Raw genomic sequence first — 60,948 nt, 5'->3', positions numbered from 1 at the left:
TAGCAAGATATTTATTTCCAGAGCACACTATAGCCCACTGACGGACCCAGGTGGGGTCGGGTGGGGTCGACCGACCCCACCGTCGTCCGCCGAGAGCTGCCGGAGACTCCATTAAAGGACCTTCGATGCGCAACTCAACCTTCGACCCTCGGAGCTCCGCCTTGACGCCAAGAGACATAGCTCCACCGCAATTCTTCATCTTTTGAAATAAAAGAGAGAGATAGGTGAGAATAACAAAGAGATGGAGAGGAAGAGGGAGGGGTTGCCGCTGTGGAAAGGAGCGATGGTGAAAAAGTGTTCTAAAGTAATTCTTACTTTTGAATGAAATGGGCTGAATAATTGGGTCTACTCTTAAAAGTGATAGTTATAGATTAATTAGAGTAATTATAATTATAATTATAATTATAATTATAATGTTCATTTTATTAATGACAATTTCATCATATTTTTTATTTATTTATTTTTTTTTAAATTATTGATAAATATCAATAAGATTATTAGTTTTAAAATTAAAGATAACTTAAAAAATTAAGTCAGAAAATAAACTATTTAAAGTAAATATTGTCTTAAAAAATAATTATTTAAATATCATATTTATTATTATTTTCTAGTGTATTCGATCCCACGAGTTTTAATTCCTGCATCCGTCATTGCTATAGCCTATATAAGCCATGTTGCTAGTAAATTAAAAGAACACGAGTAGCCTGAAGCCAAAGATATCGAAATTTAAATTCAATTCTAGATATAATTAATTTATACCATCCCACGAGAATATGTATTTTCCAATTTTGGAAACTCTGTTCTCTCTAATGAGGTGAAATTCATTCCCTACTTATATATAATACTTTAATTACTTTGATTTCTTTACCTCTCTTACTTTACTAATTTTGTATTAAAACTCGTGCCGAACCCAAAGTACATATTCTTTGAGGACGAATGGAATATTATTTAGACACCAGTAGTTCAATTTAAACACAAATTCTCACTTTTGGGCTTGTAGGCTGCAGGCCTACAATAACTTATATCCACGAGCACGCACTTTTGGGCTGCGGCCTACGATAACTAATATCTTAGGTCCATATATTTTAAAAAATCAATTGTGACACATAAGCCCATTTAAATTCCAACCCAAACGTTTTTATAGTTTAATTTCCTGCATGATTGTGTAAAAAATTGCAATTAGATAGTAAAATTCTAGGGTTCCAAATGGCCCTCTTTTGCTCACCTTGTAACTGTAAACCACTAATTTTGTGCCCTAAATTTCCAAGTAGTAATTATTGTGCGATTGAAAGGCCCTTGAAATCGAAAACCCCAATTTTCGAAACCCCAAATTTCACAATCTCAATATCTGCTCCAACTAAAATTTCCAACAACAAAGCGCAATGTAGCTCAAGTTTGAGCTCTTCCGCTGAATCGGAAGAAGAGCATCCCTCCAGTGTCGTAGTCTTCGTAAAAGGTGAAACTTGCTATCAAACTCATAACTTTGAAGTACTTTGATTTTTTTCAATTGACATTTAGTTTGTGTATATCACCTGTCACCTGATTATAGAACTGTTGTTGAATGCTGTTATATTGGCATAGAGAATGGTATTTACAATGTGTGTGTGTGTTTTATGCCTCTTAATTACAGTTGTAATGCTTTCTATACTCATTTGTGAATATAAACTAAAATAATTAGACCGTTGATTTCATTTTTATGATGTATTTTTGAATCAGTAATAATTAATTCACATATATACTTCCATTGTATGGTTTATGTTTATGGCTTAGATTGCTGTTCTGAATGTGTGAGATAATGTCTTACTATTATTTTATGATTCTGTTAAGAAAAGAGTATGGATACAAGCATTGTTTGCACCACACAATGTGTGGTTGGTATGCAAAGATTTGATTTTGCAATAAAATTCACATTACAATTGTTATACTACCTGATCTCTTGAGTCGTGTGTTGTACCGTTATCGTTACTCTTCTCTGTTCTGGTGGATTGGATTCTCCGATCACAATAAACAGGGCTAGCGCAATCAACGGGGGAGGGAGAGCTGAAGGAAGCATTTTCGCGATGTGGAGAAGTCAGTCGAGGTGTGACTTAGTGTAACAATATGCAAGATCTTACTCTGTATACCCTTGAAAACTAATCAGACAGTCGATTGCACGTATAATGCAGTCAAACTTGTACTCGATAAGAAAACTAAGCAACCTCTCGGATTTGCTTATGTCTGGTTCGTGGGAGAGGAGAATGCACAAGCAGCCATTAAAGAGATGAACGGTCAGGTAAACATCGTCTGCCCTTGATTCACAAGATTTGCCACTTGTCAGAAACATTCTTGCTGACTTGGCTGAATTCATCTGCTGTTCAGTTCTTTGGAGGAAGATTTATACATGTGGCCCTCCCAAAGCCCGGTTCCTGCAAAATTCCTCAGAGGCCTAGCGTTTACAAATTCTAGGTGGCCTAATTCACCAAATAAACGTTTTTGGTGCTGTGGATTTATTGTATGTATACTATGGTATAGCATTCTCTCTTTTTTTTTTCTCTCTTTTTCTTTTTTCTTTTGCAGTTTATAGGATAGAACTATGGCAGCGTGCAGAAAATACAAACAAAAATTAAACCTCAACATACAACAACAATAACAAAAAGAAGTACTGCAACGAATTAAACCTTAACATGCAACAAAAAATATAATGATCTTCCACCATGCAAACACCAAAAACATTCGATCGATTCAAATTTATGTACCATATTTTGAAAATACAAAAAATTAACGCAAGAACATCGGTGTCCGGATTTTGGCGCGAAATTGTCATCGAAGTAGTGCATTATCTAGTCCATTTGGAAGCCATTTACCTAAAGAATATTGACGATCATATTGACAGAAACATTTTTCCCAACGGTATAAAAATCATCTATAATTGTTAAAGCTGATGGCTGAATATTAATTTTGACAATCCTACTAGATTTTTCTAGATTTCGCCTCTAAAAAAACAATAACTAGAGATCAAATAGAAAAAATATATTAATCGAAATCAGTAGAATTAGTATATCTGAATCAATAAAATACTGAATCTAACATGAAATACAATAAATAATAAATATAGAAAATAATATGAATCGAAACTGTTCGTATCAGATAAGTACTTACTCCATATGTGAATAAATAAAATCATGAATATAATCTGAATAAAAACCAGTAAATAGAAAATATATCAATTGGAATTAGATTAGTATGTGTACATGAATATAAATAATGAGTATAACCATAAATAGAAGAAGTAAAATACGTAGATTAGAATGCGATTAGTATACGGAATGAATAAAATAAGTAAATAAATGAGAAGGATTTGAAAGAGAGGAGGAGGAAGAGAAGAATGCAATTAATCAATGGTGTGGCGCTGCTGAGAATATTGTATACGAAAGCCGCGGCGGCCACCGTATCGACGTCCACAGGTGTAGAATTCGGCACCTTTCTGTGGTACAGCTACGCCGGAATATCATGCTTCTTGGTAGTCTTCGCCGGAATTTGTTCGGGCCTCACCTTGGCCCTCATGCCCTTGGGACAAGTCGAGCTCGAGGTCCTCCGCCGCAGTGGCTCCCCATCCGAGAAGAAACAGGCTGGTCAGCCCTCTTTTCGATTCCACATTTGCTAAATTCGTCGAATGCATGTTTAGAGACTAGAGTGCACCCTTATCTTTGCAATTCACACACACACACACACACAGTAATTTGAGGGGTTTCTAAAATTAACGATGAAATGTAGTATATAGTCTTCACTCAGTCTCTGCAATAAAACATGGAGTAGTAAATATTTTATGATTCTGAGATTGGTGAAAAAAGGAATGGATAATTGATGACAGTGGTGAGATTTTGATTTATAGCTGGAGTTAGAAATTAGGGGTTTAATCTTCTGTCATAATCGCCATTTGGTATATTTTTGCTGACATGCATTTAGTAATTAATCGTATGTTAATATTCAATGCAAATGGTTAATTATATCTGGATTACATGAGGTTTGCATAATTATCTCTTAATTCTAAATAATATAAGATCCTTTTGTTTTGTTTGGTGAGAAACGTTTTTGTTTCACTGCGGATTGATGGTAGTATTATTGGTGCAGTTGCAATACTTCCAGTGGTTCAGAAGCAGCACCAGCTTCTCGTGACATTGCTTTTATGTAATGCTGTTGCAATGGAGGTAGCTTTTTTTGGCTAATGAGTATCAATTTTTCATTTGAGAATCAGTAAAACAAATAACCTTAGATATTGATAGAAGTAGGTAGTTGAGGAAATAAACAATAAGGCAAAGTGAGAAGAGAAGTCAGTTTGAGTTATGAAAGACCAGAACATGGAATTGAAACTGTATCGAATTTGTTTGAACCTCAATATATTCTGCATTTTGTATTTCATTGAATGGCTGTGCTCAAGTTCCGTCTATGTTGCAGGCCCTTCCACTGTACTTGGATAAGATGTTCAATCCATTTGTTGCTATTATAATGTCCGTGACTTTTGTTCTAATTTTTGGGGAGGTATTTACTCAATAGTGTCTCCTAGTATTAAATGTTTTCATCTTTGTAGTTGCTTTATTATACTAATAATTAACGCTATCCTGGTTTCATCTTGTCAGGTTATTCCTCAAGCCATATGTGCTAGATATGGGCTTGCTGTGGGTGCAAATTTGATTTGGCTAGTGCAAGTAATGTTGGTTATATGCTATCCTATTTCTTACCCCATTGGAAAGGTATGTCATCATCAGAAAGTGAAGAAATTTCACTTCTTTTTTTTTATTGTATCTCAGACTAGCCAAGTCCCATTCAGCTGATCTGAAATAAACTCAGAAACTCAGCTTATTTGCGTCGACTCTGATACAAAAATGTGATTCCACTTAACACTTTCATCACATTACGTCCATTGAGATCAGGATGCGTCTCACTTGCATATCTTTGTAAAGTAGCATTCTTTTGAATCAGGATTTAGTTTTTCATACTTTAGAATCTTGAATATTTGTCCAATCTGTTTCTAGTCGTACAATAGTATCGCATTACATGTTTAGTCTCTTTTATGTATTTCTAGCTACTGGATTGGGCGCTTGGACATAGTGAGCCACTTTTCAGAAGAGATCAGTTGAAGGCTTTTGTGTCTATTCATGGAGAGGAGGTATTACTACATGTTGTTGATCTGATTAAGTCGTAGGATTATTGTTCTGCTTCAACATCATTAAGCAGTCATTTTATCTGTAGGCGGGGAAAGGTGGCGAACTCACACATGATGAGACGACTATTATCAGTGGAGCACTAGATTTAACCAAGAAGGTATGATTGGAAACTTGATTTTCTCTTTACCAGAAATTTTTTCTGTTGAAACCATGCTTGTGTTTAATTCCTGTCTCTGATTCTCTTCTGCGACTCATATAGATCGCTGAGGAGGCCATGACGCCAATCGAGTCTACATTTTCTTTGGATTTGGACTCAAACTTGGACTGGTAAAGATCACTCGCGTTTTTCTTATCTTTATCCAGTAATTTAGTCTTGTGATTCGTTGCAAAGATATAACTAGATGTTCTTTCAGGGAAGCTATTAGTAGGATCATGGCTAGTGGCCATAGTCGAATTCCTGTCTATCATGGGAGCCCAAGGAACATCATGGGAGTTTTACTGGTAAGGGTTTTCTGGAATTGTACATGTTTTTCGGTAACCACAAAGTCTAACTTTTGAAATATATGCACTGTTAGGTAAAGAGTCTCCTCACAGTGAGACCAGAAACAGCTACACCAGTAAGCAATGTTTCCATTCGTAGAATCCCTTGGTAGGTATTTGAACTTTTTCATGCATATAAACAACATTTTCATATACAAAGATTGATATACTGGATTTTCTTTTGAACTATTTTCACAGTGTTCCAGCAGATATGCCTCTGTATGACATACTGAACGAGTTTCAGAAAGGCAGCAGTCACATGGCTGCTGTGGTAAAATCGAAAGGAACTAGAACAAGGCCTTCGTTTGTTGATGCTAGGAATGAGAACTCAAACATGGACTCAAGCTTGATCACTCCGTTGCTGTCAAATAGAGTGGACAAGACAGATAGTGTAGCTATTGATATCTACCCGGACTCAACGCCGAGTGAATCAGAAGATGGTGAAGTTGTTGGCATCATCACTTTAGAAGATGTATTTGAAGAACTTCTGCAGGTATATATCACTTTTATCATGTTATTTACTTTATTTCACTTTTTTTGGTGGAAGTTGTGATGTTAATTGTTATTGCAGGAGGAAATTGTTGACGAGACTGATGAATTTGTTGATGTGCACAAAAGGTAACTAATTCCCTTTGGTTAAGAAGTGTGTTTGAACTGCAAAAGATAATTTTATTTTTGGTGCAGAATACGCGTGATGGCAGCTGCTTCATTGGTGCAATCTCCATCCTTTAGGAGGATAGCTATGCAGAAAGGAGTTGTAAGTAACTTATGTTTTCTGTAAAAATGTGTATCTACAAACCAAGATGCATTAATAGAACCAAAACATTATTTGATGATTTTTTAGTAAAAACCGTGCTTATTTTGTCTCTGTGTTGCTTCAGTATAAACCCACGTCAAATCCCAGAAAATCAAATGAGTTCGGCACCCTTGCATCGTCATTTGTAAGAAGCTTTGGAGACGCACATTCTTCAAATGATCGATGAAGAGAGAGGGCTGCTTGAGTTGAGTCCATTTTGTTGGTAGAGAAAGTAGGTGTATATTCTAATGTTTGGTAGGAGTACATACAACTCAATAGGAATAGTCTGAGCTCAGCTTCATAATTTGAATCAAATGGAGTTGGATGAATTGTTGGTTATATATCAGCCTTACAATAGAGAAACAGCTAGTTTATCCAATTCCAGCAACAAATAATTGACATAGTTATTCTTTTAGGTGGTGATGTTTCAATTATTATTTTCTACTTAAATCATTCTCTATTTGAGACCCAGAAGTATAACATTATACAATCTTATTCAATATACAAAATTTGGCTATATTAATTCCCTAGTAGCTAGAATAATCCCATTGTACCTTTACATTATAGCATCACATCCTCAGCAGGGACACACAATTTCATGTTGATGATCTCCTTTTGTCAGTCCTCAAAGCTCACGGCTTCAAGCTTCAACCGTATAAGAATGACGGAGCACCTCCACATGATGTGGAGGCGCGTCCTCTGCTCTTGGAAGTAGCGCGAACACTTCTTCCATACCCGGAGCTTCTGTCGTGCTAAGCCCATTGATTGCCACACAACTAAGATGAAGATCAATGTAGGCAGAAGAACAAAAAGTAGTCGTATATGACTCTTGAATTCAACAAGTTTATGAACGAATACAATGAAATAATGAGGTGGTGTGGTTTATATATATAGATGTGGAGAAATGTGGAAGGAAAGTGGTTGACAGGTGTCAAGGGGAGATTGGACAGGTGGGGATGCCAGCTCAGCTGGTGCCAAACTCAAATTGAAAAGGACTAATCAAATTTCATTCTCATAGTGATGAAATGGACTTATCAGAAGCCCTGATATTCAGGGTGGGATTTTTGTACTGTATTTAGATTAATCAAATATTTTCAGAATTCAGATGTTGTTTTCTGCTCTTTGCATTCAAATTCAATCATTTTGTTTGTCTGCCTTCTCTCTTTTGTACCCTCGAATTTATTGATTATTTTGAACTAGCTAGTACACTAGATTTATTTTTATTTCCAACTCAAAAACAAAAAAAAAAATCATTTATTCATAACATTCAGCTTTTATAATCTCAAATTAAAACTATAAAAGGACGAGAGCACGGAGCAAGCAGCTGTGCAAACACGAGTACATTGTCAAGTATCGACGTCCCAAAATTTGCGAGTACATCCGTGCTGACCAAATATAATCATACACCAACTTAGCGAGCATTTACATGCTCACCGAATATGACAAATTCCCATAACATTGTAAAATAAAAAATATTAGAACATCGATCAAAATGTTCTTCAACAAATTAAATCGAATCCAACGTTTAATCCGGAAACAAGACATAAGTCTTCCTGCCTGTCGTTGTTAAATTCAAGCATCTCAACAAGAATTGAGAATATATAGGGATCGAACTCGGTCAACTCGCACACATATTCATATATAAAAAAAATAGTATCAATTTTATTGAATTAAATAGCAAAAGTGTGGAAAAACTATAAATACACACACACATGTATCCGTTGAAAAGTTCTTGTCCCAACATAGAGGCATAGTAACACAAACTCTAATTATGGAGTAGAATAGAATTTCTCTCTCATCATATTCCTCACCATTCTTCTCCACTTTTCCATTTCCCTATTCGTAAGCACAACTTCTCCCAACTGTTTAAGACTTCCAAATGTAGTTCAAATTGTAGGGACAGTTTGTACCCTCACAGTACATAAATATCACGTGCACTAACCCTATCTTAATCCACATTTAAATAACTTTTCCACACCTGTAATAATTTTTCCTATCAAAATTTGATTATTAAATATTAATCATTTGTGATCCTTCAGTTCTGAAGCCCCACTTCATTATCTTGTCTTGAACATAGTCATTTTCAGTCGGGTTGTTTCAAGATTAGATGTGTGTTGGCCCTCATCACCTTTCTTCATGCCCTACTTGACTAGCTAATTGTATCTTCTTCATTACCATTTTATGAGGTACCTAACAATTTTCTTGAGTCTAAACACGACCGTGTTCGAAATTATAGGATCCCGATGGATTTCGTGCTCGAGTTGTGAACCTATTGCTTGTTAGGGATTTTAAGTGCTTAAGGTCTTAGATATGATACTACATTTCTAGTAACAAGATCTAACATTAGTTCAAACTTTAAATGAACTAGATAATAATATATCCTCAATTCTGTAGAGGAATATGGATGCATCCTATTCCTAGTCAATATCAAATTTCAGTGTCTTTTTGCTAAAAAATGTGTCCCATTTTGCCATGGAAAAAGAGAGACACAGTAAGAAGATTATCTTATCTCAAGTTAAAGCAAAAGAATCAAAGATAAGATCTTCAACTACTATAGGACATGATCAAGGTGGACCTTATGATCAAATTAAGTTTCCCATCACATTGATCAAACACATACATCCAGCTAATATAAGCTCGAATATTGCATAGTTGAAATAAATTTCAAATTTATTATGGACACATAAACAAAGACTAAAAAGGTGTGGTTACAGTCCAACACCAACAACACTTTGTGTTGATAACATTGGGACATTTTTGCCAACACCTCTTTTGAACTCAAGAAAATAGATTTGGCAAAATCCAGTAGTGGTGGGGGGTAGGGGTCTGTTTATCTAAAATCATCTGTAGAATAGTACAATAATAATTCAAGAAAAGCAGTTCATGTTATCTGCAAAATATCAAGATGTGACTAAGTAAAATACCTCCATCACAATATTTTCCTCCAAGTAGCACATTGGTAGAAAAAAAGACACAAAACTTGGGGGAAGTGGGGTGGGTGGTGGGGGGTCATACTGTTGAAGATATTGCTTGTTGTTGCATATGATAATTGCTGGGAACTTGCCACATAATTGCATGGTAGATTAGGAGAAGTTTTACAAAAATAATGGTTGGGGAGAAAAAAGAGAAGTTGTTGATTCATGCCTTTTGTTATGTATATTAATCTGTTGCATAAAAAAGTTGTAGTCAGAGTGATTTCTATTTTTGACAAAAAATTAACATATTTTTTATTTCCAGTTTTATTCTCTTTTATAATGATTTATTTATCACATAATAATTTATCAATGTTATTTTGTAAAATGGTTGTGCAATTGAAGGACAAAAAGGCATATGGACTATTAAACATTTTCCTAGTATCTAGGGCCCTTCTATCTTAGACTTGGGCTTTTGTAGTTGTCTTCTTGTTAGCGATTGTTTAAAAAAAGTCTTGATAGTGATCAGCCCAAACTCATCTTTTCATACTTGCTAGTTTTATAGTAGTTCTAATTTAGTTGTTGGACAGCTGTAAAATTAATTTAAGTTTGGCTAACTGTTTTGTTTGTCCACTTAAAAGAATTGGTTCGTTCGATTTCTGATTGAATTGCTATATTTAAGTAAAGTTTGGTACAGCTCAAAAACAAAAGTTGTTTTTTGAAGAGAAGGCTCGTGAAGACTATAATGGTTGGGTTCGAGCTGAATTCATTAAATAATTTATTTATTACTCCACTTTGAAAGGCATAGTTTGATTAAATAATTAAATTCAGGCTACATGATTAGATGCAAGTGTCCTTATTAAGAACCCGAAATGCAAAACTAGAAACAAGAGAAGCTGAGCTCGAGCTCGTGAACCCGTATAGTATATGTTACACGCTAACAACATAGTATGGCTAAGGGGTATTACCCGATTTGACCCGATATTCAAAGCTTTATAGTAGTATAGAACAGTATCAGAATATGGGTAATTGGTAAAGGTTATTAGACGATTCGATATCTGTCGGATATAAGTTACCTCTTACTCGCTATTATAAGGGTCGGAATTTGAAAATTGCTGAATTCGAGTATTAGATATACCTGATACCGAATCGGATATACCTCACAAATGCTTACTCGATTTTTATCAAAGATTCAAAAATTAAAATCACTTATTCATTTATGTTTACATTATGCAAACCGTTCGTTGAATCACCGATCTTTGTGTTCACAAATCAAACTTCAGTTCACAGTTGTAACGCCCACCTCTCCCTTTGTAAATCATTGACCCTCGGCGGTCTCGGCTCGACGATGACGCTTCCAGCCGGCCTCACCCCTTCGTGACCTCTGCAGTTCTCGTCAGCCTAGCCCGACGCATCCTTGACACTCCAAGCCCTTCGCAACCGTCGACCATATCTTGCCCTCCATTCATTAATGTTGAATGCCTTTTCTCCAGATCTAATCAAACTAGTAGTACTATTTTTGTAAATCCCCTAGAAATAAAAAGTTGAGGAGCATAACACTATATTATATATCACGCTATTTTTGCCATGAAACTTATTCACGGCACAGTAATATTCATTCTATACAATGTGTGCCTAAAAGAGTAATAGTACTAGTATTTGACTTTGGTACATCACCTCTCCTAAGTAAATTTGATCCATAACATTTCATAATATTTTTTGAGGTTTATCGACTAGTTAATATCAAATTCAACTACTTTTTAGCTATTTTTAATATTTTCATGACCAAAATGTCCTCAAGGCAATGCAAGTCATTTCAATCTATCTACCCTCTCTCTTTTATTAAATATACTAATACAATTTATTCTCCTTCGTTCTTCATCTCCTTTCTCTTTTCTAATTTTTCTTTCCCTTTACCTTGCCCTAATACCTCAAATATAAAGACCCCAAAATATGTAATTTACTCTCTATTTTTCATTAAAATATGTAATTTTGTACCATTTAAAATTCCAGTCCAAACAAATCACCACTTCAGAAATCATAAGAGCATCCACAATAGCGGCAGCCCACCGGCTAGCCGATTCGCGTCGCTAGCCGGTTGGCTAGCCGAACTATTGTAATCGGCCAGTCGAAAATCAGCGAAAAAATCGGCGTGGGCTAGCCGATTTGAGGGCGGGCCGCTATTGTGGCGTGCCGATCGGCCAGCGCCAATTTTCGTATTTTTAAAAAAAAAAATTTTGAAAACCTATATATACGCTATTTTAGTTTCATTTTATCCGGTTGCATTTTTTAAAAATAGGCACACAGACGACGGCTAGCGGCAAACTATAACGGATTCAAGGCATACTAACATTTTTTAATGTATTTTTTTAATAAATTAGTGAGGAGTAGAGTGGGGCGGTGGCTCGTGTGTGGAAGCCCGAATTTTTTTTTATTATGTAATTTTTTTGATTTTTAGTTAATGTACTTTTTTTATTTAAATAAAATTAACGAGTTTTTCCCGTATATGTGTCATAAATTTAATTCCGTAATTTAATCGTAAATTTTATTCCGTAAATGTAGTTGTTTTTTAATTATTTCTATTGCGGCTGGCCTATGATTGGCCTAAGGCTAGCCTATTTGAGTAAAATGCTGATGTGGCAGATGGATTTTTAGTGCTGATGACGTGGCAGAGAGAGAGAGTGGCTGGCCTATGACTGGCCTATTCTTATTGTGGATGCTCTAAACCTCATTCCAACGACCCAAAATCTTGAACCAAGATTCCTTAACAATTCAATCTTTCATAAGGAATTCTAAATAGAAGTGAAAGGCCCATGCTCGAGGAAGTATGTTTTGTAGGAATTCTAAAATAATACTACCTCCATCCCACAGTTAGTGTGGCTTGGGTTTTAAGAAATATAAAAAAAAGTGGGTTGAATAAGTTAGTGGACTAGGGGTCCCACTTATATATATTAGTGTTATAATAAAATGTGAGTGGAATTGGTTGGTGGAACGTTGTGTCTACTTACCATTTATGGTAAAAGTGAAATGTGACTCTTATCGAGAGACGGACCGAAATGACAAAATGGGACACTTAATGTGAGACGAAGGTAGTATTTGTCTTTTGGATAAAGGGAAAGAAAAAAAGAAGAAAGTGGATGATAAAGAAAGAAAAATAAATAAGTACATACTTTAATGAAAATGAGAGGGTAAATAGATTGAATTGCCCTTCATGGCTTTAAGGGCATTTTCGTCCAAAAATAGTCAAAAATAGTTGAATTGATATTAATTTATAGTTGATAGACCTCAAAATATATTATAAAATGCTACAGACCAAAGTTACTTAGGATAGTTGATGTACTAAGAGCATCCTTAGAGCATCCATAACGCACTGGGCCGAGCCGCAACTCGCGAGTTCCGGCCCGAACAAAGCGTTAAACGGGGTAGCGTCACAGCCTAGGCTGGTCCCGGTGACGCAGTTGCGTCCCTGGGCCGCTCCCGTGGTCCGGCCCGACTTGGCGTTAGCGGTGCCCGTGCCGCAAGCCTCCCGTCCCGTCCCGACTTATGGTGTGTGGGCCGGGCCGCAAGTCCCCTGATTTTTCTTTTTAAAAAAAAAAAAAAAATTGTTTGCCTATTTATACACTTGTTTTTTTCAACGTATTATATTTTACGAGTAAAATAGGTTGTAGTTGTGAATAGTGTAAAATAATAGTTGCGGCCCGGGTTAGGGCCTGCAGGGTTAGAGGAGTTTTGGGTCGGGACTCAAATCTAGAGGAATGATGACGTGGAGGGGACTTGCGGCCCGGATTTGGGCCGGGGTTATGGATGCCCTTAACCCCGTCCCCATTCTAAGCCCCAAGTCCCCTCCACATCATCATTCCCCTAAATTTGAGTCCCAAGCCACAACTGCTCTAAGAGCATCCTTAAGAGCATGAATAACCCTGTCCCGGATTTGGGCCGCAAGTCCCCTCCACGTCATCATTCCCTCAAATTAGGGGTTCCAGGCCACAACTCCATTAACACCGCAGGCCACAACTCGGGCCACAACTCAGGCCACAACTATTCATCTGCACTATTCACAACATATTTTAATCGTAAAATAGAATACGTTGAACAATTAAAACCGGGAAAATTCATTGTTCAGTCGGAAAATAGAATTTAAAACATAAGTCAATTGCGGTTCCAAATTTCTTCGATTAGATCCGCTTGGAGGCGTGTGTGTTGATCTTCTTGGCGCATCGCCGCTGAACGGGCCATGACATTGCGCATGTCGGGAGGAACACCTTGCACGGCCGGATCGGTGACAGTGTAGCTACTGCTGGCGCTGACGAGCGGATCGTCGCTCCAGACAGTGGCGTTGTCTCCCTCGTCCTCAACGATCATGTTATGCATTATGATACATGCATACATGATGTCAGCGATTAGCGGACGGTGCCAACCACGGGCCGCTCCCTTTACTATAGCCCAACGTGATTGGAGAACTCCAAATGCGCGCTCCACATCTTTCCGAGCCGCCTCTTGCTTTTTGGCAAACAACTTCCTCCTATCAGTAGTCGGACATGTGATGGTCTTCACGAACACGGGCCATCTAGGGTAGATCTCGTCTGCCAGATAGTACCCCATAGTGTACCGACGGTGGTTGGCCGTGAACTCTACGGTAGGCGCTCGCCCGGCACACAAGTCGTTGAACAATGGAGACCCGTTCAACACATTGAGGTCGTTGTTCGACCCAGCGACTCCAAAGTAGGCATGCCAGATCCACAACCGTTGGTCGGCAACGGCCTCCAACACAATCGTTGGATGTGTGCCTTTGTGCCCGCTAGTGAATGCTCCTCTCCAAGCCATTGGACAATTCTTCCACGGCCAGTGCATACAGACGATGCTGCCCAGCATCCCCGGGAAGCTGTGCCTCTCCTCGTGCATTCGCACCAATCTGCGAACATCGTCGGACGTTGGCTTTCTCAAGTATGTGTCCTTGAATGCTTCGATCACTGCCCGACAATATTTGGCTAGGCAAGCGCGTCCAGTATGCTCGCTCACATGGAGGTACTCATCAAACATATCTGCAGCTGTTCCATAAGCGAGTTGGCGGAGGGCGGATGTGCATTTCTGTAAAGTCGATATACTTTGCCGCCCGACAGCATCAAAGGTTTGCATAAAGTACGCGTCACGAGCCACAACTGCGTTGACAATGCGCAAGAACACATGCCTCCGCATCCGGAACCGGCGATGGAACATCTGATCACTCCATCGAGGATCTGCAGAGAAATAATCCATGAAAAGCCGCAAACCAGCTTGTTCACGGTCTCGGTGGATATACATCCGAGTACGTGGTACCCGGTCGTGTTGCTCGTTCCACGCTTGGATAGCAGCTTGATAGCGTTCCACCTCGTTGTTGATTTCTTCTTGGATTGCGGGCATCGCCGTCTCTAACATTCGAGCCATTTGAGCTTCGATTGATCGTTGGCCTTCACGCCGAGGCGACATTTTTCGAATTTTATCGTGAGTGTGAGAGAAATGAAGTTGAAGTAATTTGAAAATGGATGGAAGAGTGGTATTATATATTAATTTTCGAATTTAAAAAAAAAAATAATTATTGAAGTTGCGGCCCAGCCCCGCCCGAACCACAAATAACGCCGGGCCGGGACTCATTGCGGCACGGCCCATGCCGATTAACGCTAGGCCGGGACGGGCCTCGGGAGTGGCCCGGGGACGCAACTGCGTCCTCGGGACCGTCCCGGGCCGTGACTCAACCTCCTCCAACGCTAAACACGGGCCGGGACTTGCGAGTTGCGGCCCAGCCCGACAGCGTTATTCATGCCCTAACCCTGTCCCGGATTTGGGCCGCAAGTCCCCTCCACGTCATCATTCCCTCAAATTAGGGGCTCCAGGCCACAACTCCATTAACCCCGCAGGCCTCAACTCAGGCCACAACTATTCATTTCACAACATATTTTAATCGTAAAATAGAATACGTTGAACAATTAAAACCGGGAAAATTCATTGTTCATTCAGAAAATAGGAAAAGAAAATTACAAATCCTAGAAAAAAAAATTACCAATACTAGAAAAAGAAAATTACAAAACCTAGAAAAAAGACAATTACAAATCCTAGAAAAAAGAACTACTTTTTCTTCATTTGTGCGCGAAGGTATTCGATCATCTCACGGTGCAATTCGAGCTCGTACTCCGACATTCTCGAGGTATCCCTCGATGTCAACTCCGTCAGCTGGCCCATCCGCAACGTAATACTCATATCCGACATAGAGTCTGATATCTTGTCCAAGGAAGGATTGGGTGGCGGCGGCGGCATAGCGGAGTAGCTCGCAGTTGCCTTCCCCTTTGCTTTCCTCTTTGCCGCCTTTGTGCCCATCGGACGGCTTTCAGTACCAGATGAGAGGAAGAAGTCATCGTCTGTCACGTTGAGGTCGATTGGCGGACCTCCTTCGCTCGAAGTGTAGTGTCCGGCGGCGACTTTGGTTCTCTTCGCCGCCGCTTCAGCCCCACCAGTGTACTTCGGGCTCTTCTCGACAAGCTTCCAAACGTCGAAGTACTTGAAGTGCTTCTTCCCGTCAGCGAAGTAATCTGCCTTGGCCTTGTCCACAAGGTCCATCTCGCTGTGCCCGCTCGGCCACATCCGGACTACGTTAGTCCACTTGTCATTCCACTTGTTAATCTCCTTCTGCACCCAACCCCAATGCTTGCGTAGCTTCACATAGGTACGCTCGAACGAGCCTTCGGGTCAACCAGCGTTGTACTTATCTGCAATCCGCTGGCAGAACACTTTGCCGCTTTGCTGGTTGCCGACCACAGCGTCCTCGGAGACGTCGACATAGTTCTTGGCCAGCCACATTGTCTCCTGCGGACTATACTTCTTCGGCCCATCCTCATCGGCAACCTTGCCCTTGCCCTTGCCCCTCCGTTGAGCGAGCTCCATATCGCTGATATCGTACTCATCAGTGCTAACTGGCGATTCCATGTCCATATTGGTAGGCAGCCCGGGACTAGGCGTTGCATCTGGATCGGGTGTCAGCGGCACTTGCCAGTTCTGGGAGTTCATGAAATCGTCCATCTGGCGTTGGTCGTTGTTAAACCAATCCATAGAACTCAAAAGGTTTTGAAATGCTAGAGGATTGAGAGTGAGAGTTTGCGTGGAAGAGTATTAACAATGGAGCAAATATAGTGTATAAATAGAAAAACAAAAAAAAAAAAATTTGAAAATGCGTGGGGACTTGCGGCCCGGCCCGAACGCAATTAACGCTGGGACGGGCCGCATGGGGTGCGGCACGGACACGCCTAACGCCGGCCGGCACGGGACTCGGGAGCGTCCCCGGGACGCAACTGCGTCCTCGGGACCGTCCCGAGCCAGGACGCAAGGAGCTCCAACGGTGGATTCGGGCCGGGACTCGCGAGTTGCGGCCCGGCTCGTCGGCGTTATTGATGCTCTAACCCTGCAGGCCCCATCCCGGACCACAACTATTAAATTGCATATTCACAACTTCAACTTATTTTATTTGTAAAATAGAAAACGTTGAACAATTCAAACCGGGAAAAATCAGTGTTTAGTTGGAAAAAAGAAAATTAAAAATCCTAGAAAAAGGAAATTACAAATCCTAGAAAAAGAAAATTAAAAATCCTAGAAAAAGAAAATTAAAAATCCTAGAAAATAAAAGTACAAGTCATAAAAAAATGAAAAAAATAGTTCTTCATTTGTGCACGAAGGTAGGCGGTCAACTCATGGCGCAACTCGAGATCGAACTTCGACATTGTCGAGGTATCCCTCGATGTCAACTCCGTCAGTTGGCTCATTCGCCAAGTAATACTCATATCCGAAAATTAAAAATCCTAGAAAAAGAAAATTACAAATCCTAGAAAATAAAAGTACAAGTCATAAAAAAATACTTCTTCTTCATTTGTGCACGAAGGTAGGCGATCATCTCATGGCACACCTCGAGATCGAACTCTGACATTGTCGAGGTATCCCTCGATGTCAACTCCGTCAGTTGGCTCATTCGCCAGGTAATACTCATATCCGACTGTATATCCGACATACAGTCGGATATCTTATCCAGAGAAGCATTGGGCGGCGGTGGCGGCATAGTGGAGTAGCTCACAGTTGTCTTCCCCTTCGCTTTCCTATTTGTCGTCTTTGTTCCCATCGGACGGCTTTGAGTGCTAGGGGATGAGAGGAAGACGCTGTCTCGACGAGTAGTGTCCGGTGGCAGAAACTTTGTTTCTCTTCGGCGCCCCCCTTGGCGCCGGTTCTGCCCCACCGGTGTACGTCGGGCTCTTCTCAACAATCTTCAAAACGTCGAAGTACTTGAAATGCTTCTTCCCGTCAGAGAATAACTCCTCCCTGGCCTTCTCCACGAGGTCCATCTCGCTGTGTCGCTCGGCCACATCCAGACTACATTCGTCCACTTGCCATTCCACTTGTTCATCTCCTTCTGGACCCGACCAATGCTTGCGTAGCTTCACGTAGCTACGCTCGAACGACCCTTTAGGACGACCAGCGTTGTACTTCTCCGTAATCCGCGTCCAGAACACTTTGCCGCTCTGCTGGTTGCCGATGATAGGATCCTCGGAGACTTCGACGAAATTCTTGGTCAGCCACAATGTGTCCTGCGGACTATACTTCTTCGGCCACTTATCATCTGCAACCTTGCCCTTGCCCCTCTCTTCAGCGGGCTCCATATCACTGATTTCGTACTCATCAGTGCTAACTGGCAATGTAATTTTCATGTTGGTAGGCAACCCCAGACTAGGCGTTGCATTGGGCGACGGCGGCACGTGCCAGTTGTTGGCGTTGACGAATTCGTCCATTTGTCATTGGTTGTTGTTAATCCAATCCATAGAGGCCGAAAAATATTGGAATACAAGAGGATTGAAATTGAGAAAGTGCGGGAAAATGGTGCACAAATGGAATATATATAGCAAATAAAACAAAAAAAATAAAAAAATCAATGTTGGGGACTTGCGGCCCGGCCCGGAAAACATCCAACGGCGGGCTGGGACGCATGGCGTGCGGCACGGGCACGATTGACGCGCAGACAGGACGGGCCCCGGGAGTGTCCCCAAGTCGCGACTGTGTCCCCGGAACCGGCCCAGGCCCGGGCCCGAAAATGCTCGCCTCCATCGCTGCGTGACGTGGGCCGGGACCCAACTGCGGCCCGCCCCCATGCGTTAATGATGCTCTAATAAGAGTATCCACAATGGCTTTAGGCCAGCCACTCTCTCTCCCTGCCACGTCAGCAGCACTAAAAATCCACCTGCCACATCAGATTTAGGCCAGCCATAGGCCAGCCGCAATAAAAAAAATTTAAAAACAACTACATTTTTCGGAAGAAAATTTACGATTAAATTACGGAATAAAATTTACGATTAAATTTCGGAATTAAATTTACGAGACATATACGGGAAAATCCATTCATTTCATTAAAAAAAAAGGTACATAGCTTAAAAAAAAATACATGATTTTTTTTTAAAAAAAAGGGCTTCTACACACGAGCCCCGCCACTCTCTACTCCTTGTCGTCGCCGCCACCGTCCTCGCCGCCGCCACCCGGGGTATCTGAGCCCGTGTCTGAACCCCCCACCAGTGCCCTCGAGGCATCCAAATCCACCCGCACGTTCTCGAGCATCGAGTAGAGGAACCTCTTCTCCATGGGGTCGGTTGCGGCCTTCCACTCTTGAAAGACCGCGAACATACGTTCCTCCGTCTTTGCACGCGATAATAACGTTGTAACACCCGTCTTTTTAGTACCTTTTTCAATTAGTTTTGTTTTGAGAACGAGCGAGTGATAGACCTTGATTAAAATACCGTCTTCGTTTTGATTAGTTGCGAATGGAATTTTCGAATGCTTGTTTTGTTGTTGATTAATTGTGTGGTGAAAACAGTTGACGAGTTTATTGTGAGAATCATCAATGAGAAAATTAGGCGTTCGTCTAAGTACTTGGAATAACACCAAAGTACTTTAAAGAAAACACCACAATTTAATTAATACTCTAAACTAAATATTTGGGCTTATCTTTCTATCTTCCTTGTTTCTAGTTTTTATTTCTTTTGGTTGACCGATTTTGAGAAGCCAAAATATTAAATAATTATTCTACTTCTCCTGCAGTCGAATCTTAGTCAAATAAATCTCTCTCAATCCCATAACCATACAGTTTCTTCCATATCTCCATCTTCCTTAAAAATCTCCAACCAAAACCCATTCTTCTCCTTATAACTTCCTCCACAACGCAGCTTTCTTTTGTATCTGCTGTTATTTTCGTCTCCTCCACCAAAAAGTATATTCTTCTCCTCAAGTTCATTAATATGAAAACCTCAATTCGTTGATTTCATGGCCAAATTCTTGACATCACAGCATTGAGAGGAGAAAACCGAGAGAGCTGTGGAATTAATTCTTCTTGTTATTTTTCTTCTTCTCAAAGGTATAATCCTTTCCTTCAATCTAATGGATACAACTTTCTGGGTATTAAATCCATAGCACCATATTTTTTCATTTTGTAACCGAGAGAGCTGTGGAATTAATTCTTCTTGTTATTTTTCTTCTTCTCAAAGGTATAATCCTTTCCTTCAATCTAATGGATACAACTTTCTGGGTATTAAATCCATAGCACCATATTTTTTCATTTTGTCACAGTTGAGAGGAAGCCGAAATCGAGTAGCCTGTGAAACATCCATCTCCCCTGCAAATCTCAATTTGTTCTCTTTGTTTCTAAAGGTATATCTTTTAATCTGAAATCCTCTCCGCATCAATTCTATGACATGCTTTCACATAATCATAGTAGTTCATGAAATCAGACTTAGACTCTGGTAGAATTTCTGAAAATTCCTAATAAATTTTTGAATCGAACAAATAAGAAAAATAAATGTAAAAGTTTAGTCTTGGGAAAAAGGGGAGAGGGACTTAGTGGTTGTGAGAAACGGCGCTGCCGACGGAGGAGCTGACCGCCTGGAGTGGCGGCGGACAGCGTCGATTGGTCTTCGACGGAGGGCGGTAGGCGTCGCCAATTTTTTGGAACGAGAGTGATGGGGGTCATTCTGAGTTATCTCTGATTTGTGTGAGAAAGAGAGGGAGAGAGATGAGCATGGTGTTTGAGAGATGATTTGGTGAATTTAGAAAGAATAAATAGAGTACAGAGAGAGAAAAACATGAATTACAGTAGAGAGGGAGAGGAAGTATTCGACAGTTCAGAGAATGAGTATATAATTATTTTCATTCCATCCCTTTATTAAAATGGGTTGAGTTGAGAATATACTAGATTACTAGTAATACATTTACATGTGGGATAGGGAGTATACGTGGTGGATTGGGAGTATTTATGTACAAATCTATTAATTGCTACTATTCTTGTTCATTTGTGTTGAGAAGGTGTATATTCGTGTGGTGACAGGGAGTATTTTGGCTGCTGTTCTTTCCTTTCTTTAGTTTAAGTGTTGGGAAATTTAATATTTTTATTGGGCCATGATTTGTTTTGGGCTAATTGGAATTTAAGTTGAGAAACTACTTTATTTTAAATTCATGAGTGTCTCTTGTATGTGAGACTGATGCCGACGGGAGGGAGTATATTTTTGTTAGATGTTGTTTTGGTTAAGTGATGAGTCAGAGTTCTTAATTTTGAGTTGATTGTGGAATGAGTTGGAGATACGTGGTTTTTCTAAGATAAGAAAAAAAATATATAATTTGTGTACACGCTTAGGATGCATGCATTGTTAAATTAATTTATTTTGCAAAGTCTGATTTTTGCGTATCATGTTAATTCAAAAAGGGTGAGCTTGTGCACGTTGGTTGCGATTGGAATAGGAGGTGATTGAGGAGTAAGCTTGTGAGGTGGGCTTTCCTTTTAAATAAGGACTATGTCCTAAATACTACTTTTATGTGAAAGGAGGTGAAAATTGTTTGTCTTGCCATGTTTTGTGTTTGAATGAACCTATCTGAAGTGGCTATGCCATGTATGTTTAATCGAATTCGGGTCCCAGTAGGGCCGCAAATCCTGCTCGGACTAGTGTACACCCAGTAGATAGTGCGCTATCTCTTTGGAGTTGGCCGGTCTAGTGACTTGGTTCGTGGCCACGTTCCTTGTCATGTATGTTCAGATATGGTGATGGTGATGTGGATGGAAAATGGTTGCAACCGAAATATATGTGAAAATGCTTTTAGTGACTTGGGTTCTTTTCATTTAAAACCCCCAAGATCACTCGGTATGGCTTGACAAACTGATTTTGGCATGTGTCCACTGAGTGCATCAAGTACTCAGCCCTGCATATTTGTTTTTCTTAATGTGCAGATTGAGCGACGACGGGCGTGGAGGATGTTGAGCAGAATTCATGGATTATTTATGTTTGGCTTAATATTGTTGGATATGTCGTGTCTTCATACTCGACATTTTCCGTGTCTTGAACGCTTCCGCTAGGTGTCTTTTCTTTAAAATTGTTTTAGTATTGAGAACCTAACTCTTTTCAAAATTGTCTACTTTCTAGTCTTTATTTCTTAGAATTGGTACTTTGTTGAAATGATACTATGTTGTTTTCTAAGTTATTTCAATTATTTAAATATTTTGGTCAAAGATGTGTGTTTCCCCCTTTCTTCCCCGCTTCTTTAATCATCCCCTAGTCGCGATCAACCGTGTTTTCTATCATTAGAAAATACGGGCGTGACAAACGTGTACGCGCGTGGCGGTGGGGGGGCCGAGATGACCTCATGGGGCGATAGGGGGGATCCTCCCCTCGCTGCCCGTTGCGCCCGCTTTTGGCCAACCGGGCGAGGGCGACGAGCAACGGATGGAGGGGACGGAAACTCCTCAGCATTTGGGGGGAGGTCGTGGGATCCGACGCTGTAGTCGCCGGAATAGTTCAGCCTCTGCTTCTTCGGCCACTGACTCAACTTTATTTTACTCAAATAATACCCGCAAGTGTACGGGGTTATCGTAGCCAACAACAAGCAAGAGTATATCGTATCCCACAGAGACAATTTAGTGTAAACCTAAGTACCACGAACAAATTTCAACTACTATCCAGACGATCGAGAATTTTGGTTTTAAACTAACAACTACTAAAAGCATATAAAATCAGAGATTCAAATAAGCACTTAAACAAGAAAATAATTAAGCAAGTTGTAGAAAATGATAGAGAAATATGCACAATTCAAGGATCCGATGCACAACTCATTGCTAACCCAATTGAAACCGATTTACCATTTAAAGTCTCTAGAATTGTTGAATCAATCACAAATATAGATTAAACCCCCTCCCGAGGTGAGAAATCCGTAGATTAGGTGTAATAATTGAAGTCCCCTTCTAATTCTTAGACCTAACTCCTAATAGTTCGATTAAATTAAAGATCTCACTCAAAACCTCAACTCTCCCGAGTTTTATTGAATTAAGGTGTGAATAATTCTTCTTTCAAGGTTAAATATTTCATCTCCCGATTATTCTAAGAAACCCTACACTCCCAATTGGTGATCAAGCAATTGTTAGGAAAAAGCACAAGAATAATTCAAACAATTGCAAGAGCAAGATAAAACCGAAGTCAATTGGACTAAAACTATAAATCAATGCATCTTCACCAAGAATTCTACATAAAAGATGTTTAGCTACTCATGTTCATGGTAGAAAACAAATAGAAACAAGGAAAAACAGTGGAAATCATGATGCGAATCGCAATTGGCGGAGGAATTGAAGCTTGAATCTTCAATCTTCTTCCAAGAGTTCTTCACAAAAAGAGAGCGTGTGTTTTGTTGCTTGTAGAGAATGAATAGAATTGACCTAATTCTTCCTTCTTATTTTCTCTTAAAAAAATTGCGTTTCAGCTCTAAAAAATGCCAAAATGACGGACCCGGCCGGGTGGAATTAATCCACTGGAAATTCACCCGGCCGGGTGGGACTTCTTTGGTACTCTCTGGAATCTCGCAGGCATAATTACGCCACCCGGCCGGGTGGAATTATAGGGTAATAATTCACCGTGAGATTTTCTGGACAGCGCAGTGTTCGTATAACAGTCATAACTTCTTCTACCGAACTCCGATTGAAGCGTGCGAGATACCCACGCGAAGCTCTTTCGAAGAGAAGAGATTGGTATGCTTTAGGGGCTGCTTGGACTTCAAAATCTCCAGTAAATATTGTCTCAAACCAAGGCTGCTGCACATCCACATATTTTGTACCTTTTTCTACACATTCTTAACAAAATGGTCAACATACCAACATAATAGAGAAGTAGATATAAACACGCCTAATAATAGACGAAATATGCTCAAATTCATACAAAACCACCCTCTAAAACAATGTAAAATCCAAGTATGTCAGCCACCCAGCGTCGCACCCCGCCCGAAACTTCTCGGAGTCCTTCAGCAACACATAGCATTCCCAGAAGAGGAACTCCATATACTTCCCCGCCAAGGGGAACTGACTCTCCGCTATCCTCCGGGCGTCCTCCTCATTCTGCCCACTAATCAGCTGGCAGAGGGCGTTGGCATACAACCCCGAAAAACGGCCGACCGCGGCCCTAATTCGCTCCCACCCCTTCCGGCACTCCTCCCCGCTGAAGTCCTTCCCGTGCGGGCAGTTCCTACTGTAGGGAGCTCTAATCTTCGCCCACATGTTGACGACCCGCTGGTTGTTCGCAACCAGCGGATCGTCGCACACCGTCAACCACTCCTTGGCCACCCCGGCGTACTCATCCTCCGTCCACTTCCTCCGGGTGGGGGTGTCGTCAACAGCGGGCTGCGACGACTCGCCGACCGCCTTGGCCTTCCCCTTCGTCTTCTTCTTCGGCGCGGCCCGACCCGCTAGAACGGGAGTGTTCGGATCCCCGAGATCGATCCCCATATCATGCAATGACAGAAGGTCATCGCCAGTGAACTGCGTCTCCACTGGGGTCGACGTGTGAGACGAAGCCATCAAAAAATCAAGAGAGGGACGATAGACCGTGTTCTCCCCCGGTGGCCCCTGCATCCCGGGATGCATGCCGTGCTGCATCCCTCCCTGCCACATCATCCCCATCATTTGCTGCTACATCTGGAGCATACCTCCCCACCCCGGCGTTGACTGCTCGCCGCTCCCCTGGCTCCCCCGTCCCCCGCCCGGCATCCCCCACGGTATACCCCCCTGGTTCCCCCCCTGCATCCTCCCCGGCGCTCCCGCCATCATCCCCATCAACTGCCCCCAAGGGACGTTAAACCCTGGGCCCATCTGCCCGCCCATCTGGCCCCATCCAGATCCCACGGGTACCGTGGGCGTATGAGAGCCGCTCGTTGCCGAACTGTACTCGTTGTTGTTGTCCATCGCTCGATGATGCTCTTGTACAGAAAGTTAGAGAGAGAGAAAACTCGTTAAAACAAGTGGTGCAAATGAAAATGAAATTAAAATCGCGTATATATAGGTTTTCAAAAAATTTTAAGAAAAAAAAACGAAAATAGGCGTTGGCTGATCGGCACGCCACAATGGCGGCCAGCGCCCCTGAATCGGCTAGCCCACGCCGATTTTCTGGCCGATTCGCCGCTGGCCAACTGCAATGGTTCGGCTAGCCGGCATTGTGGATGCTCTAAATGTTCCCTCTTTATATTAATACAATTCGGCACGTCTAATTATTGTACATTTCAAAGTCTTAAGTATAGTTAGGTTAAATCCAACTAATCTGTAACGCAGAAAACCAATTCAAAATTAAGTTTAAGATATGTAAATTAGGCAAAGACAATATTTGAAAATTAAGTTTGAAGACGCAAAGAGCATTAAAATCTACAAGAATTTTCACTTTCACAAACCAAAATTAAATAGCTATATTAATTTCTGCAAGGCAAAGGGTTCTTGAACGGAACGACTCCAGTAACGTACGCACTACCCCTCCGCGGCCTCCCCCGGCTAACATGCGCACCACCCCCACTCTCCCCAACTTTTCCACCTGAAATCCCTTTTATCACTAACATGCGCCATCTCCACCACTTCATCACCGCCATGGCCCCTTCCTCCTCCCTCAAAAAAACCCCAATTCCCAAAACCCCCGCGCCCTACCCCCTAAATTCCTCAAATTGCCCCTCCCTCTGCCGCCACTCCCCCTCCGCCACCCTCGACCTACTCATCTTCATCCTCGTCCTCTTCTCCGGCGCCTTCTTAATCGTCTCCTGCTTCTCCTACCTCTTCCAGTCCCTCTCTCTCATCCTGCCCCCCTTCTCCACCATCGCCGCGCATTTCCAGCGCCATTTCGCCTCCAATCCGCAGTCGCAGCTGATCATCTTCACGCTATTCGTCGTCTCCTTCGTCGGCTTCGTTGTCTTCTTCGAGATCTGCTGTGGGCACAGATCGAGAAGGTGCGAGAGGAAAGGGTGTAGAGGGCTGAAGAAGGCGATGGAGTTCGATTTGCAGCTGCAGGGAGAGGAGCTGCTCCGCGCTGGCGATGGGAATAAGGCGGTGAGAGATGTGAATGAGCTGCCGTGGAAAGGGGGCGGCGACGATAACCCTGATTACGAGTGCCTAAGGGCGGAGCTGAGGAAAATGGCGCCACCTAACGGCCGTGCTGTGCTACTCTTTCGCGACAAATGTGGCTGCCCCGTTGCCAAGCTCGAAGGCTGGGGGCCGAAACGCGGCCGCCGCCACAAGAAGTGAGTCGATTTTTTTTTTCATTTTTCATTTTGATTGCACGATTGGCGCATTTTAGCATGGTTTAGGGATTTGCGATCGATTTTGTTAACTTTTTTTAATTTGCCAATCTCATTGTTGTGTGGACTAATGAAGATAGATAGGTTTGTCCCATTTAACTGACTATGCAAAACACAGTGAAGTTGTCTCGTTATTATCTATGTGTGAAATCAAGTTATGTAGATAGAGTTTTGAGGAATTATCTTTGCTTCGTTGGCGTTGATAAGTTATTAGATGTAGTTTGGTGTTCTACCAATTGCGTGATATACATCAGTAGTTGTTTAATGTAGATATGATCTTTACTTTGTTGATAAATTAGCTTTAAAGATTGATATTTTTTCTGATACTGTGACCAGTTTCTTGCTATTCTACCCTTGTACTCCGGTTTAGAATTTCGATAATAGAACAATGTGTATCTTGTTGGAGTTGATACGTGAAAATCTCTAATTGACAAATTTTATGTATGATGTGGTCAGTAATTGTTTGAGGTGGATAGTGTTTAGTTTGTTGATACTCGATAGGTTAGTTTTTATTGTTGATTGGCTGAAAGGTACCTTGTTCTTCTCAATGTCTGGATTTGGATCCTGTTTTCGGTTGATAAACTTTTGTGGAGCTTTTTGTGGAGGGATGATCTGTTGTCAATTTACGGTGTTTTTCGCGTTATTAACGATAGTGGGGCTAATGTAGTCTGAATCTAGTACTGGTTATAGATAAGGGTAATAAGGATTTGCGAATGATACCCTAGACTGTATGATGTCTCATAACAGAACATGAGTCTTAGCATATTGGACATCTCATCTCATGTGATTCTATCGTGTATACGCATCTAGGCATTCCCCAGATTACTTATTGGTGCAAACAGCCGTTCATGGAAGTTGCCTTAGCAAGGTAGTTTTTTTGTATATAGGATGCAAATAAGGTTTCTACTCAAGATTGACTAGTTGGAATAGGGTGAAGTTTGCTCATTTAAAATTTAGCATCTCACTAGTACGTGAGGTTCTTTTATCAATATTGCTAATTCGATCAGCATCCCCTACCCTGAGTTGAATTAATCAACGAGAAGCTAACAATATGCTTTTCCTATTTTTTACAAACAAGAATAAATAAGGCCCTCGATGTCGATGGTATGCAAATTGTATCATGACAGACTGACAGTATGTGCTCTACTTGTGCAGCTAGCACCAATTTTCTAAATATGATTGTGACAATCTTCATGTTTCATAACATCTGCCATATTATATGCGATTTTAATCTCATTTTCCTTTCGCTCTGTAAAGATTAACACCTCTCTTCTGCATTATCTGATAGGAGCCTGTCTCTTGCTGTTGGAGGAGAACAAAGGTGATGGTGAGTGTCTTGATCATACAATGGCCAATTTTGTCTTTTTGGCATCAGTTTCATGTTCTAGAACTGTATTAGAAAGAACAATCTCCTTTAATGTTATCAGTTTACATAGGAACTTAAACCTTAAAAACCTACATTATTGGGGAAGAGTATCTTGTCTTTCTCTATGCCAAAGTAATTGAAAATAAATAGACAAGTGATTTAAATGGTTTGAATTGATGTTGAAAGGTGTATGCATCTTTACTTTTGGAAATGATTAATGAGAGAGCGTATAAACGCAGCTTGATCTGCTATTTTTGGGGAGAGCGACGACTGCAATGATTTTTTTATACATGGATGGATCAAATTTTATGCAGCGAACACTGTAGACTCGTTGGGTTGTTTCTCGACCCTTTTTTCTCAATTTAGATATGAACTCATAGGGATGTAATCAAATACAAACTCTAAATATTGTATAAATTTTAAATTATAATCTGGATCGTTAGAAAATACTATCAACATATATAATAGCAATAAAATATGTTAAATTAATGCCAACGGTTGATGTTGTATTGACATTGTGCTGAAACTATATTGACATTTTTTGTGGTTGTTATTGTAATTTGTTGACATTGTGGACTTTAATTTTCATATTTTTAAATTGACCTTTGATAAGTTGTGAGAAAATTTTTGAAATTCTCATGTTCCGTCCACCAAATATTAACATTTGTTATTCCGGTCCGTCCATAAAATGTTGTCCACTTTGCTTTTTTTTTTTTCCAATCTTTGGTAAGTAGACCTCATTTCCACTCACTTTTACACTCACATTATATTATAAAACTAATATTCCTTTGTCCCACAAGAATATATACACTTTTTTCTTTTTAGTCCGTCTCACAAGAATATACATTTTCTAAATTTGGAAACTCTTTTATCCTATTGAGGTGGGACCCATTCTTCACTAACAATACTTTAATTACTTTTTCTCTCAATCTCTCTCTTACTTTACCAATTTTGAATTAAAATTTATGTCAAATCCAAAGTGTATATTCTTAGGAATGGACGAAGTATATAAAAATGAGATTCACATATTCCATTGATTTTTTCAAACTTTCTTTTCTTCACATTTTATCAAAATTCTTGATGTGGATGGAGGGAGTAAGTCGTATCATATAGTAATTCTCTTCCCAGTAATAAAAAAGAAAGTACTAATTGATTTTGCTAGGGAACCAATGAGATTTAATTAGATCTTATCATTGAAATTTATCTCTAATCAAATTTAGCCTAATCCAATTAAAGTCAATCTAATCAATGTTACTATAATGATTAATATAGACGAAAAAATAATGATATCTAGTTTCTACAACATTATACTTTATTTTGTAAATCCAATAGGAGTTTTTTTAAATCAAGAATTTATTTCCATTGATAGTTTCAGTTATAGATATAACGATACAAATTTTCAACTTGCTTTAGCTTTCCCTTTTTAAAAATTAACAATCTCTTCAGTTGCATAGCAACGATCAAACTATAATAGAAGGATATTGAAGAGCTTATTATAGGAGATTTATTATTATAATGTCTAATGTAATTTTCTAAATGACGGTAACTGTGTAACTTTTATTTTTACCAGGAGGGGGCGACCGCCCCTCCCCGGCGATCCGCACCCAGACGTGATTTTTCTATTGTCGTCCCCCGATACGTGGCTACTTCCACGTATTAGATCGAGCCAAGAAAAAGGATAAAGAAGGCTGATTTCCGGCGCCCAATCGTAGGGTCGGCGGAGGGGGTTTGATGACCGTGCGCGGGAGTCTCCCGTCGGGCGGCGCTAAGATGAGGTTTAGATAATTCTCACGTTGGAGAAGGACTAAACAATAATTATATTTTTGATTTCTTCATTCCATGATAAAAAAGATAACAATATGGTCCTATTTATAATACTAGAATTTCTACCCTAACTTACTCAACAAGAAAATAAATATATAGAAAAGATATGCTAAATCCCAATAATATCAAAACTAAATAAAGGTGAATATGTCTCGTATCAACTCCTCTATGGTTGAAATCCACCTTGTCCTCAAGGTGGGAACAATGAATTGATGAAGATAGTCGATAACATAAGCTTCCCTCCTTGATCAAACGTGCACGGTTGCTGCGGATAATGGATCAAACTTTGTATACTCGACCTGCACCATGATTCAAATATGCATTTGAACATAATATGGGATCTCGAGGTGTTGAAGTTAATCTTTATTGCTCCAATATTTCTATTTGCCGGGCTCTCTTAGAATTATGATATCCTCATAGCAAACAACATTCTCCTCAAGCAAAGTCTCTACATCATCTTTTATCTCCAATTTCGGAACAATAAGATCACCAACCTTGTCATCATATGCTTCAACAAGCACTTGCCGAGACTCGTTTTCGTTCTTAACAAACTCTTCAAGGGACTCGTTATTTGGAACATCAAGAGAAGCGCCATCATTGGGAACATTGGTAATGTCATTGGGAGTATCATCACCCAATACTATCATGGGATTATCATCGGTTTTCTTTTCGGCTTGATTTTCATCATGAATGTTCTCCTCAAACCACGCGTTCAAACGGGCAAGCAAAGCGGCTTGCTCCAACCTATAGATACGTAGTTTCTCGTTGTAATCATTTATAGCAGCTTGTTGGACAGGAGAGAGCGATTGAACCTCGAGGGCGGGATCATTGGGGAGACCCCGCTGCTGGCCCAAATCAATGACCCTACTTGACTGTTGCGGCTGGTGTGTAGAGGCGGATTGCGTCAGTGGTAGAGGCAGAGAGTCAGGGAGGGGGAGGTGCCGACAATATTCCCGCTTCAACATATGATATTTGGCGGAGGAATTTCGCGGTCGCACGTATGGACACGGGGGCCGGTAGTCGAGCTGTGGATTGTAAGCTGAAACTCCTCGTTGAATGCGTCGTGGTGGCGGATCCCAACACGAGCCTTGGCGCGCCGGCGAGTCGTTATAGACTGGAAACTCCGAAAGCATCTGCCTGGCCGGCGGGTCCCAGCAGGTCGGTATGCATGCTACCGCGTTATCCGTGTCCTGATCCCACGGTCGGTACCCTCTGTTAGGCGGGTCCCACGAAGAGGTTTGGTGCCGCAATCGACTATAACAGCCTGCCTCGCGATTTTCCTCCCAAAAGTGGGGATTTGGTCGCCTATTTCCGCGGGGTTGCCGAACATCTGTTGATTCCCAATTTTCTTGGTGGCGTTCCCACCGCGTGTCTCCACCACGGTCACGGTACCCGCGGTTGTAGTGCCGAGGTGGCAACTCACGATCCAGGCTTGGTTGTTGCCGGTAATTTCCATAATTCCAATATGACCGATCGTGCATTCCGTAAGGAGGGTTCCGAGATGGCAGGCTCGCCGGATATTGTATAAATCGTCTTTCACCATCAGAAAAGTTTCTTCATTGAGATCGGATGGAGGCTGAGTGCGCGATGAAAGCACCAGTTGATAAGATAAACCTCCTATCAGGCTGATCGGCGTCTGTAGATCGACGATCGATAAATGCCTGTCGCGGGCAAGTGCCCGTCGAACACGATGGTTTTCTCACTTCAGAGAACAAAACGAACATTCTAATGATTGATTTCTCAAATGATTACAATATCTCCTATTTTTTATAATGCTAATAATTAACTTAATGATCGAGAAAACAAAATATGGAAAAGATATGCTAAATCCCTATAATATCAAAACTAAATAAAGGTGAATATGTCTCGTATCATCCCCTCAAATACTTTCCGACGTCGTCCCTTCCTTCCGTTAGTTCCGATAAATTTTATTTCACCCCTTCCGTTTAAAGATCCTGGATCCGCCACTGGCAGGAGAGATGTGGTGATCGGAAAGCTTGGGATTGAGGAGAGTTGATACGTGATTCGAGAAGATTGTGCCATAGAAGACTAACGGAAGAGGCAACAACGAAACTATCTTTGGAGGTTTATCTCTCTTATCTATTTTATGTTCAATGGATAGGGAAGGAGTGTGAATGATGGATGAATTGCGCGGCATTCATGCATTTGCTATAGTCGTGGTGGGGGCTATTGATTTTTCCTTTTTATCTTTTGTTTTTGGGTATGTATTTTAGTTGGCCTTAAATTTTTGATGAGGGGACTCTTAAAACTTAAAAGATATTATTGGTTGGCATAGTATATAATTATGGTATTAGGGGTATGAACAATTGCCTGGGGACTCTTCGAAGATATTATTGATTGGCATTATATGTAAATAAATGCTATAAAATGTACTCTTATTTCATTTTTACTCTCATGTTGCAATAATATAATTTATGATTAATTGTTTCATGTTTATTACCCTTCCGTTTCTCAAGAATATGCGCTCTTTCCTTTTTAGTCCGATCCAAAAAAATATACACTTTCCAATTTTAGAAACTCCTTTATTTCAAAATGAGGTGGAACCCATTTCCCAGTAACAATATTTTAATTACTTTTTCTCTATACATCTATCCTACTTTACCAATTTTGCATTAAAATTCGTGCCAAACCCAAATTGCATATTATCTGGGGACCGAGGGAGTATGTTTCAGTAGTCCTAGGTATTTATATTACATACTCCCTCCGTCCACGATTAGGAGTCTCGGTCACTTTTGCGCACCCATTTTATAAAAATGATAAATAGTTAAAGTGAAGATATGAAAAAGTGAAAGAGAGAATAATGTTGAGAAGACTCTTGTCAACATTATTCTCTCACTTACTTTACTATTTCTCCACTTTAACTATTTTTTATGATTTTTATAAAATGGGTGTGCAAAAGTGATCGAGACTCCTAAGCGCGGATGGAAGGAGTACAAATTTTGTTTATAATTTTTTATATAATAATATTGTTTTTAATTTTATTTAATAAATTTATCCTCTTATTAATGTTTGAAAATATTTTAGTCTTATGTATAGTAAGAGTGTGCTACTAGTTCTTTATAGTAATGACTTAATTTCTTTATATTGTGAGTTTATTCATTGTTATTATATGACACAATTAAGTTATTTTCAATTGAAGAATATGAATCGAGGTTTGATTTCATTCACTAAAATCTTAGATAAGTAGTGGAGTAATTCTAATACTATCGCAAGATTTCTGTTTTTCTCACACAATTATTTCTGGCTGATAATTCGATCAATGATCTTAGGCTGTTATACCCAAAATCCCACATTTCCTTCACATCTCTAATGGCTCTCGGCACAGCTTCCCTTCAATCCCTCCAAACCATTCTTAAGAACAGCGCCACTTCATTCGAATTTGCGCTAGTTTCGGCGCTCAAATCCATCTCGTCTTCCCCTTCCTTAATCTCCCATGGCCAGCAACTGCATTGCCTCGTTCTGAAATCAGGCCTCAATTTCAATGTCTTCATACAAAACAGCTTGATCAGCATGTACTCCAAAACCGGGATGTTTTCGTGCGCGAGATCAATTTTCGAAAGCTCCCCGAAGCTGGACTATGTCTCCTTCAACATAATACTATCAGGGTATGTAAAAAATGGCCGTTTGGGAGATGCCCACAAATTGTTTGAGAAAATGCCGCTGAGAAATTGCGTCTCCTATACGACCATGATTATGGGGTTTGCTCAGAATGAGTGCTATGAGGATGCGATTGCCCTTTTTAGGGAGATGAGACTGTTGGGAGTGGTTCCTGGAGAGGTGACGATGGCGAGTGTGCTATCAGCTTATGCGCGTGCTGATGGAACTAGGATGAATGCAATGCTTCTGCACGGCTTGGTGGCGAAGCTCGGTCTTGATATGCGTGTTATTGTTTCGACTAATTTAGTTCTTCTTTATAGCGTTTCTTCGTCTCTTCATGATGCAAGAAAGATATTTGATAACATGGCGGATAAGAATGTGGTGTCGTGGAATGTGATGTTGAATGGTTATGTAAAAGGAGGACTGGTTGATTTGGCTAGAGACCTATTTGAAGAGATTCCAGGGAAGGACGTCGTCTCTTGGGGCACGATGATTGACGGATATCTGCAGACTGGGAGGTTAAGGGAGGCCTTGGCACTCTATTGTGAAATGAGGCACACCGGCTCAAGACCTAATGAAGTCATGGTTGTTGACATTGTCTCTGCTTGTGGACAGGCAACTAGATTGCTCGAGGGTCGACAGTTTCATGCTTTGGCAGTTAAGATGGGGATAACCTGCTATGACTTCATGCAGGCAACATTGATTCATTTCTATGTTGCCTGTCATCAGGTCGAACTTGCTTATTTGCAATTTGAGGAAGGAACTAAGGATCATGTAGCTTGCTGGAATGCCCTTATTGCAGGGCTAATGAGGAACGGCATAGTAAATGAAGCTGCACATTTGTTTAGTATAATGCCACAGCGAGATGTTTTCTCTTGGAGCTCGATGATTTCTGGTTATGCACAGAACGGGAAGCATAGTCTGGCCATTGATGTTTTTCATGAAATGGTTGGTAAAGGGTTTAAGCCAAACGAAATCACGATGGTGAGTGTTTTCTCCGCCATCTCTGGCTTGAGCACACTGAAGGAGGGGAGATGGGCTCATGAGTTCATCCATTGTAACTCAATACCAATCAACGACAATTTGAGTACAGCCATAATTGATATGTATGCCAAATGTGGGAGCATTGATTCCGCTCTAGAAGTATTTGATCAAATCCGAGACAAGGCCAGAAAAGTTTGTCCTTGGAATGCAATCATATGTGGCTTGGCCATGCATGGGAAAGCAGAGGCTTCCTTGATGATTTTTGCAGATTTGCAGAGTCGAAAGATAAAGCCAAATTTGATCACATTCATTGGAGTCTTGAGCGCTTGTTGTCATGCTGGTTTGGTGGAAGCAGGGAAAAGCCATTTTAGGAGCATGACAGCGACATATGGTTTAGAGCCTAACATTAAGCATTATGGATGTATGGTGGATCTGTTAGGCCGAGCTGGGAGGCTGAACGAAGCAGAAGAGCTTGTGCAAAACATGCCTATGGAGGCGGATGCTATCATTTGGGGCACGTTGTTAGCAGCATGTAAAATGTACGAGAACACAGATGTTGGTGAAAGAGCTGCTCAAAATCTGGCTAAGGTGGAACCATCACATGGTCCGAGTAGAGTTCTGCTGTCTAACCTTTATGCCGATGCAGGCAGATGGGATGATGCTTTCCTGGTGCGGAGAGCAATGCAAAAAGAAAACCTTGCACGATCACCGGGTTATAGTCGTCCTGTACAAAGCTTTTAGCTGATACACAAAATTTCCAAAGTTAAAAAAACAAAAGTTATAACTTACATTCTACCACTAGTTCAGCTGCAGGCCCATGGCACCAGCTTCACCAGCTCCCAGCAGAGCGAGCGCGAGCTCTTCCTCATTCCACCACCTCAAGACCCACTCATCTTCATCCTCGTCTCCTGCTTCTCCTACCTCTTCTAGTCTCTCTCTCACCCTGCCCCCACATTTCCAGTGCTATTTCGCCCCTAATCCGCAGTCTCAGCTGATCATCTTCATGTTATTCGTCTGCTTCGTTATCTTCTTTGAGATCTACTGCGGGCACAGATCGAGAAGGTGCGAGGGGGAAGGGTGAGGGCTGAAGAAGGCGATGGAGTTCGATTTGCAGCTGCAGGAAACAAGGCGGTGAGAGATGTGATTGAGCTGCCGTGGAATGGGGGCAGCGATGATAACGAAGATTACGAGTGTCTAAGGGCGGGCGGAGCTAAGGAAGATGGCGCCACCTAATGGCCATGCGGTGCTACTCTTTTGTGACAAATGTGGCTGCCCCGTTGCCGATCTCGAAGGGTGGGGGCCGAAATGCTGCCGACTCTACAAGAAGTGAGTGCAGTTAATTTTTTCATTGTTCATTTTGATTGCAGGATTGGCGCATGTTAGCATTGTTTAGGGATTTGAAATCGATTTTTTGAATGTAGTCTTATAGCATGGTTGAAATGCAAGTTATGTAGATTGAGTTTTGAGAACTTATCTTTGCTTCATTGGTGTTGATAATTTGGTTCGATTTAGTTTTATGCTCTACCAATCGTGTGATATACGTCTATAGTTGTTTACGGTGGATATAATCTTAATTTAGCTCAATTCAACTAAAGTCAATTTTAAAAATATAAATCGACCAATAACATAATTAATGACTAACATTTCAAATTCATATTACCAAATCTGGGCTCTTTATTTATTCACTTATCGCGTTTAAGATATACTATGCCCATTAGTTACACGAGATTGCTGCTAGCTTAACTTAATTAACTTCTTTATCCAAAATAGTACTGAGAGTTCCGAATCACTTTTTTATTATAGTGGAACAAATTCCAACTAGTTAAGTTGTAGTGCAATTGTGTAATAAATATAAAGCGTTGTTCAGAACATTTCATCTGCAAAATATCATCCCCGGCACACCGAGACTCCATTTCTTAGAGTACCAATACTAATATTTCTTATATACCAGTTGTCACTGCCCAATGAAGAAAACGGAATGAAGAAAACAATGGCTATAAAAAGATTAGTAAATCTTAATTTACTAAAAGTTGATAAGTTTAACTCACAAGAAAGATGTGAAGTGTGTGTTGAAGCCAAAATGGCTAAGAGCATCCGCAATGGTCGACTAGCGACCGGCTAGCCGATTCGTCGCGCTAGCCGATCGGCTAGCCGAACCATTGCAATCGGCGAGGGCGATTTCGGCGAGCGGATCGGCGTGGGCTGGCCGATCGCTCGTCGCTGGCCGATCGGCTAGCCGCCATTGTGGCGGCCCGATCGGCCAGCGCCGATTTTTGATTTTTTTTAAATCATATATAAACGCGATTTTCGTTTCATTTTCATTTGTACCACTTGTTTTAACGAGTTTTCTCTCTCTCTAACTTTCTGTACAAGAGCATCATCGAGCGATGAGTAACGCGGGTGGTAGCGGTGGTGGTAGTGGTGGGGATCCTGAGGAGTACGAACGGAGGATGAACGAGGCTATGGATGCCTACATGAACCGCGGGATGGAGCGGTACATGCGTATGGTGGAACAGCAGGCGATACCTCGCCCTCCACGAGTTGTCCACCACCGAGCAGTGATTGATCGGGATCACGTAGCTGCACATCAGCGGCTGTACGACGACTACTTTTCAGAGAACCCGCGGTTTCCCGCCAACATGTTCCGGCGGCGTTTTAGAATGCGCAGGGAGTTGTTTATGCGCATCGTTGGCGCATTAGAGCGTCGATATCTGTGTTTCCGCTTCAGGCACGATGCGGCTGGCAGACCCGGGCACACCCCTATTCAAAAGTGCACGGCGGCAATCAGGCAGTTGGCCTATGGAGGCGCGACAGACATGTGGGATGAGTACCTCCACATCGGCGTCAGCCCTGAAATGTCTGAAGGAGTTCTGTGGGGGCGTGATCAGCATTTACGGTGAGCAGTACCTTCGAAGCCCTACTCCCGAAGATTGTCAGAATTTGATGCAGATGCACGGGGAGAAGCATGGGTTCCCCGGGATGTTAGGCAGCATAGACTGTATGCATTGGGAGTGGAAGAACTGTCCGACTGCCTGGAAGGGGGCCTATACGACCGGCTACAAGTCAAAGAACCCCACGATAATCCTCGAGGCCGTAGCTGATTACCGGCTGTGGATCTGGCATGCGTATTTTGGGGTAGCCGGGTCGAACAACGACCTCAACGTCCTGAACTCGTCTCCCCTCTTCAACGAGAAGTGCCAGGGCGTCGGTCCAGCCGTCTCTTTTGTGGCCAACGGCAACCGGCATGATATGGGCTACTACTTGGCGGATGGGATATACCCCCGGTGGCCGGTCTTTGTGAAGACGATCCGACAAACAAGTGATGAAAAGAAGGCCTACTTTGCGCAACGACAGGAGTCGGCGCGCAAGGACGTGGAGCGCGCATTTGGTGTGCTCCAGTCTCGATGGGCGGCAATTAAGGGTCCAACGCGTTTGTGGGAGGTCGGATCCGTTTCCCAGATAATGTACGTCTGCATTATCCTGCACAACATGATCGTCGAAGACGAAGGCGTACAACTGACTAGTTGGGTCAGTGAGGATGAAGCCGGTCCAAGCCACGGAACGGCCACCCCTAGTGTACGACGTGGGGTACCTCTCGATGAAGCCGACCGCCTTCAGGAATTTGCCAACATGCGCCAAGTGGATGCTCATATTCAACTCCAAAAGGATATAATTGAAGAGTTGTGGGCACGGAGGATTGCACGGCGATAGTTTTTTTTCTTTATTTATGCATGTAATTTTTTTTTATCTATGTAACTTTTTTAAATGCAATTAATGAATTTTCCCGTATATGTGTCATAAATTTAATTCCGTATTTTAATCGTAATTTTAATTCCGTAAATGTAGTATATTTTGAATTGTTTTTATTGCGACTGGCCTATGGCTGGCCTAAATCTGATGTGGCAGGTGGATTTTTTAGTGTTGCTGACGTGGCAGGGGAGAGAATGGCTGGCCTATGGCTGGCCTAAGCACCATTGCGGATGCTCTAAGTTGTCGTTCCATTCGGTAGAACGGAGCACATAACCTCTTGAGTTGATCCATACAGACGTATGTGATTTGAAATTTGTGCAAATAAGAGGTGGTAAAAAATATTTCATCACGTTTATAGATGATTGCACAGGGTATTGTTACCTTTACTTATTAAGAAGTAAAGATTAGACACTTGAAGCGTTTAAAGACTTAAAAAATGAAGCCAAAAATCAACTTAATTGTCGAATTAAGTGTGTTAGAAGTGATAGAGGTGGTGAATATGTGGCGCCATTTGTAGAATTATGTCATGCAAGTGGTATAATTCACCAAACCACGGCTCCATATTCCCCTCAATCGAATGGTGTTGTTGAATGCAAAAATCAAACACTGAAAGAGATGATGAATGCTTTGTTGATTAATTCAGCTTTACCCCAGAACATGTGGGGGGAGGGAGGCTGTATTAACGGCAAACTATATCCTGAATAAGATTCCACTAAAGAGTAGGGATGTGACTCCCTATGAGTTGTGGAAAGGCAAGAAACCTTCGTACTCATACCTTAAAGTGTGGGGGTGCTTAGCGAAGGTAGAAGTGCCACCTCCGAAGCAAGTTGCAATAGGCCCTAAAACAGTTGATTGCATCTTTATTGGCCATGCAATTAATAGTAGTGCCTATCGTTTCCTAGTCCATAAGTCAGATGTGCCTGGCGTGGCTGAAGGAACAACGATTGAGTCAAGGAATGCTATATTCTTTGAGAATGTTTACCCTTGCAAGAGGCAGGAAGATCGTTCTAGTGAAAGAATGATGGATGAATCCACTAGTTCCAATCCTCCAAAAAGGACGAGGTCAAGTCCTGAGGATGTAGAACCAAGACGTGGTAAAAGAGTTAAAGTTGCTAAGACATTTGGTCCCAACTTCATAACTTTTATGTTGGATGACGAACCAAAGTCGTTGGCAGAAGCGTTGTCTGGCCCAGATGCGCCATTCTGGCAAGAAGCGATCAATAGTGAAATTGAATCAATTATGAGAAATAACACATGGATGTTAGTAGACTTGCCAGAAGGATGTAAGACCTTAGGGTGCAAGTGGATCCTGAGAAGGAAATATAAAACTGATGGTACTATTGAAAAGTACAAAGCTCGCCTAGTTGTGAAAGGCTTTAAGCAGCAAGAAGGATATGACTTCTTCGACACGTATTCACCCGTTACGAGAATCACTTCCATTTGGGTGCTGCTTGTGATTACTGCTTTGCACAATCTTGAAATTCACCAAATGGATGTGAAAACTGTATTTCTGAATGGTGAATTGGAAGAAGAAATTTATATGGAGCAACCTGAAGGGTTTGTAGTACCTAGCCAAGAAAGGAAGGTATGTAAACTAGTGAGGTCTTTATATGTGTGAAGATGGTTGGCTGCTGACTTGAGCTCATGAGAGGGAAAGTTGCTCAAGCTGGAGCACGTTTTTTAGTTCAGCTGTGAACTTTTAATATCAGCCGTCAGATCAGTTTCAAATAGATAGATTGAATCTGGACCTTTTGTTTTTCCCTTCTTGTTTTGCCTTTTCTTACTTAGTCGAAGAGTAAGGGTTTTAATCCCCAAAAAATTCTCTCATTCAATTTGTACTGGCTCACAAGATTTGATACACAGAATATATTCAAGATTCCTCTTCCGTTCTAATTCAATTCTTGTTCTTGTTTTACACTTGTTGCTCAATCGATTCCGGACGTTCTCGCCAACAATATGGATTAAAACAAGTGCCTTTGCAATGGCACTTGAAGTTTGACAATGTGATGTTGTCCAATGGGTTCACTATCAATGAGTGTGATAAGTGTGTTTACACTAAGAACACAGATAACGGTTTTGTTATTGTGTGTCTTTATGTGGATGATATGTTGATTATGGGCAGCAATAGTGCCATTATCAACGAGACCAAAAATATGTTGAAGAGAAATTTCGACATGAAAGACATGGGTCTAGCTGATGTGATTCTCGGAATCAAGATTAAAAGAGATCATGATGGAATTGCACTGACACAATCTCATTACATTGAGAAAGTGCTTAAAAAGTTTCACTCCTTTGAGCCAGCTAAGACTCCATTGGAACCCAACGTGCATTTGAGTAAGCACATGGGTGAGCCTGTAGCTCAAGAAGAATATGCAAGGATCATAGGGAGTTTGATGTTCATCACAAACTGCACCCGACCAGATCTTGCATGTACGGTGAATAAGCTGAGCTGATTTACGAGCAACCCAAACAAGGAACATTGGAAAGCTCTGCGGAGGGTTTTGAGATATTTGTAGTATACTCTTAACTTTGAGCTGCAGTACACAAACTATCCCCAAGTACTTGAAGGGTATTGTGATGCAAATTGGATCTCTGATTCAAAAGACTCGTTTTCAACAAGTGGGTATGTGTTCACTGCGGGGGGTGGAGCTGTTTCGTGGAAGTCAACGAAACAGACACGTATAGCTAGATCCACCATGGAATCTGAGTTTATCGCTTTAGACAAAGCAGGGGAAGAAGCCGAGTTGCTTAGAAACTTCCCAGAAGATATTCCATGTTGGAAAAAGCCAGTGCCAACAGTAGTGATACACTGTGATAGCCAAGCGGCTATAGGGAGAGCACATAGTGGCTTATACAATGGTAAGTCTCGACACATTCGTCGGCAACATAATACCGTGAGGCAGTTGATCACAAGTGGTGTTATCGCAGTTGACTATGTAAGATCAGTGGATAACTTAGCGGATCCGTTAACGAAAAGTTTAACTGTGATCAAATGCATAAATTGCTAAAAGGAATGGGACTGAAAACCACATTTTAAAAAGATGATTATAGTGGTAACCCAACCATACGATTGGAGATCCCATGGGCTTGGTTCAATGGGAAAACAAAGCTATATGACTCTAGTTGTAACACTCGGAAGATATTATATCTTCGTCTATTCTTTGAAAGCATTGAGTGTTGTAACCTGCATGTGGTAAGAGGCTAAGTTTTGACTTTTAATTATTCTTAGTAGCCTCGAGGAGGTGGGTATTGCAGGATACCTGGAAAAGAATCACCTATGTAAGTGAAGAAGTGTGGGCCGCTTCAACATGTGAATCACTTATGAATCCAAAGTGGTGTTCCATGGCCAGTAAAGGACACAAACGTTAGAACTAATGAGTTTGTAAATAGTATTGTGTCAATATTATTGTCTCGGTATACACCAAGGAGGAATGGTTCAAGGCATCACGTCCACCAGGCCGCCGGTATGCCCGATAGTGACTATGGAAAGTTCAAAGCCCCAAGCTACTATTCCAAATGCAATATTGTTTCTCAAGGATTGAGCGAAGAGTCTGCATGCATGCATACACGTGTTGTGTTGGTTGAGCTGACAGTGCTCTAACCAATGTGGGGGATTGTTGAAAAACGTGTGATAATATGAAAGGCTCCAAGCTTTTCACATTCTTGTGTCCTTTGGCTTTTCATGTCATGTAACATCCATTTGGTTTATGGTGTTCTTAATGCCAAGACTTTTGGAGTGGTCTCTCCTATCCTATAAATAGGTGGGTTTGAGAGATGAGAAGTACACCAACAAAAAGCATTCTCTCTTCTCTCTAGTTCTCTACATCGTAGTAGCATTGCATAGCTCGATTCTCGGAACTCCATCAAGTTCGCCGGTGCCTAGCGGGTTTGAGGTGCTTCTACACGCTAGGAGGAAGTCGTTTTATCTTTGGGGACAATACGCCATTCCGTGAGCACTAGCCGGGGCGTAATTTGTCTTGCGGAAAGAGGGCTTCCCTCGACTCGACTTATAGTTCAATATATTATTTCCGTTGTAATTTTCATTCCACTTATTGTTATTATCTTCCTTCGATTGTAATAGTTAGAGTACCGCCTGTAACGGCTTAGGAATTTTATCCCTTTATTTCTAACAGCTCTTTCTCCAACATCTGTGTTCTCGTACATTTTACATGCTGCTAACAACGTGCCCCAAATGATAGCATCCGCCTCCATAGGCATGTTTTGCACAAGCTCTTCTGCTTAGTTCAGCCTCCCAGCTCGGCCTAACAGATCCACGATACATCCATAATGCTTAATGTTAGGCTCTAAACCATATGTCGCTGTCATGCTCCTAAAATGGCTTTTCCCTGCTTCCACCAAACCAGCATGACAACAAGCGCTCAAGACTCCAATGAATGTGATCAAATTTGGCTTTATCTTTCGACGCTGCAAATCTGCAAAAATCATCAAGGAAGCCTCTGCTTTCCCCGCCGTTGGGATTGGATCCATATTTAGGATCTCTCGTTTGACTTTTTCGTATTGATGGTCTTCTAATGCCCATATGAATTGATACAACCTGTGTTTCTGTGTGTGTTGGTTGTATTTTTCGATGCTGGACGGAGTGTCCATTGGATTTGGATCCTTTGTGTCAATGGAGATCCATAAATCTTGGAATTTCTTCCATAGATTTTCCAGTGATAAGTTTCCTTCTTTTAAACTGTATGCTTGCCTATGCAGGTCGGAGATTTGGAACTGATCGGCGCCGCTCCCGTACGTTGTGGCCAGGCTTTCCCATAGGTCATAGGTCGTTTCATACTGTGAGACTTCGTTGACGATGTTGGTGTCGACGTTGTTGATGATCCAGTTGAAACAACAATCATCTCGCTGCTGCCATCGGTTGTAATTTTGGTCCGTCGACGGGGGAGGGTCTGTAACTCCATTTATGTGAGATGCCAGACCTTTCCCCGGATGGCTCGTCTCATCAGTTTCACCCATAGGGGATAATTGTCCCCATTAAGTTTCTCTGTCAGGCGCACCTCGCCTAATGATTCCAGAGATGCAGGTTGATCGTTTGAGTTTTTATGAGACATGCTCATTCTCATGAATTCAGCGAATTATTCGGCTGATAGGGTTATGGACTGGTTGGTTTTTAGAGGGGTTATCTGGTTCAGAATCTAACATCTTGTTGGTTGTGTTTGTGCAGGGATCAAAAGGTCGGGAAAGGTACTCGAGACGATGATGATATTTTTCTGAGTCTCAAGCCCGAATAAACCTGCTCTGATACCATCTTAAAGATGGTAATCGAGAGAGGCGAGATTCATATGGCTAAACATATTGATAGAGAGTTTTTGTTAGAAAACACCGCAAGATTGGTTGTTGAAGAAAGAACTATCTCACTGGCAATGTATCGAACACAATCTAGGCAGAAAGCAAATGAAAGAATTTGAGACACAGGGGTTACGTGGTTCGGCTCAATCGAACCTACATCCACGGGAGAATCACGAATCAATTTTATTCCACTCTACTGAATTACAATCACACAACAATCAACACTCAAAGATGAAGATACACTCAAGAATTCATATGCTCACCCTCTCGTGAACTTGGATCAAGAAAACACAGATGATCCTCTCTAATTCCTCACTAAGATAGTGTACAATTCACTCAACGTGTTGAATCAGTTATGAGCCTCTCTATCTCAAGCTCAAACTACTTAAACGTAGCTCAACCGCTCTTCTAAAACCGAAATAGCCGTTTGAGAAGCTAACTTTCTGACTTGTGCCCCCTTTTGCAATTTAGCCCCTGACCTCTTTGGAAATTCATTAAGTATCCACATCAACAAATCTCCACCTTGGATCTTGAATGAAATAACATTCGGTCATTTTCTCCAACCTTACAAACCTCAATATCTGACCATCTTCACTAGCTCCAAACAATGCTTGAGGTTGGAACTAGGTATAGTCTTAGTCAACATGTCTGCAGCATTTTCTTCCGTAGAAACCTTCTCAATTTTCACCTTCCCTTTGTTCACTTCATCCCTGATAAAGTGCAGCTTCACATCCACATGTTTAGATCTTTCATGGAAGGTCTGATGCTTGGACAAGCATATTGCGCTATTACTGTCACACATGATTGTTATAGCATCTTGATTTACTCCAAAATCTGAGAGTATTCCTTTTTACCAGAAGCTTTCCTTCACTGCCTCTGTCATAGCTATGTATTCAGCTTCTGTTGTGGAAAGGGCTACCATTGACTGCAAGTTTGATTTCCAACTTACTGCTGATCTATAGAGACAAAAAACATATCTTGACTGGGATTTTCTAGTGTCTTGACTCACTGCAAAATCCGAGTCACAATATCCTAACACAACTTCATCACCAGATTTCTGACCACCATCAAATAGAATGCTGTAATCAGTTGTGCCCCTGAGATACTTCAATATCCACTTCAGTCCATGCCAGTGTTCTATCCCCGGATCTCCCATAAACCTGCTAATGACACTGATAGCATGACTAATGTTCGGCCTTGAGCAAACCATTGTGTACATTATACTGCCAACAATACTAGCATAGGGTATCTTAAGCATCTCCACTCTTTGTTCTTCTGTCTTTGGACTTTGATCAACTGATAGCTTAAACTGTTGTGATAGAGGTATTGTCACAGATTTGCTGAACTTCATCTGGAATTTCTCTAGTAGCTTGTTGATGTATTCCTTCTGGGTGAGCCATAGCTTATTTTCCTTTCTATTCCTGATGATGTCCATTCCAAGGATCCTCTTCGCATTCCCTAAATCCTTCGTATCAAATTCTGTGTCTCAAATTCTTTCATTTGCTTTCTGCCTAGATTGTGTTCGATACATTGCCAGTGAGATAGTTCTTTCTTCAATAACCAATCTTGCGGTGTTTTCTAGATTCCAACTCATTCTTGATATCTTGAATTTCTGACAGTGTTGCTGCTGCAATTAGCATATCATCTACATAGAGTAACAAATAAGCAGCAGCTGTCCCCTTTCTCTTCTTAATGAAAACACAACTGTCATAGAGAGATTTTTCAAAGCCAATTCTCTGTATGAATTCATCAAATCTGATGTACCACTGTCTGGAGCTTTGCCTCAATCCATACAAACTTCTTTTCAGTAGGCAAACATTGTCTTCTTCTCCCTTCTTCACAAAACCCTCAGGCTGCTCCATGTATATTTTCTCTTCCAACTCTCTATTTAAGAAAGCAGTTTTCACATCCATCTGCTGAAGCTCCCAATCTTTGTGAGCAACAATGGCCAACAAAATCCTAATGGAGCTGTGTTTCACCACATGGGAGAAAATTTCATTATAATTAATCCCTTCTCTCTGAGTGAACCCTTTAACCACCGGCCTTGCTTTATACCTCACCTCATTGTTCTTGAATGCTTCTATCTTCTTCTTGTACACCCATTTACAGCCTATACATTTCTGATGCTTTGGTCTCAAAACCAAAATCCAGGTATGATTCTTGTAGAGTGAGTCTATTTCTTCTTGCATTGCTCTAAGCCATCTATCTTTCTCATGACTTCTCACTGCTTCTTTATAGCTTGAAGGCTCATGATATTCAATCTCTTCTGCTACTGTGAGAGCATAGTAAAGCATGTCATAGTCACTGTACCTTGATGGAAGCTTGATGTTCCTTTTGGGCTTATCCCTTGCTATAATGTGGCTCTTCTACTTCTCACTTGCTTCACCTGTTCGAATCATTTCTGGAGCCTCCTCACCGGATACTTCACCATTAGCATCTGTTTGTTCATCCCCAGTGAGCTCCACCTCAAACTCAGTACTATCTGACTTCTGTTGCAAGTATGGCATTTCATCTTCTTTAAATACCACATCCCTACTGATCACCACCTGTCCCATTCCCTTTTCCGTGCACCACAGCCTATAGCCCTTCACCCCCTTCTGATATCCCAACATAACACACTTGAGAGCCCTCGGATCTAGCTTGGTTCTTTTAGCATGCGCATACACTCTGCAGCCAAAATTTCTTAACTTTGCATAGTCACCAGCTGACCCATACCATCTCATATCTGGTGTATCATTGTCAATTGAAGTGGATGACATTTATTGATAAGCATCACAGCTGTAGAAGCAGCCTCAGCCCAGAAATGCTTAGGCATTCCAGATGAGATGAGCATACACCTGAGCCTTTCCAGAATTGTCCTGTTGGCTCTCTCAGCCACTCCGTTCTGTTGGGGGTTGTGAGGAACGGTTCTATGCCTCTTTATCCCCTTACTTTTGCAGAAAGCATCAAACTTAGCTGAAAGAAATTCAAGCCCGTTATCGGTTCTAAGGCACTTTAAAACACTGCCCTTCTCAGTTTCAACTTCAATGCACCATTCTTGAAATTTAGTGCAGATTTCTCTTTCATCACATAAAGCCAAATCTTCCTAGAAAAATAATCTATAATCGAAAGAAAGTACCTACCTCCACCCATGCTCTGAATTGGTGATGGCCCCCAGATATCAGCATGTGCATACTCCAATGGCTTTGATGAAGTGTGTTTCCCAGCAGCATATGGTAATTTCTTGCTCTTTCCCAGTATACATTCTTCACAAGATCCGAGTTCATCTTTATCTGATTCTCCATCAAAAGCTATTAGGTCTTTCTTGGCAAGTTCTTTCAATCCAGCATGCCCCAGATGACCAAGCCTGTGATGCCAATCAATCAACTTCAATTCTGCTACTGCATTAACCTGATCAGCATCAATAGCCCTTGCTCTGAGATAATACAAATTATTTACTCTCTCGGCAACCATAAGAATGTCTGTGCCCTTTGTAACCTTTATAAAACCACCAGCTAAAATGGATGTGAATCCCTTTCTCTCAAGCATTCCAAGAGAGATTAGATTTCTCTTGATAGATGGAATATATCTGACTTCTGAAAGTATTTTTTGAGAGCCATCTTCCATGAGCATTCTTACACTTCCTATGCCTTTTACTTGGCATACTTGGTTATTTCCAAGCAGAACAGAACCAGTAGCATCTTGTAAATCCATGAGCCACCTTTTCTTGGAGGTCATATGGAAACTACAACCGGAGTCCATCACCCAAACATCTGGAGCCTCATCCTCTGTCACATTCATAACCTGAGCAACCTCTACCTCTTGAGTAACATCAGCAGTATCCTGCACTTTATCACCCTCGGCTTGCTTCCTCTTCCAAGCATAGCAATTCTTCTTTATGTGTCCAGGCTTCTTACAATGGTGACAAGATCTGGTTTCCTTCTCATCTCCAGACTTTTCTTTCCAAGATTTTTGTTTCTTTTGGGACTTCTTCTTTCCATGTTTCTTTGAATCAAATCTTACATTCAGACTTTCACTGGCTGGATCAATAGGCTTATCAACTACTCTCTGGAATTCTTTCATTTTGAGTGCAGAATGTACCTCCTCATAAGTGACTTTAGAATCTCTCCCAAGCAGTATTGCATCCTTGAATTGCTCGAAGCTCTTAGGCGGAGAATTAAGAAGCATCAACGCCTTATCCTCATCCTTGATAGCTTCCTCAATATTCTCAAGATCATCCACACACTTGGCAAATTCCTCAAGCTGCTCTCCAATATTTCCTGATTCTGAAAACTTGAATGTGAACAGCTTCTGCTTGAGCAAGAGCCTATTGGTGAGAGATTTAGTCATATATAATAACTCAAGCTTGGCCCAAACACCAGCCGCGGTCTCCTCCTTTGAAACCTCTCTCAACACCCGATCACTTAGGCTCAGGATTAGGGTGCTATAGGCTTTATCCTGGAGATCTTGAGACTTGATTTCACCCTTTTCTTTATCTGCATCAGCCTTGCTCTTCAACACATCCCACAAGCCTTGTTGCATCATCACGGCCTTCATCTTGAGCCTCCATAACCCAAAATCATTCTTGCCCGTGAACTTCTCCATATCAAACTTCGCGGTCGTCATCTCGCTCCTCGATTCCCACAGACGGCGTCAATTTGTTAGAAAACACCGCAAGATTGGTTGTTGAAGAAAGAACTATCTCACTGGCAATGTATCGAACACAATCTAGGCAGAAAGCAAATGAAAGAATTTGAGACACAGGGGTTACGTGGTTCGGCTCAATCGAACCTACATCCACGGGAGAATCACGAATCAATTTTATTCCACTCTACTGAATTACAATCACACAACAATCAACACTCAAAGATGAAGATACACTCAAGAATTCATATGCTCACCCTCTCGTGAACTTTGATCAAGAAAACACGGATGATCCTCTCTAATTCCTCACTAAGATAGTGTACAATTCACTCAACGTGTTGAATCAGTTATGAGCCTCTCTATCTCAAGCTCAAACTACTTAAACGTAGCTCAACCGCTCTTCTAAAACCGAAATAGCCGTTTGAGAAGCTAACTTTCTGACTTGTGCCCCCTTTTGCAATTTAGCCCCTGACCTCTTTGGAAATTCATTAAGTATCCACATCAACAGTTTTGGGAGTAGAAGATTAGAGTATTTCTCTGTTATATTTACAATATAATTCAACACCACAATATATAGGTGAGAATATGAGCTATGTATGGAAACACAATATATTTGTAATCATTCTATTCTAGGACAATATGTAATTGTATCAATCCTAGTAAATTAATTTATTCTGCAATCTTCTTCCCTCCACTTGATATACTTTGACATTTTCAAGTACAAGAGTGGTCCTCCACCTTAGCTGTGATCTTGGGTACAGTCACGAGCTCAGCTAGTGTGGAGTTGTTGACTGATTTCTCTCGTGCACGGGACACAGCATTCACACAATGTTCCTCAAGACTTGACACTGTTGCATTGCTGGCAGTGGCTGAACTATTTTGGCAATGGTCTCTAACAGGTGGAGTTGGTGCCATGGGCTCAGCAGCTGAACTAGTGGTAGAAAGTGAGTAATAACTTTTGGTTTTTAACTTTGGAAATTTTTTGGATCAACTAAAAAGCTTTATACAAGAAGACTAATATTCCCAACCGACATGTGTACACATTAGAAATGGAAGGTTTACGATTTCTTGAATTGATAGTAACTACTGCACAGGTTTATACACTAATATTCCAAACAGAGGTTTACAATTCTGTTTTTGATATTTTTACTACAAAACTGGAACTCTACCCAATTTCTATTTCATTGCATTTTGGTTTTATCTGTTTTATCACTTTATGGATACTAGGGAATATTACACATCCTTAGCAGCAGGGATGCTACAAAAAAGTGAGTTTCATCAACTCACTTTTGTTAGATCTAGGGCATTACACAACACCACTATAACCCGGTGATCGTGCAAGGTTTTCGTTATGCAGTGCTCTCCGCACCAGGAACGCATCGTTCCACCTGCCTGCATCTGCATACAAGTTAGACAGCATAACTCTACCTGGCCCATCTGATGGTTCGACCCTAGCCAGGTTTCGAGCAGCTCTTTCTCCTACTTCTATGTTCTCGTACATCTTGCATGCTGCTAACAACGTGCCCCAAATGATAGCATCCGCCTCCATAGGCATGTTTTGCACAAGCTCTTCTGCTTCGTTCAGCCTCCCCGCTCGGCCTAACAGATCCACCATACATCTATAATGCTTAAGGTTAGGCTCTAGACCATACGTCACTCTCATGCTCCTGAAATGGTTTTTCCCTTCTTCCACCAAACCGGCATGACAACAAGCACTCAAGACTCCAATTAATGTGATTGAATCGGGCTTTATCTTTCGACTTAGCAAGTCTGCAAAAATTCTCAGGGACGCCTCTGCTTTCCCGTGCATGGCCAAGCCATATATAATTGCATTCCAAGGATTGACTTTTCTGGTCTTGTCTCGGATTTGATCAAATACTTCTAGAGCGGAATCAATGCTCCCACATTTGGCATACATATCAATGATGGCTGTACTCAGATTGTCGTGGATTGGTATTGAGTTGCAATGGATGAACTGATGAGCCCATCTCCCCTCCTTCAATGCGCACAAGCCAGATATGGCTCTGAAAACACTCACCATCGTGAGTTCGTCTGGCTTAAATCCTTTACCAACCATTTCATGAAAAACATCAACTGCGAGACTATGCTTCCCATTCTGTGCATAATCAGATATCATCGAGCTCCAAGAGAAAACATCTCTCTGTGGCATTATACTAAACAAACGTGTAGCATCATTTACCATGCCGTTCGCCATTAGCCCTGAAATAAGGGCAGTCCAACTAGGTATATCATTCTTGGTTCGTTCTTCAAATTGCAAATAAGCAAGTTCAACCTGCTGACAGGAAGCATATAAATGAATCAATGTCACATGCATGAAGTCATGGAAGTTCATTCCCATCTTCAGTGTCAAAGCATGAAACTGTTGACCCTCGAGCAATCTAGTTGCCTGTGCACAAGTAGAGACAATGTGAATAAGCATGACTTCACTAGGTCTTGAGTCGGTGTGCCTCATTTCGCAATAAAGCGCCAATGCCTCCGCCAATCTCCCAACCTGTAGATATCCACCAATCATCGTGTTCCAAGAGATCGTGTCCTTCCCTGGAATCTCATCAAATAGGTCTCTAGCCAAATCAACCAGTCCTCCTTTTACATAACCATTCAACATCACATTCCACGCCACCACATCCCTATCCACCATATTATCAAATATCATTCTTGTATGATGAAGAGACGAAGAAACACTATAAAGAATAACTAAATTAGTCGAAACAATAGAATGCATATCAAGACCAAGCTTCACCACCAAGCCGTGCAGAAGCATTGCATTCATCCTAGTTCCATCAGCACGAGCGTAAGCAAGTAGCACACTCGGCATCGTCACTTCATTAGGAACCACTCCCAACAGTCTCATCTCCCTAAAAAGCGCAATGGCGTCCCTGTAGCACTCAATCTGAGCAAACCCCATAATCATGGTCGTATAGGAGACACAATCTCTGAGCGGCATTTTCTGAAACAATTTGTAGGCATCTCCCAAACGGCCGTTTTTAAGATACCCTGAGATTATTATGCTGAAGGAGGCACAGTTCAGCGTCGGGGAGCTTTCGAAAATGGATCTCGCGCACGAAAACATCCCGGTTTTGGAGTACATATTGATCAAGCTGTTCTGTATGAAGACATTGTAGTTGAGGCCTGATTTTAGTACGAGGCAATGCAGTTGCTGGCCATGGGAGATTAAAGAAGGGGAAGACGAGATGGATTTGAGCGCCGAAACTAGCGAAGTAGCGCCGTTCTTAAGAACGGATTGAAGAGAAACTGAGCCGAGAGCCATTAGTGATGTAAAGGAAATGTGGGGAAATGTGGGATTTTGGGTGTAACTACAATTATCATCTGATCTGAAAGATCAAAGAATTGTGTGAGCAACACAAATTTTGTGATAGAAAAAGACTGTTAAAAATCAAACCTCGATTCATATTGATTACTAATATTAGAAATCTTGAGATAGTACAACAGAAAGAATTGCTTGATATCTGATCATGCCAATCCAAGTCCAGCTAAGCCTGCAAGGTTGCTCTGCCATCTCTGCAATGTGAAGGGCGTTTTACTTTAGGCCACTGGCGTAGCCACCCCAAAACTTCCAATAATATATACTCCACTAAAATCCCCTTTCTAACATAAAATATAAGTGGTCTAGCGGTATTCGTCTTCCCCTGCACAGTAGGGAAATGGGTTTGATTCCCTTTTAGCCCCAATCGCTTTTTCTGTAACTTTCATCCACTTGCCTTTTTATTTTTTACACTCTCTTTTATGGCTTTGTTTTATCATTTTTATAATTTAAATAAATGTATCTTTTTGTCTTATTTTTAAACTCTCTTTTATGGCTTTGTTTTTTAATTTTTATAATTTAAATAAATTTGTCTTTTTGTCTTATTTTTTCAACTCTTCCCTAGTTCTTTTGGCTTTGTTTTTTAGACTTCTATAAATTAAAATAATTTTTTTATTGGAAAATATAAGCATGCATTATGTCCTTTTTTCAATAATTGAAGTTTTGCACGAATAAGTGAAAGGATTATTTTTGGTAAAGATAGCACATTTTACAAAAGCTAAAATAAAATTTTAATAATATAAGTATATAAATCTAAGAGAAGTCATCTAAATATTAGTGATACAATAGGTTAATCAATTTTTTATGCATAAAAATTTTAAAAAATAAACATTTTAACTAAAGAACTGAATAAAAAGAAGGGAAAATAATTAGTAGTAAGATTTTAAAGTTATGCTTCATTGTAATATCGTTCGTACTCCCAAACTCAAAATCTTGGATGCGCCACTTGTTTAGGCTATCAATTTTTTTTATTAACTAATGGACTTATTATTTAAATGTTTGGACCAATATAAATTTTAAGTGATGGGCTGGGATCCCTTCCTACTTAGGCCTAGGAGTAACGACGGTAATAAATGTTTTCAAGTTAATGTTTGGGCTCTTGCCCCACTAATTACTTTCCGATTTATTTTATGCTTTAAGTAGACCGTCATAAAATACTCTCTTACCAATTAATTCATTATGACTTAATTTTCGTATTAATAGTTTTTTGGAATAATTAACTAAAAGTGATTAGTTTATGGGTTAATTGCCACAAATAATTAAATCCACTGATTTAACTAATACTATCTCCGTCCTATTCAAAATGTCTACATTTGTGAGTGATACAAGATTTGAAGAAGAGTTATTAGTTGAAGTAAATTGAGAGAGAAAAAAAAATAGTTAGAATATTTTAATTAGGAAGAAGGAAAGAGAGATTTATTTTCAAATATAGAAAGTGAACATTTTAAGTGGGACAAACTAAAAGATAAAATATGGACATCTTGAATGACGGAAGGAGTACAAGAGAATTTCAGAAATCCCTAAATTCTTTCGTCATCTTGAATAACGAAAGAACATAATGAATATTCAATAGGATGCATGCATTCTACTCAAAACAAAAAATTTCTTAATGTTGATCATCATGTTATCTCTGTTTTATTTTTATTTTTTTTTGCTTTCTAAAAGGCTTTATGCAAGCAAAATAAGATCGGAGCGAAAACTTAAATTGAAGATTTAAGCGTATTAGATGGACTTTCTTTTTAATAAACGAAATATTTTTCAAGCATGACTATAGTCATTTAAATGGCACTTATGTTTTGTTTTAATTTTTTAGAAATCATCTACTTTGGGGGTTAGAAATAACCTACTATGCCAGTTTAGATTAATCTAATTCAGATCCTAGTTAGGTGAATGTCCCTACTCAGATATACTATTGTAAAAGATGACCACCTTTCGGGTTAACAAATGTTCAAATATGGTAGTTTCTAAATAAAGTTAGAATGTGGTTGAACTTTAGCTTACAAAAAATTTCAGTATGCCCGAGCCTTTTTAGTGAAAAAACCTCATGCTTACTCAAGCTGGCAAGATAAAACTTGTTAATTATTTTATGATTATTTCGACATGTGTCTCTTAGTACTTAAGTAATCAGTCATGCATATTTTTTCAGAATTGTACACGTTGAGTGCAATTGTTGATGAGATGTTGAAAATTGCTAAATCTAAACTCTCAGCGATGCATGTCTTCACGCATGGTGCCATATATTTGTTTTAATTGCTTCTAATGTTAGAACAAATGATAATGTAGTGAATTGCTATCTCGTATACTCCCTCAATTCCATAGTTAATGTGAATCTTAGGGATTCAAGACACATATGTTTACCCCGGACTTGCTCTTGTAAATATTTCAACAACCCAACAAACCCAACAAGAAATGAAACAATAAAAATGGTGGAAAAGGAAGAGGATGGAGGTGTTATGATTTAGATAAATGCTTGGAACCTATGGACCTTCTACAAAACAATGAAGACAACCCAAGGCAACTTTCACCAAAGCAAAAATCTAATGGCTCCACAAAACTAGCAACACAAGAACTAGAATTGCATACCTTAACATTCAATCTAAGCCCGGCAATAGATTAAAATGCAACCACAAGGGATTTTGGATAAATCTTCAAAAGTTGAAGAGGAATGCTCACAATGGAGTCTTTAGTGTTTACAAAATGTTCAAAGCTGAGAATGAAGAAACCCTAAAAAGAGTACTTATACTAAAACAAAGGCAAAAGAGAAAATAGTCTTCAAAAGCTTTAAAAAAATGACATTTTCGGACAAAATGCCCGGCCGGGAATTTTGGGCCTTGCCGGGGCGTTTTGGGACCTTGCCCGGGCGTTTCCTCTGTCGCTGGGCGTTTTTCTTGCCCGGCCGGGCGATTTTCGCCCGGCCACGGTTAGTTCCTCGACAGCTCTGCGCGACTTTCGTCAAACGGCCATATCTCTCTCATCCGAACTCCGTTTGGGGTGTGTGAGGCACCCACGCGAAGGTATTTCGACGATGAAGACGATGGTGGTCTTGGATCAGCATTTGGACACCGTCTTAATAGGAAGATTGGCGTTTGAACAGACCCCCAGTTCTGATTTGGTGCGGGGTCGAGCCGAATTTGGTGTATTGCTCTCGAGACACCCGGGTCTTCCTTCTGGGCCTCCTCTTTGAGTCTTAAGCTTGTTATGAACAGACCTAAGGACTCTAGCATCTTCCTACTCATCTTCCTCGTCCTCTTTTGGTGTACGTCCTTGAGCGGGCTCGATGCATGATGCGTGTCGGTTGGGTTCGCATCATCCCCATCTTCTTGGGAAGGATTTGACCTCAAAACCGGCTCATCTCTTGCAAACTCAAAAGGGCTCAATTCGGACACGTTGAACGTGGGGTGCACCTTGAATTCGCCCGGCAACTCGATGACATAGGCATTGTTGTTGATCCTCTCCTTGACTCGGAATGGGCCACCTCCGCGTGTCGCAAGCTTGGACTTCACCTTGTCCGGGAAACGGATCGCCCGAAAGTTAACCCACACCATGTCCCCCGGGTTGAAGACCACTTCTTTCCGCCCCTTGTTGGCCATCCTCGCATTGTGCTCATTCCTTTTGCTAATGTTCTCTTGGACCTTGACATGGAGGTCCTTCATAAAATGCGCCTTTTGGGCACCATCTACATCACAAACAAAAGAAGAAAGCAAAGCCGACACCGCTAGGTCCATCGGGGTTAGCGGGTTAAATCCATAAACAATTTCAAATGGAGAATGACCGGTAGTAGAGTGCATGGTCCGGTTGTAAGCAAACTCGGCAATGGGTAGGCAAGGTTCTCATGTCTTCCTATTCTCACTAACCAAAGCCCTAAGTAAAGCCCCTAGGGTGCGATTCACCACCTCGGTTTGCCCATCGGTTTGAGGGTGCGCCGTGGTAGAGAATAAAAGTTTGGTTCCTAGTTTAGTCCAAAGAGTCTTCCAAAAGTAGCTTAGGAACTTGACATCCCTATCACCCTCACCACCTCCCTAAAGAAGAGACCGGCTATGTGTTTGGCATCATTGTTCTTCCTACATGGAATAAAATGAGCCATCTTGGAAAACCTATCCACTACCACAAAGATACTATCATTCCGTGCATGTGAAGGAGGTAGACCTAGCACAAAGTCCATAGAAAAATCTACCCAAGGGTGGGAAGGGGTAGGGAGTGGGGTATAGAGGCCATAATTGTTGCTCTTAGACTTAGCTTGTCTACACTCAATGCACCCTCCCACAAAACACCGCACATCTCTCTTCATTTTTGGCCAATAAAAATGCTCAATTAAGATATCATAGGTCTTAGCTACCCCAAAATGGCCCATTAATCCCCCAAGGTGGGACTCCCTCACAAGCACTTTCCTCCAAGATCCTTGGGGAATGCACAATCTATTCCCCTTAAACAAGTAACCCTTATGCTTATAAAATTGTTCAAATGATCCCTTTTCACATGCAACAAAGATAGATGCAAAATCATTATCGTACTCATAAAGCTCCTTAAGGTGATCAAAAGCAAAGAATTTGGAAGCACAAATAGTAAGCATGCTATTTCTCAACACAAGGGCGTCACTATCATAAATACCACTTTCAAGAAGAATTAATAATGGCTTTCGAGATAAGGCATCGGCGACCACATTTTCCTTCCCCTTTTTGTACCGGATGACATATGGGAAAGTCTCCAAGAAGGCACTCCACTTGGCGTGTCTCTTGTCTAACTTGTGTTGACCACCCAAGAATTTGATGGACTCGTGGTCCGTGTGGATGACAAACTCCCTATGCATCAAAAAGTGTTGCCAATTTTCCAAACATCTCACAATAGCATAAAGCTCTTTATCATAAGTGGGATAGTTCAAATGAGTTTGATTGAGTTTTTCCGAAAAATATGCAATAGGTTTCCCTTCTTGCATCAACACTCCCCCAATCCCTACTCCACTAGCATCACATTCAAGCTCAAAAGTTTTATCAAAATTGGGTAATGCAAGTAAAGGTGCATGTGTGAGGTCGTGCTTTAAAGTATTAAAAGCATGCTCTTGTTCCTCTCCCAATTTAAAAACAACATTCTTTTTAACAAGATAGTTCAAAGGGGCGGCTTTGGTTGAGAAGTCCCTCACGAACCTTCTATAGAAACTAGCAAGGCCGTGAAAAGAGCGTATCTCACTAACATTCCTAGGTGTGGGCCACTCCTTTATGACCCTAACCTTTTCGTCATCCACCTTGACACCATCCCTCCCCACAACAAATCCAAGAAAAATAACTTCATCAACACAAAACACACACTTAGGCAATTTAGCATACAACTTGTGTTCTTTCAAAAGCAAAAGTGTTTGCCTAAGATGCCTAGCATGCTCTTCAACATTTGGGCTATATATCAAGATATCATCAAAATAAACCACAACAAATTTTCCTATCAAAGGTCTACGCACATGGTTCATCAACCTCATAAAAGTAGAATGAGCATTAGTTAGACCAAAGGGCATAACTAACCACTCATACAACCCAAATTTAGTTTTGAAAGCTGTTTTCCATTCATCACATTCCTTCATCCTAATTTGATGATATCCACTAGCAAGATCAATTTTTGAGAAACAAGTAGCACCACACAAATCCTCAAGCGTGTCATCAAGCCTAGGTATGGGATGCATATACTTAATGGTGATTTTATTGATGGTCCTACAATCAACACACATTCTCCAAGAGCCATCCTTTTTAGGCACAAGTATAACCGGCACGGCACATGGAGAGAGAGATTCACGGACCAAACCTTTGGCAAGGAGTTCATCGACTTGCCTTTGCAATTCCTTGGTCTCGTTCGGATTGGCTTTGTAGGCAGCCCGATTTGGTAGAGAAGAACCCGGCAAGAAATCCATTTGATGCTCAATTCCCCGAATTGGAGGAAGCTCGTTGGGGAGCTCACTTGAAAACACATCCTCGAACTCCTGCAAAACAACTTTAACAATATCCGGGACAAGCTCAAGGTTAGTGTTAGTCAAGAAAATCCGCCTTGGAATGGCGAGTAGCAATGGAGAGTGCTTTGAAGTGCCCACCCAAGTTCGGATTTAGTGGCTAGGAGACACTCTTTTCTCTCACGGGGTTTTTGGGTGTCACTCTTGTTGGATTTGGATTTACTCTCACCACCCCCACACTCACTTGGCTTTTTTCTTTCACTCTCATGCCTTTTTTTCTTTCTCTCGCTCTCTACTCAAGTGTTTATGGGCTTCTATGATGTCACTAGGGGACAAGGACTTTAAACGGATCCTCTTCCCATGGGACACATAAGAGTATTCATTTGTGTACCCGTCCTTTGACACCTTGTTGTCATATTCCCAAGGCCTACCAAGAAGTAAGTGGCAAGCGGACATGGGAATAACATCACAAAGTACCTTCTCCTCAAATTCCCTAATCTTCAATGGTACTTGGACAAGGGCCGATACCTTGAGATCCCCACTTTCACCCAACCATTGGAGTCGGTATGGGTTTGGGTGCCTCGTCACCGGCAATTGCAACTTTGCAACCAACCTTTCGCTCACCACGTTGGTGCAACTTCCTCCGTCAATAATCACAAGACAAGTTTTGGATTGAACTTTACATTTCATATGGAAGATATTGGAACGTTGCTCTACACATTCATCTTGCTTTGGTTGGGCACTTAACGTGCAGAGGACCACAAGATTGGTTATCCTTTCGGTCAACTCGTCTTCACTAGATAACCCAATATTTGTGTTTGGGCAAGACTCACCCCCTTCTTCCTCATCCGCCTCGTCTTCATCCTCACTATAGATTTGGCCGTCCACCCCAATTACCATAACTCGTTGATTGATGCATTCCCTAGCATAGTGGTCAAATCCCTTACATTTGAAGCATTGAGTTCTTCTTTCACCCGTTTGTGGGGTCCCTTTGGTCGGTGGAGGGGCCGTTAGTGCTTTCATTGGAGTTTTTGGCAAAGTGCTAGGAGTGGTGGGTGCCTCTCCCTTCCTTTGAGGTGTACTCCACTTGCTTCCTCCTCCTCCACCCGAAGTAGAAGTAAAGGTCGCCTTCCCCTTGCTCACGGATTTCTCCTTACCTTGCCGCTCAAACGTCTCGGCGAACCCGAGAACCTCATCCATGGTCAAACCTCTCATGGCTTCAACTTGGACCTTGTGCTTGAGGTGCACATTAAGCCCGTGGATGAAGCGGTCTTGGGTGACCTCTTCGCTCTCCTCGATCCCAACTCTCCCCTTGAGTGCTATCAACTCATAATAGTACTCCATGACACTCTTACTCCCTTGCTTCAAGTCTTGTAGCTCTCCCCTCAACTTATGATAGTAGGATCGAGGCACGAATGTACTCCTCATTAGATCGTTCAACTCGACCCATGTTCTCACCTCCCCTCGCCCTGCGGCCCTTCTTTGCCTCATAAGGCCGGACAATCAAGTGTTGGCATGTCTCGAAACGCGGTAATAGCTAACTTGACCTTATCCACCTCCGAGTAGTTGTCGGGTTCAAACTTTCCATGGAACTCAGAAATAGTGTGCTTGAAGTTCTTTGAAGGGTCATCATATCTTGGCCCCTCTCCTTCGTACTCTTCATGATGGTTTCTTCTAGGCACTCCATTGAATCTATGGTTACCACGGCCTCCTCCTCTTCCATTTTGGTTTCGGAAAGACCTCCGTCTCCAATATTCTTCATCGGCATATTCGTGATGACTCGGATAATGAGAATACCCGGCTTCACTCTCTCTTGTAAGACTTCGGTAACTTTCATTCCCCGCCCCGGCTCGGTGTGTAAGTGGTAATGAGGTGGAGTGGTGTTCCACCCTATCCCGCAATATAGCCACATCCTCATGTAGGACGGTGAATTCCCCTTGCATGGCGTTGATGTCGCCTTGCATCTCATTCACTCCCCGATCAACTCCGTCCACCTTATCCAAGAGCATTGTGAGTAGCTCCTTTATAGATCCCTCGGATGACGACGCGAGGACCAGCACATCATCTCCTATAGGCGAGTTTTGCCTAGAGGCTCCATTTCTAGTGGTCGGTGGCATGTTGAGTACCTACAAAACAAATTTTACAAAGACTAGGGACAAGTCCCTTTTGTTAATAACACAAAAAACGCACACACCCGAGAATGAAGGTTTTAGTGAGGAGCTCACTTCCCACAATGTAAATCCCCTTTTCCCAAAAATCATGCCCAATGTCACTCGGAAGGCTTAGAAATTTTGGGGGCTAGGATACTCTCCCTCACTTGCTCTCAAGATGTTAATCCACAAGGGTAGCACAATTTAACAAACAAGATATGCAACTAGCCAAGTAATTACTAGTTCTAGAAGCCACAAGATATAGTGAAAGCAAGGTGCTAAGCCAATGAGACAATTCAACAAACACTTTGTGTGCACGATTTCAACCCACAACAATAGACCAAACAATTGATGTAATATTGGCCTAAGACTTTGTAACAAACAAATTGATACACCCAATGACACATATATAAACTTATGACTAAAGCCCAAAGGTAGAACTTGAGATATCTCTTTTTTTTTCCTTTTTCTTTTCTAACATTTACAAGAACAAAAACCAATGGCTCTTGATACCAAATAATGTGAATCTTAGGGATTCAAGACACATATGTTTTCCCCGGACTTGCTCTTGTAAATATTTCAACAACCCAACAAACCCAACAAGAAATGAAACAATAAAAATGGTGGAAAAGGAAGAGGATGGAGGTGTTATGATTTAGATAAATGCTTGGAACCTATGGACCTTCTATAAAACAATGAAGACAACCCAAGGCAACTTTCACCAAAGCAAAAATCTAATGGCTCCACAAAACTAGCAACACAAGAACTAGAATTGCATACCTTAACATTCAATCTAAGCCCGACAATAGATTAAAATGCAACCACAAGGGATTTTGGATAAATCTTCAAAAGTTGAAGAGGAATGCTCACAATGGAGTCTTTAGTGTTTACAAAATGTTCAAAGCTGAGAATGAAGAAACCCTAAAAAGAGTATTTATACTAAAACAAAGGCAAAAGAGAAAATAGTCTTCAAAAGCTTTTAAAAAATGACATTTTCGGACAAAATGCCCGGCCGGGAATTTTGGGCCTTGCCTGGGCGTTTCCTCTGTCGCTGGGCGTTTTTCTTGCCCGGCCGGGCGATTTTCGCCCGGCCACGGTTAGTTCCTCGGCAGCTCTGCGCGACTTTCGTCAAACGGCCATATCTCTCTCATCCGAACTCCGTTTGGGGTGTGTGAGGCACCCACGCGAAGGTATTTCGACGATGAAGACGATGGTGGTCTTGGATCAGCATTTGGACACCGTCTTAGTAGGCAGATTGGCGTTTGAACAGACCCCCAGTAAATAACAAATCAAACTATAAGTCGAGTCGAGGGAAGTCCTCTTTCCGCAAGACAAATTACGCCACGGCTAGTGCTCACGGAATGGCGTATTGTCCCCAAAGATAAATCGACTTCCTCCTAGCGTGTAGAAGCACCTCAAACCCGCTAGGCACCGGCAAACTTGATGGAGTTCCGAGAATCGAGCTATGCAATGCTACTATGACGTAGAGAACTAGAGAGAAGAGAGAATGCTTTTTGTTGGTGTACTTGTCATCTCTCAAACCCACCTATTTATAGGATAGGAGAGACCACTCCAAAAGTCTTGACATTAAGAACACCATAAATCAAATGGATGTTACATGACATGAAAAGCCAAAGGGCACAAGAATGTGAAAAGCTTGAAGCCTTTCATATTATCACACGTTTTTCAACAAGAGCTGCTCGAAATCTGGCTAGGGTGGAACCATCACATGGTCTGAGTAGAGTTCTGCTGTCTAACCTTTATGCAAATGCAGGCAGATGGGATGATGCTTTCCTGGTGCGGAGAGCAATGCAAAAAGAAAACCTTGCACGATCACCGCTGATACACAAAATTTCCAAAGTTAAAAAAACAAAAGTTATAACTTGCATTCTACCACTAGTTCAGCTGCAGGCCCATGGCACCAGCTTCACCAGCTCCCAGCAGAGCGAGCGCAAGCTCTTCCTCATTCCACCACCTCAAGACCCACTCATCTTCATCCTCGCCTCCAGCTTCTCCTACCTCTTCCAGTA

The 60,948-nt window shown here is 41.2% G+C and overlaps 5 protein-coding genes, 1 long non-coding RNA gene and 1 pseudogene across 7 annotated transcripts; 5 read left to right on the top strand and 2 right to left on the bottom strand.

Annotated features, from left to right (window-relative positions):
• The first annotated feature begins 1,167 nt into the window (after positions 1–1,167).
• Positions 1,168–2,531, top strand: LOC125196672 (uncharacterized). The gene is made up of 4 exons (XM_048095279.2): positions 1,168–1,456; positions 2,012–2,080; positions 2,166–2,272; positions 2,359–2,531. Exons 1-4 carry the CDS (start codon positions 1,207–1,209, stop codon positions 2,443–2,445), a joined length of 513 nt encoding a protein of 170 aa, XP_047951236.1. The 5' UTR covers positions 1,168–1,206; the 3' UTR covers positions 2,446–2,531.
• Positions 2,532–2,651: 120 nt separating this feature from the next.
• Positions 2,652–6,997, top strand: LOC125196353 (DUF21 domain-containing protein At4g14240-like). The gene is made up of 13 exons (XM_048094849.2): positions 2,652–3,611; positions 4,111–4,187; positions 4,435–4,518; positions 4,617–4,730; positions 5,063–5,146; positions 5,230–5,301; positions 5,404–5,471; positions 5,558–5,645; positions 5,720–5,793; positions 5,883–6,177; positions 6,256–6,302; positions 6,369–6,441; positions 6,566–6,997. The coding sequence occupies exons 1-13, from the start codon at positions 3,365–3,367 to the stop codon at positions 6,665–6,667; spliced, it is 1,425 nt and encodes a 474-aa protein (XP_047950806.1). The 5' UTR covers positions 2,652–3,364; the 3' UTR covers positions 6,668–6,997.
• Positions 6,998–13,541: 6,544 nt separating this feature from the next.
• Positions 13,542–14,858, bottom strand: LOC148927200 (uncharacterized). Its single transcript, XM_089056517.1, has one exon. The coding sequence runs from the start codon at positions 14,856–14,858 to the stop codon at positions 13,542–13,544; it is 1,317 nt and encodes a 438-aa protein (XP_088912643.1).
• Positions 14,859–19,493: 4,635 nt separating this feature from the next.
• On the top strand, positions 19,494–21,942 carry LOC125193796 (uncharacterized). Its single transcript, XR_007171633.2, has 4 exons — positions 19,494–19,803; positions 20,016–20,096; positions 21,145–21,206; positions 21,664–21,942. It is a non-coding gene; the product is annotated as an uncharacterized LOC125193796 (long non-coding RNA).
• A 3,223-nt stretch (positions 21,943–25,165) lies between these two features.
• LOC125193105 (uncharacterized protein At5g19025-like) lies at positions 25,166–27,563 on the top strand. Its single transcript, XM_048090845.2, has 2 exons — positions 25,166–25,967; positions 27,313–27,563. The coding sequence occupies exons 1-2, from the start codon at positions 25,294–25,296 to the stop codon at positions 27,347–27,349; spliced, it is 711 nt and encodes a 236-aa protein (XP_047946802.1). The 5' UTR covers positions 25,166–25,293; the 3' UTR covers positions 27,350–27,563.
• Positions 27,564–32,344: 4,781 nt separating this feature from the next.
• On the top strand, positions 32,345–35,400 carry MEF18 (mitochondrial editing factor 18). Its single transcript, XM_089070031.1, has one exon. It carries the CDS (start codon positions 32,545–32,547, stop codon positions 34,555–34,557), a length of 2,013 nt encoding a protein of 670 aa, XP_088926157.1. The 5' UTR covers positions 32,345–32,544; the 3' UTR covers positions 34,558–35,400.
• A 12,745-nt stretch (positions 35,401–48,145) lies between these two features.
• On the bottom strand, positions 48,146–51,142 carry LOC125194593 (pentatricopeptide repeat-containing protein At5g19020, mitochondrial pseudogene; annotated as a pseudogene). Its single transcript, XR_016128736.1, has 2 exons — positions 50,918–51,142; positions 48,146–50,849 (listed from the first exon to the last, which is right to left on the bottom strand). The product of XR_016128736.1 is annotated as a pentatricopeptide repeat-containing protein At5g19020, mitochondrial pseudogene (transcript).
• Between the last annotated feature and the right edge of the window lie 9,806 nt (positions 51,143–60,948).

Source organism: Salvia hispanica, chromosome 4, assembly GCF_029641045.1.
Source record: "Salvia hispanica isolate PSC_SH4W2 chromosome 4, Shi_PSC_v1, whole genome shotgun sequence".
NCBI lineage: Eukaryota > Viridiplantae > Streptophyta > Magnoliopsida > Lamiales > Lamiaceae > Salvia > Salvia hispanica.
Note: the sequence above shows the minus strand (reverse complement) of the source record. Positions and strands in the feature narration are given on the sequence as shown.

What these genes read in the sequence shown, in the direction of transcription:
- LOC125196672 (XM_048095279.2), top strand. Translation starts at nt 1,207, where the DNA reads ATGGCCCTCTTTTGCTCACCTTGTAACTGTAAACCACTAATTTTGTGC. An exon ending in TGTCGTAGTCTTCGTAAAAG is followed by an intron (nt 1,457 to 2,011) that starts GTGAAACTTGCT and finishes CACAATAAACAG; the next exon opens with GGCTAGCGCAATCAACGGGG. An exon ending in TTAAAGAGATGAACGGTCAG is followed by an intron (nt 2,273 to 2,358) that starts GTAAACATCGTC and finishes TCTGCTGTTCAG; the next exon opens with TTCTTTGGAGGAAGATTTAT.
- LOC125196353 (XM_048094849.2), top strand. Translation starts at nt 3,365, where the DNA reads ATGCAATTAATCAATGGTGTGGCGCTGCTGAGAATATTGTATACGAAA. An exon ending in ATCCGAGAAGAAACAGGCTG is followed by an intron (nt 3,612 to 4,110) that starts GTCAGCCCTCTT and finishes TTATTGGTGCAG; the next exon opens with TTGCAATACTTCCAGTGGTT. An exon ending in GTAATGCTGTTGCAATGGAG is followed by an intron (nt 4,188 to 4,434) that starts GTAGCTTTTTTT and finishes TCTATGTTGCAG; the next exon opens with GCCCTTCCACTGTACTTGGA.
- LOC148927200 (XM_089056517.1), bottom strand. Translation starts at nt 14,858, where the DNA reads ATGTCGCCTCGGCGTGAAGGCCAACGATCAATCGAAGCTCAAATGGCT.
- LOC125193105 (XM_048090845.2), top strand. Translation starts at nt 25,294, where the DNA reads ATGCGCCATCTCCACCACTTCATCACCGCCATGGCCCCTTCCTCCTCC. An exon ending in CGCGGCCGCCGCCACAAGAA is followed by an intron (nt 25,968 to 27,312) that starts GTGAGTCGATTT and finishes ATTATCTGATAG; the next exon opens with GAGCCTGTCTCTTGCTGTTG.
- MEF18 (XM_089070031.1), top strand. Translation starts at nt 32,545, where the DNA reads ATGGCTCTCGGCACAGCTTCCCTTCAATCCCTCCAAACCATTCTTAAG.